Source organism: Sminthopsis crassicaudata, chromosome 2 (assembly GCF_048593235.1).
Source record: "Sminthopsis crassicaudata isolate SCR6 chromosome 2, ASM4859323v1, whole genome shotgun sequence".
Taxonomy (NCBI): Eukaryota; Metazoa; Chordata; class Mammalia; order Dasyuromorphia; family Dasyuridae; genus Sminthopsis; species Sminthopsis crassicaudata.
The window spans coordinates 119,693,782-119,754,729 of record NC_133618.1 but is presented as its reverse complement, the minus strand read 5'-3'; the positions used below and the strand labels follow the sequence as shown (position 1 = coordinate 119,754,729).

At 34.8% G+C, this 60,948-nt stretch overlaps 2 protein-coding genes and 1 pseudogene across 3 annotated transcripts; 2 read left to right on the top strand and 1 right to left on the bottom strand.

The window, feature by feature from the left end:
- Positions 1 to 537: 537 nt before the first annotated feature.
- Positions 538 to 13,346, bottom strand: PNO1 (partner of NOB1 homolog). The gene is made up of 7 exons (XM_074287100.1): positions 12,783 to 13,346; positions 11,085 to 11,234; positions 6,512 to 6,595; positions 6,199 to 6,259; positions 5,387 to 5,504; positions 1,571 to 1,641; positions 538 to 809 (listed from the first exon to the last, which is right to left on the bottom strand). Exons 1-7 carry the CDS (start codon positions 12,963 to 12,965, stop codon positions 742 to 744), a joined length of 735 nt encoding a protein of 244 aa, XP_074143201.1. The 5' UTR covers positions 12,966 to 13,346; the 3' UTR covers positions 538 to 741.
- Positions 13,284 to 53,963, top strand: DNAAF10 (dynein axonemal assembly factor 10). Of its 2 annotated transcripts, none has more exons than XM_074287098.1 (8): positions 13,284 to 13,626; positions 34,030 to 34,130; positions 36,567 to 36,697; positions 38,782 to 38,883; positions 44,550 to 44,665; positions 45,127 to 45,261; positions 49,721 to 49,818; positions 53,110 to 53,963. In XM_074287098.1, exons 1-8 carry the CDS (start codon positions 13,444 to 13,446, stop codon positions 53,315 to 53,317), a joined length of 1,074 nt encoding a protein of 357 aa, XP_074143199.1. In that variant the 5' UTR covers positions 13,284 to 13,443; the 3' UTR covers positions 53,318 to 53,963. The 2 variants fall into 2 exon arrangements, with proteins under 2 accessions (XP_074143199.1, XP_074143200.1); XM_074287099.1 differs by lacking the exon at positions 13,284 to 13,626 and adding an exon at positions 18,256 to 18,372.
- On the top strand, positions 45,455 to 48,279 carry LOC141554869 (synaptonemal complex protein 3 pseudogene; annotated as a pseudogene).
- Positions 53,964 to 60,948: the final 6,985 nt, after the last annotated feature.

Sequence of the window (60,948 nt, the reverse complement as noted above, 5' to 3'; positions counted from 1 at the left end):
AAATAAAAGTTGCTAAAAAGAGACTTAATTTTCCCTCAGCCTTTATCTGCAAGCTCTCAGCTTAGCTCTTCAACGTCTTAAGCTTTTATCCCCTTAAATTTTCATCTTTGATTTTCTTGGGACAACACAAGAGGAGAAAGTATCATTAAGAAAATGTTTGAAATCATTGTTTTGGATCAGCAAAAAACAAGAGAATTTGACACAATGATCTTTCAAGCTCAAGGTCTCTTGAGCTTGAAACTGAAAGCCTAATGGGAAAAGGGGGGGGAAAAAAAACCTTGAGCTCTAGACTTAGTTATACCAACAATGACCTCTGGCAAGTTAGTTATTTTACTATACTCTGGGCTTGTTTATCATTTGTAAAAAGAGGCATCTACACTACATTTACAAGATTCCTTTGCTTATTAAATTGAAATTAAAATTAAAAAGTACTTTTATGCTTGATTGTTTCAATGTTACTTTTTAGTTTCAATAAAGCTTTTTAGTGCCTCAGTGTATCCTGGAAAAGTCATGTAGTAAGAAAGAGGAACAACCTGATGCATTTAATTTTCATTGCTTTAATAACTAAAATATATGGCAATGGTAATAAAGTGCCTATAACATATTCTTCTAAGACTTGGGTGGGCAGATTTTATATTTTGCAGGACAGGTATCAGATTATTTTCTTTTAAATCACGGTATAAACTATCCTTGTGTAACCTTTCTCATCTTTCAGAAAGTTGTAAGTCCTTTATTTTGAAATTAAAATCTATCTGCTGCTCTGCTAGCCACAGCTCGAATGTTACCGTAGACCTTGGATGGAGGACTTCCTACAAAAGAAAAAGTAAAATTAAAACTTCACAAAATGTATAGGAAAAATTATGTAAAGAAAGACCAGAGCTACAAATTTCCATTAATCTAATAATGTTGACAGGAGACCTGTTCTCAATTAGAAGTAGTACCAAATTAATCCCAATATAAGCCACTTTCCTAAAATATGATCTTTGAAAGGAAATCATAGGTAATATACTGAAAAAGAAAATAGACTACGAAATGAAATGTGGTATAGAGGGAATAGTACTAGACATCCTTAGCAAGTCACTGTGAACTTGGTTCCTCATCTGTAAAATGGGGATATCCTGTAGCACCTGTTTCTCACAAGGCTATGATGAGATTCCAAAGATTATGCACACCACTTTATGAAGTGCAATTTCAATGTCAATTAAGATTTTTGCATAAGAGTTAAAAGGAAGGCAGGGACAACTATTCAGCAACTCACTCCTTGTCATTTCACTATATGTGTATATATATATATACACAATATTTATATACCCAAACAGATAAGCGCTGTATTTCTGAAAGCCAGTAGTTAGATCTTGAGAAAATAAAAAAGAGACTGAAAAATCCTTTCTTTTTCCCAATATTAGGTAAAAGTAGGAAAATTCTTTTCCACCATTACCAAAACTTCACCTAATTTTTACTTCCTCCTTAAAAAGTATTATCTTCACTGTAGAATGAAGTTAGAGATTTCCCTACTATCACATTACTATATGTTTCCAAAGAACAAAGTTAGGCTATTAATTGCATTTACCAAGGATGAGATTGCAGATGGCTGTTCTTGCCATTTTAATATTTTGGAAAGAGCCAAGGATATGAACTTTCCTGAAAGACAAAATAAAGAAACATGGATGTAATATATAATACTATTTTTCAAAATAACCACTTGATGAAAAACAAGATCTAAAGTGTAAAATTATCCAAGTCATTTTCTAAAGAATCCTACAAAAGACTAGTTGTGATTATATAGAGATGCTTCTTACTCCTATAACATATGGATTCCAAAAATGCCAAAATGCCAAACAATTGTTTGTCTTGGTCATAACATTACAGCCTTTCACCTGTTCACCCTCCATTCCATACCCCTCAAAAAGGAGAACAATATTTGTAAGGTCTTTTGTTGTCTTTCCCTCTGAATCGAGAGAATAAACAAAGGTTAACATGATGGAAAGGTTTCCTGACAAAATCAGGAAAAAAATTTAAATCCCAAATCTGGGGCTTGCTAGCTGTGTAACCATCAACAAATCAATTCACTTTGGGTTTATGACTTTGTAAGTTTTAAAAGTACTTTATTCATATGGAGAGTGATTTTATTTTTTAACATTAAGATGACTTTAAAAAACTGATTATACTATTAATACAGTATAAGTAGCATTATCATGGAACAAGTTTAGGGTAAATAAAATGGTTAGTGTTTTTAGTATATACTATAAAAGTTGAAAGGATGAATTCTTTCAACAATCACTTATTAGTGGAATGTACATTAGAATGTCAAAACAAAATGTATTTATCTCTTTTAAGAACTGAAAATGTTCATGTTCCTACTTAGTTTCATGATTCTACAAGTAATTACAAAAAAAACAATGCACAAGGGGTTGGGTTTGGTTTGGCTTTGGTTAATAGATCCTTAAAATTTTATAACTAGAGACAATTAACATAACTCTCAAATGCAAGAATGAAAAAAGCCTTTCTGCTTCTAGTGATCCTGCTAGGATCATGGTGTAAAAAGTATCAAAATGCTTTTATTATATGTAAGGAATAGTCAGAGGATTATAGATTTTGAGTTAGAACAGTCTACAGAGTTCACCTAATCCAATGAAGAAGCAAAAAGATGAAAAATTTTACTAATTTCTGAAAATAGCATCTTAGCCTCAAAAAATTTAACTAATGTTAACTAATTTTCTGCAAATTACAAACAAGGTTTATATTTGTCCTCTGTTTATCCAACAGGTTTAAGATGTTTTATTCATGGAAAGTAATAATTGCTTCTTGACTTACTGAAAATAATGACAATGGATTTTGAATGAAGGCAAAAATCTGCAACCCAAAGGAACTAATTGCCAGAAATGAATATGAAAAAGTCATTCCTAAATTTTAAGTTATATCAAGTGTAAGCAAATTTATCAACTCAAAGATCACTGATAACGTTGGGGTAGAGAAGTCTGAATAAGCCAGGTTCTGCTGTGTTGCAAAGAAAGTAAGGATGTAAAGCCACAGATACAGGGAGTACAAGCAATTGTTTCTAAGAGGTTTTGAAAGGGAGAGGAGTGGTGAGAATCTGAAGGGATTGCAAGGTCAAGTGAAAATGTAAATTTGGGAGACCTGGATATATCTGTATGAGAAGTGACTGAAGAGGCAAGCTCACAGAGGAAAGTGAAAAGATGAGATTATGTAAAGGAATTAGCCTTGTAAAGGAAAAAGGCAACCCGTTTCTGAGACTGGAATAAAAGAGTAGAAGATGGAGGACAGATAAATGTGAAGAAGTTTTTAAAAAGTACTTAGTAGGTACAATGAAGTTTATTAACAGTTGGTCTATATTTTCTCAAAGTAGGTGAGGTCCTCAAGAAGGATAAGGAGGGGTACAGGGAGACTTAAGAAGAAAAGAACTTGGATAGAGAGATAAAAACCAAGTCCCTGGCCACAAAAAAAAATAATTTTGCATGTCAAAAATTGGTTTCAATGACTAGGGATGGGAGGGTGCTCTCCCCTCAGTATCTTTTCTGAAAATGAATGCTTTATATATCTAGTTGATTCTCTCCAAAAAACATATTTTGAAGGCTCCTCTATTTCACCGATGTGCATATCCAGCACAATTTCAGAGAACCTAATCTTATCCATTTTTTTCTCTCCACAGAAAATGGTCAAAAGAAAAAGCAGACAATTTTCAGATAAATTATAACTATTTCTAGTCATATAAAAAAAATCCCTTCTAAGTCACTTCTGATTAAAGAAATGAAAAATCAGACAACTCTGAGGTATAACCTCTCAGAATGGCTAAGATGACAGTAAAAAATAATGATAAATATTGGAAGGCATGCAGGAAAACTGGGACATTAATTCATTGTCTGTGGAGTTGTGAAATGGTCCAGCTATTCTGAAGAGCAATTTGGAACCATACCCAAATGGTTATAAAATTGTGCATTTTCGTTTTTCTTCCCAGGTTATTTTAACCTTCTGAATCCAATTCTTCTTGTGCAACAAAAGAACTGTATGGTTCTGCACACATATATCGCATCTAGAATATACTATAACATGTATAATACTACCTGCCATCTAGGGGAGGGGATGGAGGGAAGGAAGGGAAAAATTGGAACAGGAGTGCAAGGAATAATGTTGTAAAAAATTACCCATGCATATGTTCTGTCAATAAAAAGTTATAATTATAAAAATTAAATTAAAAACAAAACAAAAAAAAAGATTATATGCTTTGAAAGTTCCTTCCAGGTCTAGATCTATGATCCTATGATAATTTCTTTATTGATAACTATTAAGTTTATTATTTTTCACATCACTTTATCACTTCTTGCACATCAAACCACTGTCTTTAATATCCTATATTTATGACTACTTTATGTGTAACCACTAAAAAAGAAACTCAGAAAAATAACTTTTACAGACTTAATTTGAGAACCAAAAAAGATAATATATGGGGAAAAGCTTTCAAAGTTATATAGAATGCTAAGTTACTGTTCATCCATGTCTTTGTTCATTTAGCCTAGAAAAAGTTACCAACAAGTATTATATATCTATTCTTTGCCAAGAATTGTGTTCTAGAAATCCTCCCAAAATTTACTGTTCTCTTTAAATTCAGCAGTTTTTGGATTCATTTTAGTCAACATATTTAAAAGTAAAGTAAATTCATAAATTTAGTACGTAAGTAAACTATTTAAATAAACTGTTAAATACAAAATATGATTTTATAAAGAAATCAAACTATATAGAAAATATTTGTATGTTCCTAAACTAACAAAGTGATTTTTAAACAAGACATTTATTTTCTAAAAATCTCTAAGGTTTTGTTTGTTGGTTTTACCTCCTCACCTCCAAACCCCTAACAAAACAAAAAAATTCCCCTTTGGGAAAAAACTGAATTCCTATCTCTAGATATCACAAATTTCTGGATTTTTTGGCAAACTCTTCTCACAATCATCCTGTTTACTTTGTGGTTTCATTATACTATATAACCTCTGTGCCATCTGTCTGTTCCTAAAATGATGATCAAGGTAGATCAGCTTTAACTTTAATTGGGTTAATCTGAGCTTCATTCTTAGCACTCTAAAGTCCTTTCAGCTTCTTTGTGAATATAAAATGGCTATTCTCTAGCTATTTTTCAAAGGTTTTTCTTGAGCAAAACTTAAAGCATCTACTCAACAAATTTCCTGTGGATGCTATTTGAAATCTCGACTTTTAAAAAGACAAGAAAGAATGAAGATGCTATACATTCCTCTCATGGCTAATGAAAGACTCTCACCCTAGGCTTTAATTACTATTCCATGAATTTAACATCATTTTCTTTTGAACCCAAAAGATAGTTATAAAATAATTTTCTTTTCCAATGTTTTATACTTACAAATCAGCCAAAACTATCCGTGTCCGTGTCACGTTTTCTATGGTAAATTTAGTTTTCCCTCCTTTCCCAGCAATTCTTCCTATTGCCCTAGAAAGGTGGTCTCCTTTTAAAGGCTTTACTACATTAAAAAAAAAAAAAAAAAAAAAAAAAGACAAAAGTTCATTAGGGAGAGATTCTAAAGATGCTAATCTTAAATGTTATCTAATTAAATTTTACTTTTTATTCATCCAATATTAAATGTCCACAAGTACAGGCACTATGCTAAATATTAGGAGAGAGAAACTGAAAACAATGTCTGTCTGCAAGAATCAAATACTTCCAAACAATAAAATTAATAACAATAAAGATATACATGCAGACAATTATACATGAAATTAAATATCTCTGTAAACATTATGTGTACAAAATACTCTGAGTTCAAAGACAAAAGACATCATTCTTCAAAGGAAGAGGCAATGACTTTCCCTTGAATAAGAAATGCCAGGGGATAGTTCATACTTATAGTATAGCTAGCACAATGCAAAATATCTGTTTAGAGAATTGGGCTTTGAAAAAATGTATGAGTTCGATTTCAATAGCAAGAGATTTAAGGTGATAGAAAAGATTTACGGAACAATATAAGCAAAAAGAACAAATGCAAAGAAGAATAAACTTCCTTTACTGCACTATTATTTCTAATTGTTATTTCACTGCCAAAATTGTCTTTTGTCAAAAAAGAGAGCATAATGCATTTGAACAGGTTAGCATACAAGGAAACCAAACATAACTTTCAAAAGTTTAGAAAGGTAATACTGCAGAAAAAGAGTACTTACCATCTGTAATTTCAAAAGACTCCAGGAAGAGGTCATCTAGTCTTATAAGAGCAAGTGCATCCTAAAAATTAAAAAAGGAGGAAAAATTAAAAGTTAATTTTATATAAAAATGTTGTGGAATGGGAAGAGAAAGAGATAAACTGCAGATCTCAAAGTGGGGGGAAAAATCAATTAGTTATTTCTCCAAGTGCTAAAATTATATGAAACTCCTAACCCACAATTAAACAAACTAGAAATTCAATTTTCAAGAGATGCCAAATTCATAAAAACTTCAGGTTGAGTTACATCACCATTTAGGTATAAGATCACTCACCTCTACTTGAAATCCAAGAATAAAAGCTTTCACAAAATCAACTGCTTTTGTCAAAGCACTTGCATCTCTGGTTTCTTTACAAGTCTGTAAGAAAACAAAAAACACTGGGCTGAAAAAAATCAAATATTTACAGAATTTTGTTAAGAACTTAAGTAAAAAGTAACAGCAAGATTATGTGATGATCTACTGTGATAAGACTTAGCTCTTCTCAGCAGTGGTGTGATCCAAGACAATTCTAACAGATTTGGGATGGAAAATGGTATCTAAATCTAAGAACTATGGGGATTCAATTTTTTCATCTCAGTTTCTTTGTTTTTTATTTTTTGTAGGGTTTTTCCCCTTGTGGTTTAATTTTTCTTGTATAACATGGCAAATATGGAAATATGTGTAAAAGTACTATATGTATATAACCTATATCAAATGGCTTGCTGACTTGGGAGAGAGAAGGGAAGGGAAGATGGGAGGAAAAAAATTGGAACACAAAATCTTACACAAATGAATGATGAAAACTATCTTTATGTGTATTTGGAAAAATAAAACACTGAGGGAAAAAATGAATTACCTAATAAATAAATTAAGACTGAAAGGGAAGAAAAACCTAAGTAAAAGAAAAAGTAAGAAAGTTTATTTGAGGGGGCAGCTAGGTGGCACAGTGGATAGAGCACCAGCCTTGAGTTCAAATCTGGTCTCAGACATTTAACACTTCTCAGCTCTGTGACCCTGGGCAAGTCACTTAACCCCAGCTTCAGGGGGGAAAAAAAAAGTTTATTTGAATTACTGTCGACTCTATATACACAAACTTCTTCAGGCTCTATAATTCATGAACTTTCACTTTAAAATACTTACAACATGCCCAGCTGTCCCCAGTAGATGTTAACCTACAATCACTAAGCATTTACTAATCTCCTAGACACTGGGGAGACAAAGACAAAAGCAAGATGGCCTCTGTCTTTAAGAGAGCTTCCATTCTAATGAAAGGATAAATAGGGACAAGAAATACATTCTGTACTTTCATTAAACTCCCTCCTTTACTAATGCTGATCAATAGTCATAGATGTTGAGCTGCTAGAACACTGAGCAGTCAGGTGATTTGCCTGACAGATCCAGATTGGAAGCCAGGAAATACCAGCTCTAAAGTCAATTTGTCTATCCTACCACCAAAAGGATATAATATAAATACAAAGCAGAGTATGGGGTGGCAGTGGAGGAGTGGAAAGTTCTTGTGCGCAAGAAAAGCACTAACAATTGCAGAACAGAATTAATACAAGATGTAGGTAAGTTAGGGAATCTAAAAATTAAAGGTCAAAAGGAAAAACATTCCAGGAAGAAGAGATGGACTATGAAAAAGCATGGAAGTAGAATATGAAATGCCATACACAGATCACTGTAAATAGGACAATTTCTTTGGAGCACAGATTATATATGTAGCAGTAATGTATAAAATTATCTTGGAAAAGTAATAATGGAGTTAGTCAGAAAGGGGCTTTAATATTGTCAAATAGAGTAATGTATATTCTTAAAAGCAGGTATTTCTGTGAATTAAGTCTGCTTTGATCACAAAAATGTCCCATTCCATTGTTAGAGTTTTGTTTTATTTTGTTTTTTTAAGTACAGAAATCTATTTCACTGTCACACATACCCATTGCCTTCTCTGGGGAGAGGAAATATAAGATTATGGGACTTTAAAACAGCACAATCGGGGCAGCTAGGTGGTGCAGTGGATAGAGTACCAGCCTTGAATTCAGGAGGACCCAGGTTCAAATCTGGTCTGACACTTAATACTTCCTAGCTGTGTGACCCTGGGCAAGTCACTTAACCCCAGCCTCAGGAAAAAAAAAATAATAATAAAAATAAAACAGTACAATCCATGCAAACTTTCACAGATACCTGTAAGGAAAGAGGCCAAGTCAGCCCTTTTTGTAGTGGCTAGAAACTGGAAAATGAACGGATGCCCATCAATTGGAGAATGGTTGGGTAAATTATGGTATATGAATGTTATGGAATATTATTGTTCTGTAAGAAATGACCAACAGGATGAATACAGAGAGATTTGGAGAGACTTACATCAACTGATGCTGAGTGAAACGAGCAGAACTAGATCATTATACACTTCAACAATGATACTGTAGGAGAATGTATTCTGATGGAAGTAGATATCTTCAACATAGAGAAGAGCTAATTCAATTCCAATTGATCAATGATGGACAGAATCTACACCCAGAAAAGGAACACTGGGAAATGAGTGTAAATTGTTAGCATTTTTTTGATTTTCTCCCCAGGTTATTTTTACCTTCTGAATCCAATTCTTCCTTTGCAGCAGCAACAACAACAACAACAACAACAAAATTCGGTTCTGCACATATATATTGTACCTAGGATATATTATAACATATTTAATATGTATGGGAATGCCTGCCATCTAGGGGAGGGGGTGGAGGGAAGAAGGGGAAAATCGAAACAGAAGGGAGTACAAGGGATAATGTTGTAAAAAATGTTATAATTATAAAATTAATTAAAAAAAAAAGAAAGAAAGGAGGCCAAGTACGAACTACTGTGAGCATTCCATTGATATCACATTTTTCAATCTAAATCAGTGTTTTTGTTGCACTCAACCCAAAGACTCTCCATATTGTCTCTCCTACCACTGAAGTACAGGGTAGGTCAATCCAAGAAATACTTGCCTTCCTCCTAAAATCTAACTTGTTTAAAAACCTTAATGAAAAGCCAGTGTAGACAGTTATTTCTCAATTCAGCTCCTTCCAATAGCCATGGTACATCAGGGAGTGGTCTAGTGTAACTAATTTGTGGCTCAAGTACTGCTCCTTCCTCCCTTCCCTCCCAGATGTCTCACAGTTCTTATTTTCACTTGTATCCATGGACTATTATTAATACTGGTCTCATTATTTGATCATGACAGGATTATTTAAGCCATACCATGATATGAAGCAACTGAAAGTCAAAGTGAGAAGTGATGCACTAAAATAAGTACTATTTAATTTAGTAGAACCACTGAGGACTTAAGAGATATAGAAATGGAAGTATGTTTAAGTATGATTGGGGCAACTAAAAAGAGATAATATAACTCATGGGACAAAACAGCAGAACTGCAGCTAAATCCTGGAACTTAGCACACACAGGAAGCCAGTATCTCACATACAAAATTATTCCAGAAAACCCAACATAACCAAGTTATAGCCAATAAACCAGAAGGTTGCTTCTGGAAAGTAGAACTCTTTTCCCCTACCTTCTCAATCAAATCACACACTTGAAGAGCAAGTAATATTTAAGTGACTAAACTCCATGATAAAAAATGCTTTTAAGGCTTACATCACTTTTTTTTTTTTTTTTTTTGGGGGGGGCAGATTCACTGACAGAAAATATTTGTTCTATGTGGTAGGTTTGATTTAATATATACACATCTCAACTCCCTGCTATCTCCACACAAAGCATATAAAATATAAATTATAAGGTATAGAAAAAGAAATGAAAAGGAAGGAAAAAAACCAACTCAATTAAGGAACAGAATTTTTTAAAAAAAAGAATTTAGTAAAGGGAATTTGAAATGGCTAGTTTCATGAAGGTGGTGGAATTTAAAGTATGCAGAAAAATGAGTAAAATTTGAATCCTGCAGCCTGTCTTCTTCTGAGGAAGAGCATAATATGGTTACAAATAGAGAGGTGGCAATACTCAAGAAAAAGGTTAAAAACAAGTAAATATGCTAATCTATGAACGTACAGCAAGTATTTTAAAGTTAGAAAAGGGATTAGCAAAAGTCTGAAAAGGCAGAATGAATTCTGACATTCCACTGATTATGAAGAAAATTCAGTAAACATTCTGATTTTAAAAATCTGAAAAACCTTAGAGAATATTTTTAAAAATGTTCTGATACATACCACCTCCCTGAGGTTATTATCCGGCTTTTGCTCAGGAGTTTAGTATTTTTTTTTTTTTTTTTAATAAGTTTACAAGGCAGGATATTCCAATTCTGCATATCTTTACAATGGCAAAAGTTCTCCTTTAGAAAGTGCTGAATCTGATGCTTTAAGTTCTAAAATTCACTGGTCTTCCACCTGACTTCTACAGTTAGGAGCTATCTCAAATCAGTTTTTGGATCATTTAACTAGATACTACCACAATAACCACAATAGCACTAATAAAGCCACACAAAGCAAATTGTTGGTAAACAGAAAGGTGTCTCATTGGAAACATGAAGAAAGCAGTAATTAATTGTGCAACTCTAAAAACAATCTGAAATACAATTTTTTTTTTTTTTTTTTTTTTTTTTTGCAAAGGAGGAAGGGGAAATTCTACAAATAAATGATAAGGTTCTCCAAATCACATCTTTAAAACATCCCCTCTTGATGCCATACGGCTACAAATCAGAGAATATCACAATCCCCAAACAATCATAGTAAAATAGAAAAATACAAGATGAATATAAATAGGTTAAAAGTTAATTGACAATATGGAGGAAGATTATTAAACAGAATGATAATAAGGAAAAACAATTGATCATGGTTCAATGTGTGTAAGAGAAAAATGTTTGTTGGGAAAAAGTTGGCATTTTCCTTACCCTGATTTCTACATTTCTTGACTTTAAGTTAAATCGTATCTGAAGTCCCAGGTGTTCTACAACAGGCGTAAATATTTTCATCCAATTCTCTTTTAATGGGGTGTATCTGTTGGTAGGCACTGGAATTTTTCTTATTTCATCTTTGCCACTCTATAATAAAGATGCACAGTTAAAAACTAAGAGAGAGGTGAAACCCCCCTATATCTTATGGAATAAAAACTAAACAATTACATTTTTATGTAGTAAATAAGAACATTAAAGTCTATTTCTGACACCAGGGGTTATGAAGGTTATTCTTGAAGGTTTCAACTACCAAGCTGCTTTAACCCCTAGACAGATTTCAGAGATGAATACAAAAACAGTCATCTGACCAACACCGACTCTACTCTCCAGAAGTTCTCATTCTACCAGAGAGAGGCTACAATATATCAGATAAATATAAAACAAAGTATCTCCTTGTGAAATCAGGGAGAAGGGAAAACCAAGACAGATCAGATTCACAGCCCAAAGAGTAACAGAGCAGGGCTTCTCAACCTTTTCCCTCTAGCAGCCTCTTTTCACCAGAGAAATTTTTATGGGAATCTGAATATTTAGATACATAAACCAAACATTTACTAATAATAAATCATAATTTCTTGACCCCCCCCCCACATTCAGTTACCAGACCCTATAAGGGATCTGGAATCACAGTTTAAGAAGCTGGGACCTAGGACACTTAAAGAGTTAAGCAGCATGTCCAGAGACATAAACCCAAAATTTCCAGACTATAGAAATCAACTCTATGCAGTGTTGTCTCCTGTCTCCCCAGACCCAGATTTCGAAACCACCACTAGTCCCACAGCTTCACAGCTCTGAGCGGAGGCTGTCAGTCAACAATGTTTCCCTCTAGTCATTTGATCCCTTGCAAATCTGAAAATAATTCAGGTCACTGAAAAATAAAAATAAAACAAAGTACAAGAAATTCTGCACTACAGGTAATCTTAAACCTCAGGCACTTCTCTTTCATCTAAGAAGTTGCCGCTTGGGTACGCGTCTTCCCTAGATATCTAAAGAAATAGCTGTCTCGTCTCAGAGACACCTTGATAGCTTCACTACTAAAGAAATAGCCCATCTCCTAACATGGAGATATTCCCTTATTTAATCACTACTATTAGCCTTTTTCGTGCAAAATTCATGCAGAGGAAACCTGAGACATTCACATCACCACCCAATAAAATCGTCAATGGCGAGTTGAGTGTGAGAGGTTGAAACTCAAGCACTCTCAATGCCAGCGTCTGAACCGGAGGCTCTTAGCCTGTGTCCCGGGATCCTAGTGCTCTTAGTGCAGAACTGAATGAGCTCAGAAGAAACCGGAGACGTTCAGAGTTTGAGAATTCATCCCAAATGTTCACGTTTGTGCCTGAGCAGAGACAGAGCACTCCGACCTCCTATGGTATGGGTCTCATCAGCCAAAGTCGGAAACTTGACTACCACGACGATGTCATTTTGATTCTCTTCTAGAACGAAGGGGGCCCCATGGACAACCTGTGGATCCTCTCTCTGACTCAAGTTTTCAAATGCAAAAAATTAGATAGTTGGAATTGGGGAGGCGGGGAACAAGAACAAAAACCCACAGACTCGGCTCCCGCCCCGTCTTTCTTCCCCGCCCCTCTTTAGGGATAGGAACCTGAGCCTCGTCCCGTCCCCTCCAGACCGTACCAAGAGAGCGTCCCCGGACAAAGGAGGAAAAACGGGCTTCCTGCGAGGCTGGGGTCTCTCGGTCTCCATCTGGCCCTCCGGCAGCTGCTCCTCTGCTCGCCGCTTTTTGCCCCTCGCGCCAGAGACCTTGGTGAAGCCATCCCCGTCCTCCGCCGCGCTCTGCGTCTCCATCACCGCCTCCATGCTGCACAGCGGAGAGGAGCCACTCCAGATGTTTCCGGTATCCGCACGTGGAAAGATACAAGACGCAGGCGCGCGCCGAAGACCCAACTCATTCTCTCTCCACCCCTTTATTTTGGCCCTCTAGCAGGCTATCTTCTGTTATGCCTAAGTCTTTCCATCGCTTCCGCTTACAAAATGTTGCCGTAAGCCAAATGAAATCTCTTTATCTTAAGTAGAAAAAAGTCTCGAAAAAAAATAAGAGGTAGATTTTCTTCTTAAGCTGAAGATCGTCGAAATAACGATCAGGCATTAATGACGGCAACTAAGTTAACTTTCTCCGTTGGGGGATTGGGACGGGAGGTGGAGGTGAATGTGCTTCCGAGTACGGCAAGCGGGAGAGTCAAACGCAGTCTTCCCTGGAGAGTGAGTAACTAGTACTCGTTTCCCACTTAGCGACGGACGCTGCAGCGGGCTGCCGGGCATCTCCTCCGGTCCTGCCATGAGCGCTTTCGAGAAGCCTCAGATCATTGCGCACATCCAGAAAAGCCTCAATTACACGGTGTTTGACAGCAAGTGGGTGCCCTGCAGCGCCAAATTCGTCACTCTAGGCAACTATGCTCGGGGCACTGGCGTCATCCAGCTCTACGAGATCCAGCATGGGGACGTGACGCTGCTGCGGGAGGTGGGTGCCGCCCGCTGGGCCTCCCCGCCCTAGGCGCTGCCCTCCGTCCAGCTGACCCCCCCCCCCCCAGCCAGTCAATAAGCATTTATTAAGCTTGCGTTAAACGCGGGGGACACAAAAGTCGGTGTCTGTCCTCAAGGAGCTTACAATCCAATGCGGGAGACGACATGCAAACAAAAAGGAACACCAAATTAAATACAAAAATATTAGGAAATAGTTAATGAAGGGGGAAGCTCTGGAACTAAGACAGGTAGAAGATAGGATTTTAACTGGGATGAAAGGGAGCCAGGGAGGCTCGTAGGAAGAGGAGGAGTGCTCTACGCAGGGGGGACAGCTAGGGAAAACCCCCATGGTGAGATGCAGTGGTTGTGGAACAGCCAGGAGTTCCCAGTCCTTGGATTGAAGAGTTCATGTTGAGGAAATAAGATGTAAGAAGACTGGAGAGGTAGGAGAGTGAGGTTCTGGAAGACTTTGAATGCCGGCACTTTGCATTTGCTCCAGGAAGCAAGAGGAAGCCTCTGGAGTTTATTGAGAAGCGGGGTGACCTGATCGTACCGTAATTTTGTGAAGAGCATGAGTGGCTTAGGATGGATGGGGCGAGACTCGAGACAGGCAGATCCTCCGGCGGCCTCTGTAGTAATCAAGGTGTGGATGTCCATGTCAGAGGAGAAAGGGGGGGTGGTGTTGGAGAGATGTTGCAAAGGTGAAATGGACTGGACTTGGCAACCGCATGGATATGGGAGGGGAGGAGGGGAGCCGTGCAGGATGACTCATAGGTTGTGAGCCTGAGGGATTGGGAGGATGGTACTGGGCAGTGCCGGAATAGGGAAGGTTCGGGGAAGGTGGGGGGGGGGGGAATAATGAGTTCAGTTTTGTACAAGTCGAGCTCCAACATCCGATTAGAAATGTTTTGAAAAGCACTTGGACTAGGCAGATTGAAGATCAGAAAGATTAGGGTAGATTGACTAGATTTGAGAATCTACTGGCATAGATAGAAGGAGAACTTGGAGAGTTTGAATCCTGAAAATCTAGGGCAGTGGTCCTCAAACTTTTTAAATAGGGGCCAGTTCACTGTCCCTCAGACTGTGGGAGGGCCGGACTACAGTAAAAACAAAAACCTCACACTCTGTCTCCGACCCTCAGCCCATTTGCCATAACCCGGCAGGCGGCATCCATCATAGCCTGCAGTTTCAGAACCCCTGATCTAGAGAGAGGAAGGTGATGAAGAGAGTCAAAGGCTACAGAGAGGTTGAGGAGAATAAAGACTGAAAAAAGATCATTGAATTTAGCAAATAATTCCAGGAGGGAGGAAGAGACCTCGGACCAATAATTAAATGGAAGGATCCAAGTGAGGAGGTATTTTGAGAATAGAGAGTCATGGGCATGTTTGTAAGTAGTAGGAAAAAGACTAGTAAACTGCTGAGAAATTGAAAATAAGTGATAGATGAGAAGTATGACACAGGAAGCAATCAATTAAAGAAGACCTAAGGAATGGGAACCCTTGATTAGGTAGAAGCATTAGACTTAGTAAAGAAGAGGACCAGCTCTTTGTGTGAAACAGGAACAAAGGAGAAGATAGTGGCAGAAGGCATATAAAATGATATGAAATGAGGAAGAAAGTTGAAGAAGAAACTCTTAAACAAACGGCCTCAATTTTTCTGTAAAGTATGAGTCAGGATTCTCAGCTAAAAGAGTTGAGGGAGGGATTAAAAAATTTGGAAGAGCCACTGTGGAAAGTGGGATAGCTAGTTGCGGAAGATAAGAGTAGGATTGCCTAGAAGCAGTGAAGGCCCACTTAAGATTATGTAACATAATGGATTCAATCAAAACTATTGCATGAGTCTCTGTGCTGTAATTCAGTAGCAATCTTTAGGAGTGAAGGTGGTAGTGAATGAGAGTGATCTAAGACAGATTCCTGTGCTTGGTAGAGCACAACTAATACTGTCATAAGGGGGCTAGGAACTAAAAAAAAAAAAGACAGTGTTAGGTTGAAGTGGTTTATCAGAGAGTTCAGATTGGAGAAAGAAGATAATGTAGTGTAAGGAAGATAGGCTGGGAGGAGATGAGTGGTCGGGGAATTGGAGATCTAAGATGTGGACAAAAAAAAAAGTAGGGGTTGCCAAAAGAAGATAGGAAGAGGTGGAAAGTCAATAGATTTTCATCACATAAGAGAATTTCCAAATTCTTGAATGCTGAAGTGGTGCATTTGTGAGTGATGATGAGATCGAATTTGTGAGTGATGATGAGATCAAAGGTATATGGAGATCTCTGTAAGAAAGGTGGAAGAGTAGGTCATGGAAAGTTGATTAAGTTGAGAAATCATGGACTAGGATGTTTGAGGGACAGTTAATATGTATGTTTACATCCTCTAATATGAGAACCGGAGTTGTGAGCCAAGAACTGAATTCATTGAGGAAGGAAGGGAAGAAATATAGCCAGTAGCAATGTGGATTTTGATTGTGTGATAGATCTGAATTACATGAATTTCAAAGAAATTATTTAGTAATGGAGGAAAAGGGAAAACCTGAAGGTAGCAGTAGGGAGCAAAAGCATTCCAACTCTTCTACTTTAAAATGCACTCATTCATATGAAGGAGTGGTTTCCCTTCCCTAATTAAGTTCCCATTGCTACCAAATTGATATCCCTTGCCTTTTTTTCTAAGGTATAGGCCTTCAATTTAAAAATCTCCAATTACATGGCTTCCAACTTTTCAAGGTTTGTTTCATGCATTCTTTTTAATAGTCTCCCTTCTAGTTAAACTGTCCTTCTTTTTGCTTTCCCCATTTGGGAGGTTCCATCCCTGCCACAAGATACAATTACTTTTTGACATCAGCTCTGGTGTCAGTTGGCTATATATATCCTTTTTAAATCTCCTTAATAGTGATTTCTCATTTTGGAAATTACTTTCTATATACTTTGTACTTATTTGTCTACCTGTTGTGTTATGAGTCCTCACAAGATTGTAAACTTCTTTAGGGCAAGGACTATTCTTTGATTTTATTTTTGTATGCTTAGTGCCTTGCATTTCTTAGGTACTTAATAAATGTGGAATTGAAATCCAGAAGTAGTACTAATATATATATATATGTATATGACTGTGCAGAGAAGATGAAACCTACTAAGATCTATCAAGCCTAATTAACACTTAATTCTTCCAACCTGAAACTGTTGTGTTCATTATTTGCCAGAATCCATATACCTACTTTCTTTTAGTACTCTCACCCTTATTCCCATTCTAACTTTGATAGTCTTGAAGTAGTCAGGTCATTGAAATCTTAAGAATGCTGATTAACTACTTTGTTCAAGGTACTGGAAAGATACAGAAGTGTGAGGTGGGATACCTGTTTGAGGGAGTTCACAATCTAATTATAGATCTAGAAAGGCTTTTAGAGATCATCATGGTGAACAACCTCATCATAGGAATGGAGGAGATTGAAACCCAGAGTTTAGGTGATTTTTTTTTAATGTCATATAAGTGGTAAACAAAAGTCAGGATTTGAATTCAGATTTTCTGATCCAGATTTTGCACTCTTCAGTTACTTTCCTCTCCACCGTCTCTCCTGCACCCAAAGTGAGAGAGAAAAGACTTAACAAAAAATAATTACATTAACTTACAGGTACATAATTTCACAGTATCACAGAATTTGAGAGTTTGGAGAGACTTCAGCGGTCAATAAGTCTAGCATTGTGCCTTCTGTACTAGGAGATGAGTGGTTTAGTTTTAGTTTTTGTGTTTGACAGTCCATAACTGCTAATAATCTCTTTGATAGTACATAATGAATAATTTTTTTGATTAATTTTTTATTCCAGGACAGGTCACTTAGACTTCTGTTTGTTTCCTTATTTGTAAAATAGGTAAAATAATAGCTCCTATTTATCAGGGTTGTTGAGAGGATTAAATAAGAATAATTGCAGAGCACTTAGAAACAGTGCCTGACACAAAGTAAATGTCACATAAATGTTAAGTGTTGTCTTTTTTTTTTTTTTCTGAGGCAATTGGGGTCAAGTGACTTGCCCAAGGTCACACAGCCAGGATGTGTTAATTGTCTAAGATCAGATTTGAACTCAGGTTTTCCTGACTTCAGGGCTGGTGCTCTGTCCACTGTGCCACCTAGCTGCCCCTATTGTCATTATTATTTAATTGTATCTCTTAGTTCTATTCATATCACTCAATATCAGTTCATACAAGTGTTCCCCAGGTTTTTCTGAAACTATCTCTTTCATCCTAAAACTCAATTGTATCATAATTGCATCACATTTTATATGTAATGGGTATCAGACTCCCATTTTGCCACCACAAAATATGCTATAAATAATTTTGAACATCTTAGTTGGACTTTGTTTTGCTTAGGACTAATCCTTCCCTTACTTAACCTATCCTCTTTCTAATATCGCTTTCTCACCTTTACTTCCTATTTCCTTGTTGAATGAATTGTTTTCCTGTGCACACTGTGTGTATTCTTCTCTCTTTGACCAGTTAAGATGAAAGTGACATTCAAGTGCTAGCAGCTTGTTCTTTCAGCCCATTCTTCTTTGTTAAGAGAGATGTTTACTTGCTGATTATGTAAGAGTTTTCCCTACTCTAAATCACTGTACCCTCTCCTCCCCAGTGTATTCTTCTCTTATTCATTTTTCTTTAAAAACCATCAAGACATAGTTATTCCTGGGCCTTCTCTATAATTATACTTTTTCCAAGACCCTTAAAGATGATTGGACTCAGAGGAGATGCACTATCTTTTCCCCGTGGTAGGATTTAAGTTGTTTAGTCCTTTATGATTACTTGTTCCTCTCTACTTTAACTCCTGTGTTTGATTTCAGTGTTTCTATTCAGCTCTCATCTTTTTATCAGAAATGCTTGGATGTCCTTTGTTTTATTAAAGGTACTTTTTTTTCCTCTGTAGTTTTATATACAATTTTGTTGTATAAATAATTCTTAACTGTGAGTGTTAAATCCTTTGCCTTCTGGATTATTGTTCCAAGCTTTTCACATAGAAACTCTGAGGGGTTTTCCCATCCCTGGTTTATTTCTTTGTAATGTCACACTTGGCCACTTTTTGCCTCAACTTACTTTAACTTACTGAATAAGTTTACATTAAACAAACAAACCTAGGAAAGATGTTTCCTTTAAAATGCCAGGGGTCTAGTCATCCTGAGCTATGTCTTGCCATTGGACAAGAATGACTCCAAAGGAGAGAAAGAAGTTAGTGACTTTCTCACTTAAATCTAGTTTACTTGCAAATCAAGACATCGCCTTTCTGATCTCCATAGTCTTCAAGAACCAAAGATAAACAACAGTCATCTTGCTAATAATGTATGTGATTCTGACTAGCTCCTCAGTACAGCCTGTTCTTGCTTAATGTAATTAGACCATTATGCAGACTTCCCCATCACCCCCACCCCCAACCCACATTGGAACTCCAGGTGTCAGCCTGGGCTAATGAGATGTCCTGCCATGAACTTCTGAGGAATCAAGTTTACTATGCAAATTTACTTAAAGTGAAAACTGTCTGTATTTGAATTCTTTCTTTCTTGTTGCTTTCAAGTATTTTTGATCTGGAAGCTCTGGAGTTTGACTATAATGTTCCTTGGAAGTTTTCATTTGGGGACTTTTTTCAGAAGGTGATGGACTTTTTCCAAGATTCCCTCTGATTCAAAGAGGGACAGTTTTAATATTTCTTGAAACTTGACATTTTGCCTCTTTTTTTTTTTTTTTTTTGTGGGGTGGGGGAGAGAAAGGTGAATTATAGCATTCAGATATACCAATGATTCTAAAATTTTTTCTTCTTTGTTTTTCAGGTCAATAATTTTTGCTCTCAGGCACCTTTTCTTCTTTTTTAAAAGTCTTTTGTGAGCAGCTAGGTAGTGTAATGGATAGAGCACCAGCCCTGAAATCAGGAGGATCTGAGTTCAAATTTGGCCTCAGACACTTAATACTTCTTAGCTGTGTGACCCTGGGCAAGTCCCTTAATCCCAATTGCCTCAGCAACCAAAAAAAAAGTCTTTTGCCTTTACATTTTTTTTAATTTTAAATTTAAATGCAAAATAAGAAAAGAAAAAAAAAAACATTACCATGTGCATAACAGACTATAGAATTTGATTTGATATCAAAAAAACAAATTTTGGAACTAAAACAAATTTTCATTTTAAGAAAGTCTGCATTAGAAATACTACATATTGTTTTTAAAGCTGCCCAGTTTTTCTTCTCTGTTGGTTTTCTTATTGTTCTCTGCCATGCAGGTTTTACTTTATTTTTTTCCCCTCCCTCTCCCTACCTTAAAAGAAAACTACAATTAAGTATGGAGATAGATATCTACATATATATATATATATATATATATATACATACATACATATATGCAATACTGTAATATGCTTATTTTCACCTGTCATCTCTTTCTCTGAAGGTAAATAGCATCTTCCTTCTTAAGTCCAAGTTTTTCCATCAACCTAATTTCCTATATCACAACAGTATTCCAATCACATCCTATCTGAGAGATTGTCTACAAAAGCTGTTTCCCAGTTTTCTGCATTACTTCTGTTCTTGGCTACATAGGGTTTATTTAGATGAGGAATTTTAAATTTAAAATGCTCTCTCTTTTGATATAGTTTGTTTGATACTACAGAATCTATTTCCTTATATCTTTTCCCTCATTTCTTGAAAGTTCATCATCTTTTGCTCTTCCAAATTAACTTTTTCATTTTTTTCTAACAGTAAAATAATTTTTTAGTAATGTAATTGGTTTGATAATGAATAAATAGATTAGTTAGGTAAAATGGTCATTTAAAAAATTATTTTGGTTTTACCTATCCAAGAACAATAAAAATTACTTCATTTATTTAGATCTCAATTTATTTGTATAGAAAGTGTTTTATGTGGGACCTAGTTGGTGTAGTTGGTATAGTAGCTAGAGCACCAGCCCTGAAGTCAGGAGGACCTGAGTTCAAATGTGTCCTCAGACACTTAATACTTCTTAGCTGTGTGACCCTGGGCAAGTCACTTAATCCCTGATTACCTGGGGGGGAGGGGAGTGTTTTATGTTTCTTTTTCTTTAGTTCTTGTTTTAATAGGCATATACCTAGATACTTTATACTATCTAGGTATTTTTTAATGATCTAAAGATATATTGAATAATTGCTGACGTGTAGTTTTCTGTTTTTCACTTGATTCAGTCATTTTAACTTTAACTTTCTTTGAAATAATGATCACTATCCCTTTTTTAAATACAATAAATTCTATTCCTTCTCTTTATTTTATTTTTTGTGTGTATCTCTCATTTTTATGTTTCTTGAAAGCAACATGTTGTGAAATTTAAAATTTTAATCTGCTCTTCATTTCCATTTTATGGATAAATTTGTCCCAATCACAATCTAAGGTACAATTTCTTGTATATTTTCCTCCTTTCTCTTTTTCCTCATTATCCTTCTCTCCTCACTCCTTTGCTTTATTTCTACCTACTTAATACCTTGTCTCTCTATTCCTTTTTTTTTTTTTGAGTTCTCCCACTTTCTTTTTTTTTTAAATATTTTTTTTATTTTATAATTATAACTTTTTTTTTGCATGGGTAATTTTTTACAACTTTATCCCTTGCACTCACTTCTGTTCCAATTTTTCCCTTTCCTCCACCCCTTTCTCTAGATGGCAGGCAGTTTTATACATGTTAGATATATTATAGTATATCCTAGATATATGTGCAGAACTGAATTTCTTGTTGCACAGGAAGAATTGGATTCAGAAGGTAAAAATAACCTGGGAAGAAAAACAAAAATGCATAGTTCACACTCACTTCCCAGCTGATTCTGTCCATCATTGATCAATTGGAACTGAATTAGATCTTCTCTTTATCGAAGATACCTACTTTCATCAGAATACGTCTTTATACAGCATTTTTGTTGAAGTGTATAATGTTCTCCTGATTCTGCTCATTTCACTCAGCATCAGTTCATGTAAGTCTCTCCAAGCCTCTCTGTATTCATCCTGCTGGTCATTTCTTACAGAACAATAATGTTCCATAACATTCATATATCACAATTTATTCAGCCATTCTCTAATTGATGGACATCCATTCATTTTCCAGTTTCTAGCCACTACAAAAAGGGCTTCCACAAACATTTTGGCACATACAGGTCCCTTTCCCTTCTTTAGTATTTCTTTGGGATATAAGCCCAGTAATAGCACTGCTGGATCAAAGGATATGCACAGTTTGATAACATTTTGGGCATAATTCCAGATTGTTCTCCAGAATGGTTGGATTCATTCAGAACTCCACCAATAATGCATCAGTGTCCCAGTTTTCCCGCATCCCCTCAAACATTCATCATTATTTTTTCCTGTCATCTTAGCCAATCTGACAGGTGTGTAGTGGTATCTCAGAATTGTCTTAATTTGCATTTCTCTGATCAATAGTGATTTGGAACACCCTTTCATATGAGGTCTTTCTATTCCTTAAACCACCCAACTTTCTAAAAACCCTCCCTTATCCTCCCCCTTGACCCTATCCTCTTGCCCTCTTATTTCTTTTTAAATTTAGAAGACTTTTATGCTCTTTGATAGGTAGCTAGTTCCTTTTAAAATTCATTCCCTATTAAAGTTCCAGCACTACCTGCCCTTCCCCCTACTATCTTCTGTATTAATTTTTACTTTTATGCTTATTTGTATGAGATAATTACTCCTTTTTATCTCTCTCTATACATTGTTTAATTTTTTTAGAATCACCCCATCATGCTTACCTTAGCCCAAGCCTTTCTTTCAAATTATCCAATATAATAGACAACTATAAAAGAACTGATATTTCCACATATAAAACACAAACAGTTTGCCTTTATTTAGTCCCTGATATTTGGTCATTATTGTTTATCTTATATTTCTCCTGGATTTTATTGTTTAATTTTCCCTTAAGTTTTGTTGTTTTTATCACAAAAAAACTTGTCGTTTTGTTAAATGTCCATATTTTTTCATTCAGTTATGCTTAATTTTTCTGGGTGAATTACCTTTGGCTATAACTCCAGCTCTTTTTTGCTCTACAGAATGTAGTATTTCAAGACTTAGTAGCTACTCGATCTTATGTAATCCATATTGTAGCTCCATGATTAATTTTTTTTTCTTTTTGTTTCCAATATTTTCTCCTTATCTTGGGAACTTTGAAACATCTGTGTAAATTCTCCTCCTGGGATCTCTTTAACTGGTGATTAATGGATTTTTTTCCCCTTTATTTTGCTTTGCCTTCTTATCTTTTTTTTTTTAATTTTAATTTTATTTTATAATTATAACTTTTTTTTGACAGTACATATGCATGGGTAATTTTTTACAACATTATCCCTTGCACTTACTTCTATTCAGATTTTTTCCCTTCCTCCCCCAACCCCCTCCCCCCAGATGGCAAGCAGTCTTATATATGTTAAATATATTACAGTATATTCTAGATACAATATATGTGTGTAGAACCGAATTTTTTGTTGCACAGGAAGAATTGGATTCAGAAGGTAAAAATAACAGTTTACACTCATTTCCCAGTGTTCCTTTTCTGGATGTAGCTGATTCTGTCCATCATCAATCAATTGGAATTGGATTAGCTCTTCTCTATGTTGAAGAAATCCACTTCCATCAGAATACATCCTCGTACAGTATCTTTGTTGAAGTGTATAATGATCTTCTGGTTCTGCTCGTTTCACTCAGCATCAGTTGATGTAAGTCTCTCCAAGCCTCTCTGTATTTCTCCTGTTGGTCATTTCTTATAGAACAATCATATTCCATAACATTCATATACCATAATTTACCCAACCATTCTCCAATTGATGGACATCCATTCATCTTCCAGCTTCTAGCCACTATGAAAAGGGCTGCCACAAACATTTTGGCACATACAGGTCCCTTTCACTTCTTTAGTAGTTCCTTGGGGTATAAGCCCAGTAGTAGTATGGCTGGGTCAAAGGATATGCACATTTTGATAACTTTTTGGGCATAATTCCAGATTGCTCTCCAGAATGGTTGGATTCTTTCACAACTCCACCAACAATGCATCAGTGTCCCAGTTTTCCCACAGCCCCTCCAACATTCATCGTTATTTGTTCCTGTCATCTTAGCCAATCTGACAGGTGTGTAATGATACCTCAGAGTTGTCTTAATTTGCATTTCTCTGATCAATAGTGATTTGGAATACTTTCATATGAGTGGAAATAGTTTTAATTTCATCATCTGAAAATTGTCTGTTCATATCCTTTGACCATTTATCAATTGGAGAATGGCTTGATTTGCCTTCTTATCTTTGATAATTTGTTCTAATATTGCATCAAGACTATTTTAATCATATTTTTCAGATGGTCTAGTCTTCCTTGATCAGTTCTCTATTTCAGTTGTTTTTCTGATAAGATGTTTCAGTTTCTTCTATTCATCCTTTTGATTTTATTTTATGATTTGAATGTCATTAGTTTCCCCTTGCCTAATTGTAATCTTCAAGGAATTATTTTTTCCTTAAGTTTTTAATTCTCTATTTCAAGTTGATTGACTTTCTTTTCATGATATTCTTGATTTTCTTGGGTGGCTTTTTTTTTCCTAATTTTTCTTCAATTTCTCTTATTTAGTTTTTAAAATTCTTTCAAGAACTCTTTTTGTGTTTGGGACAATTTGATCTTTCTCATTGAAAAAAGAGTGGTTCTTTTTTTTTAGCTCCATTTTTTTTCTTCTGAATATGAACCCAGATCTTCTCTATCAACATAATTAGAATCAAGTTATAGTCCCAAAGTATGGACAATGATGTCACAAGTCTCAGGTCTTTTTTATTTTCTGAGGGCTCTGTCAGAGCCCAACCTTGAGCTCCTAAGTGACAGTTATTCTCTGTCCTCGAGTTTACTTTCTAAGAAACAAAACTTCTAGAAGAATGGTGGCCAGAGAAGAGTTAGGGTCGGAAAAGTAATCCATTAGCACTACCTTTGCAGATGCCATAATGGCAATGATTTGATTGCAATTCTAAAGAAGAGGGATAGGGATAATAAACATGATGGCAGGCCATGCAATGGCCAAAGTAAAGATAAGAAAAGTCTCATGGAACTAAAAGAGTATGGAATCAAGTAACTTAGCTAAATGTATGAGATCACATTATCTTACAGAGGGGGAAATTGAGACCCACAAAAAATGACTTGTGCAAAATCATGCAGATACTAAGGAGCAGAGCTAGGATTCTAATCCCAGGATCTTTGGCTACAGATCAAGTATTGATTTTTCTTGAACCATAATATACTAATCTTGCTAAGGAATGGATAGAGCTAAGTCTGAAATCAGGAAGACGTAAATTTAAATCTAGTTTCAGACCCTTCCTAACTATGTAACTCGGGACAAGTCATTAATTTCTTTTTGCCTCAGTTTTCTCAATTGTGAAATAGGAGTTATTATAGCACCTATATTCCAATCTTGTTTTGAAGTTCAAATGAGATAATATTTGTCAAGTGCTTAGCACAGATCCTAGAACATTGTAGAGGCTATATACATGCTGATGATATGATAGAATTAGGGTCCTCATTGGTAGGGGGATTGAGAAAGGCCTCTTGCCAAAAGTGAGGTTTGATCAGAGTCTTAAAAGAAATCAGGGAAATTGAGAGAGTGAGATAAAGGGGAAAAACCTTCCAGGGATGAGGTCTAGTAAGAGGAAATGGTGTATCATGTTGGAGAAATGGGCATTGTAGTTGGTCCATATAGAAAAATTAGAAAGATTAGAAGATTAAAAAGGCTTTAAAATTATGCAAGCAAAGTGTTGTATTTGATCTAAGAAAGTCTAACTGGGGATTAGATGAAAAGTTCATGGAGGCAGTGGCATTTAAGGAATAAATAGAGATTGAACAAGTAAAAGAAAAGAAATTCCATAGGCATTAAATGTCAGGTTTGCATTCCTGAGTGAGGGAAAGAAACCAAAGAAAAGATTCCTAAATAAAGAATTAGTATCAGTCACAGGGTAACATCTAAATTCTTTAGTCTTACATTCTAAGTCTCTATAGTCTTTCTTTAATCTGTCTTTCTGATAATAGCTAACATTTATACAGTGCTTACTGTGTGTTCTCCCTGTCTGGAATATCTTTCTCTGCTTTTCATCCACTAAGATCTTCTACATCTTTCAAAGATCCCACCTGTTCCATGAAACCTTTCCTGATAATGCCTGCTCGTTTCAGTGACCCTTGATTGGCATTGGCCAAGAAGCCAATTAAGTGCTAATAGATATTATACTTCTTACTACTCTGATTCAGTTCCAAAGTACTTAACCCATGTTCCACAGATGGCACCAATCTGTTTAGATTTAGATCTTGTAGATTTATCACTTGTTTTTTCTTAGAATCCTTCACTAATTTATCCTATCTTTTTTTCTTTTCTTCATCTTAGACAAACTTCTTCATAATCACCAAACTATTTATTTTCTGTATCTACTTCCAACTACTCAAAACAATACTAACTATAGTTACCTAAAATGACCAAATCTCAAAGAATACTAAAACAGATAAAAAAAAAACTGAAAAATAATATGTATCAAATCAACCAAGTCAGTCAGTATCTATTACTAGGTGCCAGAAAGTATACTAACCCCTGAGGATACCACAAAAAAGCAAAAATGGTGCTTTCCCTCAAGGAACTTACTCTCTGATGGGGAAAAGTACAAAGGAAATTTTTACAGGATAAATTGGGAGATAATATCAAAGGGGAGGCACTAGCATTAAGGGGGAATGGGAAAGACAACATAGGTGGGATTTTTATCAAAGCTTGAAGGAAGCCAAGGAAACCAGGAGGCAGAGCCTAGGAAGATGAGTGTGTTTGAGGCATGGTAGACTGGAAGGGAAGGGGAAGAGAATAAGCATTTATACTGTGCCTACTATATTAAACGCTATGCTTATTGATTTACAAATATTAGCTTATTTGATCCTCACAACAACCTGTGAGATAGGTACTGTTATCTCCAATTTAGTGATGAGGAAACTGAGTTGAAGTGATATGCTTAAGGTCACACAGCTAATAACTGTCTGAGACCAGATTTGAACTCAGGTCTTCCTGACTCCGGGCCCAGCACTCTATATGCCCCAATGCTCAGCTATCTTTATGAAAATTCCCCAAATCAGGAGTCCCTTACATCTCTCTTCCTTTCCATCCATTTTGATATCACTATTGTCTAGATCATATCCTCTTTTAGGCGCTATTATTATAATAATCTCCCACCTGGGTTTCTTGCCTCTACTCTCTCTTCTTTCCAATCCATCTTTTATCTTTCTCCTTAAGTAATTTTCCTGAAATACAATTCTGATTACATCATCTCCTTGTGCAAAGTATTTCCCACTCCCCATTGTCTCATGCTAACTATTAACTGTATGCTGAAATTTAAGAACTTTTTAAAAGTAGGGTAGCTATAATTTCTTAAAAATTAAGAGCATGAGAAGGAAATGTCAAATTATGCCATTCATACATTCTAGGAATAGCCAGGAGAAAAGGATCTCGGAACTGAAGAGTACAGTGTAAGAAGATTCAAAAAGGTAGAAGGGGGTTGTCAGGTTATGAAGGACTTTAAAAAACAAACAAAATTTTATATTTTTATCCTGGAGATACTAGGCCATGTAAGTAGCCATTATCTTGTCTTTTAGATTATTAACTTTTAGAGGTCCTATTTTGTGCATCTGATAGGTTCTTCTGGATGTATGCTTAGTTAAATATTAGTGATAACAACCTGAAATTAAAGCCTGCATGTGAACCTCTTTCATGGAAATATTGTCACCATTCTCCAATTGATGGGCATCCATTCAATTTCCAGTTTCTAGCCACTACAAAAAGGGCTAGCACAAACATTCTTGCACATACAGGTTTCCCTTCTTTAATATCTCTTTGGGATATAAGCCCAGTAGGAGCACTGCTGGATCAAAGGGTATGCACTTTTTGAGCATAATTCCAAATTTTTTCCTGTCATCTTAGCCAATCTGACAGGTGTGCAGTGATATCTCAGAGTTGTCTTAATTTGCATTTCTTTGATCACTAGTGATTTGGACCCTTTCATATGAGTGGAAATAGTTTCAATTTCATCATCTGAAAATTGTCTGTTCATATCCTTTGACCACTTATCAATTGGAGAATGGCTTGATTTCTTATAAATTAGAGTCAGTTCTCTGTATATTTTAGAAATGAGGCTTTTAACAGAACCTTTAACTGTAAAAATGTTTTCCCAGTTTATTGTTTCCCTTCTAATCTTGTTTGCATTAGTTTTGTTTGTCAAAAAGCTTTTTAATGCTGCTAGATCCCCTGTAATCTTTATTGTGGCTCCTCTGTATTTGAACTGTTTTTTTCTAGCTGCTTATAGTATTTTTCCTTGATCTGATAATTCTGGAATTTAGCCACAATATTTCTTGGAGTTTTGATATGGGGATCTCTTTGATCATTGATCATTGATCAGTAGGTGATCAATGAATTCTTTCAATATCTATTTTACCCTCTGTTTTTATAACATCAGGGCAGTTCTCTTTGATGATTTCATGATATAGTTGATACTTCTTACTACTACCACAAACTAAAACAGCGCCTTTCACTTGAATTTGTAATTCTAAAACATTTTTCCATCTCCTGTGAACTCTGCATCCATTATTCCTTCTAGTAAGCTTCCTTCTAGTTGGAAGATTGAAGCCACTTAGGTATACACATTACACATAAGGTTGTCTTTTGTAGTCCCTTGCCACCTAGATTTAGTTAATGAATTTATTTGACTAAGACTTACGTAGTATCAAAATGTGGAGATACAGGAATTCTAATAGAGTCCATAGATAGTAAAAATGGCCAACAAGGGGTCTTTATGGTTTCTCTTAATGAAGTTCATTTTTTATGATAGCAAATAAAACAACTGGTTAGATGAAATATAATTAATGATAATTATTTTCTATAGGATATATGAAGGTTAAATGATGGGTATTCATTTTTAATGTGTAGTAAGTAAAAAGTAAATGCACTAGGTCTTCCTTTTTTACCCACCAGCCAAATGACCCTTATTTAAGGTCTGCAAAGCATGGATAAGTCCTCACAACAGCATTACCAAGAAGATGCTGGTATTATCCCCATTTTCCAGCAGAATAAACTGAGAGACTTAAAGACAATAAATTACTTGCCCAGGGACACATATTTGCTAAATGTCTGAGCAGGAATTCTAACCCAGACCTTCCTAATTTTAAATCCAGTCTTCTGCATATTACCCCTGGATAGAGGGCTTCCACTTCTGTGGTAATTGATTACAAACTGGATACCTAATGGTGTACATAGAGCCATTCCTTGACTTTTCAGCTGTATTCTTAATTTCCTTATGCATGAATAAGAATAATAGCATTTAGGGTTATCTTAATATTTGTAAAGCACTTTACAAATGTTGTTTAATTTGATCTCCAGAATAGTCTTGTTAGGTAGGTCCCATTCTTTTCTTTTCTTTTTTTTTGCTGAGGCAATTAGGGTTAAGTGACTTGTCCAAAGTCACTCAGCTAGGAAGGGTTAAGTGTCTGAGACCAGATTCGAACTCAAGTCCTCCTGACTTCAGGGCTGATGCTCTATCCTCTACTGCACCACCTAGCTGCCCTGATCCCCATTATCTTTTTTACTTTATGAAGAAATTGAGACAGAGAAAAGTTAAATATCTTGTCCAGGATCACACAGCTAGTATCTGAGGCAGCATTTGAACTTTAGCCTTCTGATCTTCAAATCCAGCACTGCTTAATCACCTCCAAAAATCATAATACAGCCAACTCTTTATTAGTATCCAATAATTGAAAAGTTTCCTACACTATTGATAATTTTCATTCATAGATAAGTTCATTTTCTTATTTATTTATTTTTTTATATTCTTTTATAAAATATTACCCATTGATTCAGTTGCAGCTTCCAGATCACCTGTCTGTTTTGGAGAAGGAAAACTTGTAACATTTTTGATATTTCTGTATTTAGGCTCATCTATGGTCTTTTTTGCAGCCATATAGAAAACTAATTTTGTTTAATGAAAGTTAATGCTTTAGTTTAGTCCTGTCTAAAACTAAAGCTTCTATTAATTCAGAATTCAAAATTATAAATATATGTGCATATATCTACATGTATCTATAGTCATAAATATATCTTTATATAGCTGTAATGATTGCCTTCAGATCCTATAAGAGTTCTTAACTTAGGGTTTGTGAATTTTTTTTTAAAAGATATTGATAAATTTCAACATATTGGTTTTACTTTATAATCCTATGTATTTTATTTTACACATTTAAAAACATTATTTTGAAAAAATGTCAAAAAATATTTCCTATAGCTTTAAAATTAAATAGATTTTGCTTTATTATTTGAAAATTTTGTTCTCTGCTGTGCATTTTTAAGTCATTTTTTTCCCTTCCTCCCACCCATCCCAAATTGTAGCCAAAGAAGGCTACAATTAAAGGTGGAGATAAACATATGCACATATGTGTATACATATATACATAGATATCTATAATAAGATACATATACATACACACACACACACACACACACACACACACACACACACAAGACTGCACTATTTCCATTTGTCCTTGGTTTTTAGAGGTCTATAGTATCTTCATAGGTGTAAGCCTTTCCATATTTTTCTAAATGTACTGGCTTATCATTTTCTAAACTATAGCAGTATTGAACCTTAAAATGTTTTGCTATTTTAAATAGTCTAAAATCAATATTAATATGGTTGACATAGAGTATAGTTTCCCTATTTTTCTCTTTTTTTAAAAAATTAAATCTGCTTTAATGTTAAGTTTTTCAAAGATCATGATTGTTACCCCTGCTTTTTTACCCTCTGTGGCTTGTGTTCTGTCTTTTTCTGTGCAGGAAATTTGGAGAGCCTTAAATTTTTAGACCTCCTCCACTATCTTCCCAGAATCCTCTCTTCAACTAAAGATACTCAATTCAAACCTTTTAAAGTCCTTTTGTGCAGCACACTTTTCTAGGCTTTGGGAAGAGAGGTTGAATTAGATAGGATTTTTGCTCATAGGGAGTTAAAGATAAAGATAAGATAAACACAGACTGCTTTTTGTACTTATGATCAAAGACAAATGGATCTGTTTTGATATAAGAAAACTTTCCAAGAAAATAAACCAGAGTATTCCATTAAAAGGATGTATTTGGGATCATTTAAAGAATGTTTAACTATTTAAAAGGAATGAATGTAATTTCACAAGTAGCTAGTGGAAAGGATGCCCCCTAAAAGGCCCAATATCTTGATAAAATAGTTGAGATAGCAACTTCCATCTCTCTTTCTTTACCCAGGTGGGATGTGTAAGATTAAGCTAAAGAGCTAAGGTTAATAATATGTGGAAGAATTGGGAACAAGAGGAGTATAGCAAATAAAGATGATTTCTTGGCTAAGGGAAGTTAAAGAATCTCGGAGAATTATAAGAAGAGAAACAACAGATCAAAAAAGTCAGGACAAAGAAGAAATGTAGTAAAATAGTTATATGGACTGGGCATTGGGGACTTGAGTTGTAGGGCTAGATTGGACATTCCCACCTAAGTGACCCTGAATATCACTTCGCCTGGCAGGCATAAGGTTCATTATGAAGGAAATGAGGTCATTTTAACAAGAATTATTAAGCACCCATGTGCCAATCACTATTAGGCCCCGGATATCCAAGATAAAAATAAAATTCCTACCATCAAGAAGAATATACTCTATTAAGGGGATGTAGCCAATACATCAAGAAGTCAAAACAAGGTGTACACAAAATACTATCTAACAATTGGAGCAATTAGAAAAGGCTTTTTATAGGAGGTGGCATTCGATCCAATGGAGCAGGGGATAGGGAATTGGGGGATAAAAGTGAAACAGATGGAGAGGGAGGGGGAGGTGTAATGTCCAGGGGATGGCAAGAAGCATCATTTGGCCAAAATGTAGAGGTGGTGAGGGAGAAAAATGTACAACCAAATAGGAGAGGGGCGTGGTAAAGGCCTCTAAATATCTAAAAAAGGAATTTTTTATTTTATCCTATAGGTAGTAGGGAGCCACTGAAACTTCTTAAAAAGAAAAGTAACTTGATCAGAATTGTGTTTTAACAATAGAAACTTAGTGTCTGTGGGGAGATGGATTAGAGTAGAGAAAAACTAGATGCAGGGAGACAGTTGGGAGCTGTTGTTGTCAGAGGACTCTGAGGAAGAAGGAAGAGTGGAAAATAATGCCAAATTTGAAATCCCAAATGATTAGAAGAATGGTTGTTCCTTTGACAGAAAGAAGGCATTAAATTTAGAGGGAAGGATAGTTCTGTTTTGGACATAGTAAATTTGAAATGCCTATGGAACATCCATATAGAAATGTCTGATAGACATGGTTGAGGACTGGAGCTGAGGAGGAAGGTAGGGGTTGGGTATATTGATTTGAAAATCATCTTGATGAGGTAACCAAGAGAGAGAATGTAGAGAAAAAAGAAAGTTCAAGATAAAGACCTGGGTTACCACCATATATGGAGTTGTGACATGGATGATTCTATAGGAAGACAAAAGTCAGTTTTGACAAGAAAGCCAGAAAAGAAAGTGTTGGGGGGAGAGGGAGAGAGAATAAAAAGGTAGAAGGGGAAGAAAAAGAGAATAACCAAGGTCAGAAACCAGCAATAACAGAGTCAGATTCTGCTGAGAATGAGAAGGATGTAAAGTGAGAAAAGATCATTAACTTGAGCAGTAAAGAAATCAGTGATAAATTTACAGGAAACATTTTAATTCAGGGAGCAGAATCAGAATTCACACTGAAGTGAAAAGACAAGGAATGAGTGTAGAGTATTTTTCTGGGATTTTGAATGTGAAAGAGAAATGTAACTTGAGGGAATAATAGGGTCTAATAAAATTGTCAAGAGTATTTTTTATTTGTTGGCTTTTAAGATAGGAGAAACCTTCATATGTTTGTAAGAATTAGAGAAGAAGCTAATAGAGATTGGAAATTAGGGAGAACAAAATAGGTTTGTTTTTGATTTTGTTTTCTTTTTATTAGATAGAGCAAGCCTCTGGAATGGGATGAGATCAAGATAAAATACTGGAGAGGGATTGTCTAAAACTGGAGTAGAGAAGGAAAGACTAGGAGATGGTATTAAGATTTCATATGTTGAATTGGGGAAATGAAGGAGCTTGGCTTAAACTGCCTCAATTTTTTCAATAAAGCATGAGACAAAGTCCTCTCTTAAGAGGAGGACAGAAAGTTGATGTAGGTAGTTTGAAGAGAAGAACTAAGACTGTGGTCATGCTGTAGGGTTCATCTGGGAACAGAAAAAATATTGAGATATAACAGGACTCAATTGAGAATTAACATGCTCTAATTTTGGATTTAGTCAACAAAGTTGTGTGACTTCCTTTAGTGATATTTAGCCATTTAAAATAGTAATCTTTCAATCCCCATCTAGAATGGGGATTGAAAGCAATGAACTTTAATAAAACAAGGAAATAAGGGATTCAAGGGTAGAAACACTGTAAAATTTAAACTATATATCTATATATCTATATAGAGGTAGGATCAAAATTTTGAAGAAACGAAAATGAGCCCAGAGCATCATTGTAATGGTCCGGAAAGCAGCAAGAGAGAGTAACTACAAGTGGCAGTGAGAATTAAATAAGTTTAGGGCGTAGGGAACAATGAAAGATTGGACCTTATTGTCTTCTAGAAAAAATTTAAAAGTTAAGGATTATGGAAATGGAACCTTTTGTGATTGGTCAAGAATTATGGACTTTATGTATGACTGAAAGGGTTCATTCCAATCATGGGAGTTGAAAAAGTCAAACAAGGTAAAACAATCTCAAAGGCTGTATTACAACTCTAGGGCATATTATGAGTTTTCTCAGGTATAACATGAAATTTTGAATATCACTTGAGTTTTTGGTTTTTTTTAATTTAAAAAATCTCCAGAGAGTATATTAACTGGAAGAATTATATGTCTAGTGAATAAATATGAGGATCTCTAGAGAATCTTTCTCAGCATACTGTGTTCTACAGGGAAAAATACTAGAAGCATGTGAACATTTTGATTTTTTTATTTAGTTTCTGTAGCCTTCTAGAAAAAAATAAGAACTTAAGTAGGTTCTAACTTCCTATTTTAGATTTCAAGGAAGAATGTAATGTATTAATGGATGAAATTCCCCTATTTGCATATCAGTAGAGATAGCAGAGTTGTCATCCTGTGAATACCTGTTAGAGAGATGAGAAGAGGAGAATACATGCACAAATTTTAAAAAATTTTCAGTAATGTGGTATTTTAAAGTTATAGATAAAAGGCTAAAGAAAAACATGATTAGCATTTTATCAGAAAGTAGTCTTCTTATGTTAAATGTGGTATGTCTTATTTAAATTCCACAACAGTTCCATAAATATTATTGGTTACCAATAGCTGCTTAGGTAAATAATTTATCTTTTTCCTCCCCACATCAAGATTGAAAAGTCCAAGCCCTTTAAATGTGGAACATTTGGTGCAGCATCTCTACAGCAGAGATATCTAGCTACTGGGGATTTTGATGGAAATCTGAATGTATGGTAAGATTATCTAATAAGTGTTTAGACAGCTGAGATTAAAAAAAAAATTCTTTGGTATTCCTATCATTCTGTCTTTAAAAGAGAATTATTTTTAAAAGTTTCCTTATTCAGTCTTAATTTGGTTGTAAGATAGCTGTTTTTCAAATATCTATTTTTAGTATTCATATTCAAATTCAGGTTGAGAATGTTGTTGCATTTTTCTTTAGTTACTGCAAATATTATTAACAATATGGACATGTAAGAAAACGCTATTGCATTTGTCTTTGTATTTGTCTTTGAATGCTAATGTTTAGGACCCTCAACTTCTGGTTATATTCTTACATTAATGTAAGGAAATTTATATAAGATCCAAACTTATTAAAACTTAACAATTATTTTATTTTTATGACAAAATTTTCTTCACAAAAGGATTCATTGGGTGTATTTATTAAATATTTTCACTAGTGAATTTTAAATCTTTTTCTAAATCAAATATTTATCCATATTTTGGGGAACACAATAGTCTATAAATGAAGGTTAATTTATACCATAAAAAGAAGCCACAATAAGTATGCCAAAATTTCATCATCTGTATCAAATTTTTTAGTCTATTGAAGCTGGAGTCTAAGATCCTAGAGTCTAATTTAGATTTTGAAACACACCACCTTTATTTGTGATTGGAGCAATTGATTTATCTCTCTTGTCTTAATTTTCTTATTTGTGAAGTGAGGAGATTGGATCAGTTGTTTTCTAAAGTCTGACACTCATAGCTTCAAGTCCTTTGATGTTTTAATTTCTAGGAGCATCTCTAAATATTAATGACTTGAAATATATGAGTATTGGGTGATTTTCTGGACAAGAAATTTACTCTACAGAATTATCTTGGCTAACATCCTGACACATAACACTTTAGAAGAAAATTGTCTTGAAATTATTATTTAGTAGCTTAGTCTTATGTCCTTGAGGAAATTGAAATTATTCAGAATTCTTCTTTGTATTAATTGCTTCATGGAGAAATAGCAACCATCAACAGGCATAGGACATAAGGTGAAATATTAAAAGAGAGAAAGATTAGAAAGGTTCCCTCAGGGAAAAAAAAAAAGAGAGAGAGACATGAAGGCAAAAGGAGGATAGATTGAGAAATAGGAATTTGTATAAACTAATGGATATTGGCAACTCATCTGTTACTTATGCATAGTAATATCTATGTATCAGAAGCAGGATTTGAACATGTCTTCTTGATTCCAAGGCTGAACTTTTATTCAAAACAAATAAACCTTATCTTACAAAATAAGTTGACAGACAAGGTTTGCAGTTCATGAAGTCATTTTTTTTCTTTTTTGTTTCCTAGTAAATTTATTTATTTTTAATACACATTGCTTTATGAATAATATTGGAAGAGAAAAATGAGCCTAAAAGGGAAAAACCATGAGAAAGGGGAAAAAAAAAGCAACAGAAAAAAGAAGTGAACATAGCATATGTTGATGTACATTCAATTCAGTCTCTTTAGCTCTTTTTCTGGATGCAGATGGCATTTGCCCAAGTCTGTTGGGATTACTTTGGATCACTGAACCATTGGGAAGAACCAAGTTTTTCATAGCTGATCATTGCACATTCTTGCTGTTAATTGTGTACAATATATTTATGGTTTTGCTTGTTTCACTCAGTATAAATCTTTCCAGGTTTTTCTAAAATCAGCTTGTTCATCATTTTTTATAGAAAATAATAATCCATTACCTTCATATACTACAACTTGTTAAGCTATTCCCTTTTTTCTCAAAAAAATATAATACTAAATATTAAAAGAAGGAAAAATTAGGAAAAACTCCAACTGGAAAAACATAAGGAATTGGAAAAGAAATTGGAAAAAAAAAAAAGAGTTTGTTAAAACTAGCTCTGCCAGGACAACCTTATCTCTGAAACTTCCTGTCTAGAGTACATACTTATACCTGCCAATCATTATTAAAGCAGTTTGGAATATTTGAGTCTATATAATATGTCACAGCTAGTATTTAAAATGATGTATAGTATTTAAGCACACTAAAAAAAAAAAAATGTAATTATTTCAGTAGAGAAGACATCTGGAATTCACACTGAAAGCAAAAGTATATCCCTTCTATTAAGGGAAATTTCTCATTAGTATAAAATTAAAACTATCTTATCTACATATCTGGATATTAGTAAATAGTCTCAGCCAAAATTCCAGTGCCGACTTTGGTTGTAATTTAAACTAGTTAGCATTTGCTTTTTATTATGGGATGTTTTAGTTTAAATCTGAAGGTTTTGTTAAGCAATAGGGTGTTAAGTGGAAAGGTAAGAGGAGGCTGAAATGCAATACATTTTAAAACTAATATGTTTCACAGAAAACTTTTATAACAATTTGAACATTGTTTTATTTTAGTACCAAATTTTACTATAAAACTAAGTATGCTATGTTTTCTGTTTTCTGTTGTGTAGGAATTTGGAAGCTCCACTGACTCCAGTGTATTCTGTAAAAGGTCATAAGGAAATCATAAATGCTATAGATGGTGTAGGTGGCTTAGGAATTGGGGAAGGAGCACCAGAAATTGTAACTGGAAGCCGAGATGGTGAGTCAGCAAACTCTGTATCTTTTCCAGGGAGAAAAATCCATCGATCTTTGTGAACACTGAAGTAGGAAAAAAAAAGTCTTTTTTAACACCTAATTTTAGCTATATTTATTTCCCTCATTTGAGTCTATTTGTCTATAGAATTTTATAATAGTAATTATTTCACATTCCTATAGCAGTTTGTCCTTTATAATTTTATTTGATACTTAAACAAAGGTGAGGTAGGTAAAATGTTTGATATTAACTACATTTACTAAATGAGGAAATGGAGAGAGGGGTGTTTTATCTGTGATTCCACAGTTGGTCTGTGGTAGAACTGAAACTAGAACCTAGAGATTCTTAGACCTAGGCCAGTAGCCTCTTCATTATGCCATTGGATGAGTTTGAATTTGAAACTGTCATCTTTTATTAATTTTCAGGTAAAACCAAATGGCATTAGATAAAATTAATATCTTAGTGTAATGGAATGACATTTGCTATTAGCTTTGTACTGACCAAATCATTAAAATGTGTTTTCCCGTGAATCTTGTAGATGTTTAAAATCTAGCAACTGCCAATTTAATGTGAATGGCAGCTTCTCTTTTTCTACTTAAAAAAAAATTTTTTTTAGTGCAAGTAAAAATTGCCAAATTGATAGCTGTTAAAAGGCAAAGGATTCTATTGTCTCCCAGGTTTCTTCAGTGCTGTTACCCCTATTCTGTCTTAGGCCAGACTTCTTTGTAACTTGATGGAGAGGGAATAGGGAAATGCAAGCACTTACTAAGCATGCTGGGGGAAGGAGAAAGAAGTTCCTTGAGCTGCCGGTGAATGTTTTTCAGTAGAGGCTTTGAAGCAGTTTTTATGGTTCTTATTTATAATCACCAAATATATAAATTTTATACGGAAATTTTATATACATGCTTGCATACTTTTTCAAAAATTTTATATTTTTTACATATTTCCATTTTTACTGTCTTTTATGCTACCCTGAAGTAGTGACTATTTCATTTTTCTTTTTGTAAGCCCAGTGCCTAACATGATGCCTGAATCAAAATAGGCACTTAATGAATTTTTGTTAATTGATTGATTTTCTAAACTTCTCCTTCCTACTGACTGCCTTACAAGGTAACCCTGTATCAATATACACATTTCTGTCTCTCCAGGTGTGATGTAGGAATAGCTGATGAATCCAGTTAATAATTTATTAATAATAATTTACATGTTCAAGTAAAAGGCAGAAATGGACATTGAAATTATTTAGCTTTCACTTAATAAACATTTGTTCTATTTTTATTGTACACTATGTACTACATTAGATTCTGTGTCCTTAAGGATTTTATCATCTTGAAATTGATTAGAGAAGAAAGATTACCTTTAATTTTATTCTGCTCTTTTTCTCCATTACTAAAAGAAAATGAAAGTTGATTTTGAAAGAAATGATATCTTTGAGTTCAACATAAAGTACAACAGCTATAGAAGCATATAGTAGGCCCTTATTAAATATTTGTTGATTGTATTGTTTCTTGTACCTCTAAATCAGGTAACATCAGTGAAAAGAGGGAGAGAATAAAATGACAACAATAATGAAGCATTTTTGATAGGTTAGATCTTATGTGATTTAAGATCTTAAGCAAGTAACAATTCTGCTGTCTTTATGAGTGAAACCTAGATTATGAATTATTTTAAAATGGCTTTTAAAAATTCATTAATATGGAAAACCATTCTGGTGATTTTGATGTTATTTCTGTGATTGTACAGTATTCCTTAGGATTCATATAGTGACAGGTTTAAGGCTTGAAAAGACCTTGGATGTTATCTAGTCTAATCCCCTTATTTTTCACATAAGAATAAACTGAAATACACAAGAGTGTGTGATTTTTCTCAAAGCCCCTCAAGTGACTTTCTAGGCCCTCTGACTTCATATTTAGTGCTTTTTCCATGATATTCTTTCCTAATTATTACAGGTCAGAAAATATAAATTTCCTCAGATATTATAACACTTAAAACCCTATCAATAATTGATTTTAGGAGTATGTTATAAGAAAACTAAAAGGAAACTAACTAATATCCATCTTGTTTTACCAATCCTTTTTTATTCCTGATAGGAACTGTGAAGGTATGGGACCCCAGGCAAAAAGATGTCCCTGTGGCTAATATGGAACCCGTACAAGGAGAAAGCAAGAGAGATTGTTGGACTGTTGCATTTGGTAAATTATTAATCAACATTTGCATTTTTAGATATCAGATTACAAAATATAAGCGAACCCTTGAAGAAATTTTAAGAATTATATAATTGAAGCCTCCTTTTAGGATTATCTGATTTATACAGAATTTTTTAAAGAGAATATTTACCTAGATTTAGGAAACCAGAAACTTTTTTTAGCACTGAATGCGGGTTTAAGAAACACTCTTTAGTGATACTCCTCACCCAAGCAAATAAGTTTGTGAAAGAAAATAGAAATAGGTAGGAGATAGGAAGGGAAAGACAAAAAATAAGGATTAGCAAAGGGCTACCAATTTTATTTCTTCAAGTAAGATTCCATATAGGGAACTTATGTCAGTTTGCTCTCCCCATTTGATATATACTTAAATTAAAAGTACTAAATTGTTTTCTGAATTTTTTTATGTTAGTACATTCAAATATATTCTTATAATTATTTATGTTATTAATAATTGTCATATGTATTGTTATCAAAACCAACAGAATATTAATACCAATTCTAGTAGTCATTTTTGCTTTTACTTGATTAAGTGATAAGGTAATCTTCTGAATGTTCTCTTCCATCTGTTAGCATAGATATCAGAAGTGGATACACATATCCCATAGGCATATTATACACACATACATAGATATATACATATATGTACGTCAGGGAACTCCTGATAAGAAGACTCTCTCTACCAGATCACATTAGCACTTTCTCCCAATTCCTTGTCATAGACAAGTTTCATGGATCATTAAGAAGTTAGGTGACTTGCTTATGGTTATAATCACCGTGTTTTATAGGGAGTACTCGAGCAAAAGTTTTGGGAACCCAAATCCAGGTCACCATTCCCTGAGCTGGACTGCTTTTCCACCTACAGCCACAGCAGTTAGAAAAATACCATTTTACTACATAATATATTATTAATATATTATTGATGATTGATATTATTGATCATTAAAATGCTGGCATCCTTTGCAGTGCATACCAACTGGTTTTTTATTATTATTATTATTATTTTTTCCCCCTCAATTTGATTTAAAACATATTTAACATTTTTTTTTAAATTTTGAGTTTCAAATGCTGTCTCTTCCTCCTACATCTCCCTCCTTCTTAAGAAGGTAAGCAATTTGATATAAATTATACACATGAAATCTTGCAAAATATTTCCATATTAGCTGTGTTGCAAAAGAAAATGTGGACTCAAAAAAAAAAAAACCCAAGAAAAATGAAGAAAATAAAAAGTTTCCTTTGATCTGCATTCATACTCCATCACTTTTTTCTCTAGAGGTGGATAGCATTTTTTATCATAACTCCTTTGAGAATTGTCTTGGAATCATATTGAGAAGAACAGCTAGTCATTCACAATTGCTCATCATACAGTATTACTGTTACTGTGCAATGTCCTTGTCTTATTTGGTACTAAACTCTTTCCTTCTCCAAAGATCTGACAAGGACCACCATCCCTTTTATGACTTTGGCTCTTGCTTTCTGGTGATTTCACATACTTTTGTCCTTTCTGCCTGAGACCATGGCTCCTGCTCCCCTGGTCCCTTGCACTCAGCCCTCTTTGCCCTTGAACTGTGATCTAGTAGTGCATCTGAGAAATATGGCAGAGTCCCAACCTGCGTACCCACAAAAGGTCCTCTGTAATCTGAGGCCAGTCACTCACTTCCTGTCTGTGGGCTGAGAGCATGTGGTGCTGGCACTGATGTAGCTACTTCCCAGGTCTGCAACTGGCTTTGCCACGGCACAGACCATTGTACCCTCCAGGCTTGACCACCACTCGACCACTGCTGCCACTTGTGTATGATAGGCTTTTCTGCCAGCTTCCTAAGTTGTCTTGGCCTGCAAACTTGTTTCAGCTCAATTTTGTGTTGGCTCTGCTGCTCCAGAATTAGATTTGCAGAGTTATTTTAAAGTTGTTTGGATTAGAATTTGGGAGAGTTCAGGGGAGTTCCTACTTCTATTCTGTCATTTTGGTTCTGCCTCCAGTTTGCTTTTCTATTTCTGTATTCCTCATCGCCTAACATAATGCTCTGTAGGTAGAAGGCATTCCCTCAGTGGGTGTTGAATAAAGAAATGAACTGTTTAATTGCTGGTTTTTTTTTTTTTTAAGTGAACATTGTTTAAGATATTTAAGAATACATCATCCAGAAGTTACTAATGAAGTCAACACCACTATTTTAGGAAAAAACATAACACTCAATTGTCCTGTGGCTCTGATCACCATGCTTGTGACGTCCCTCTCTTACTGCCCCACCCCCTTATACATGTTGTCTTCTATTAAGATGTGAGCTCCCGCAGAGCCCAGATGGCAAAGTAAAGGTAGGGACTCGTCCAACCTCCTCTCAAAACACCTCAAATTCTTTTAGATAATGATTTTAACAAATATTAGAGCATCAGAACACCCAAAAAGACAGAGTAGGACATTTTCCAGTAGAGGATATGCTTACATATTTTGAAACCTTTCAAGCCTTCTTATACCTATTCTCTTGTACTCTCCATTCCAGTGACACTGGCCTCCTGACTATTTATTCCACAAACAAGACCCTTTAGTCTTTGGTTCCAGGCATTTTCTATTGATGTGACTTGTGCTTGGTATGCTTTCTCTCCTCCTCTCCAGCTACTAGTATTTTTAAATCCCAACTAAAATCCCATTTTCATAAGAAACCTTTCCTAACTCTCTTAATTCTAGTGCTTTTGCTCTGTTAATTATTTCCTATTTGGCTTTTTATATAACTTGCTTGTACATATTCATTTACTTCTTTTTTCCCTCATTGAATTTTGAGCAGACACTGTCTTGCCACTTTTTTTTTTTTTTTTTTTAATCCCTAGGACTTAGTAAGTGCTTAATAAATACCTATTGATTGACTAAGGTATAGGGGAAGCACTTTCAGCTGGGTGCCAGGTCAAATACTCTTTTCCATTCTGGCATACTGATTCTTATGGCTATTAAATCGTCTCAAAAATGAATTTTTTGGAGTAGAACCAAGAGAACTGAGTAGAAACCGCAAATAGCCAAACTCTCCCAACATTCTCCTTCAACCAACTTTAAAATAACATAAAATCAAATTCTGGAGCAGCATAGCCAACAAAAGGTTGTGGTGAGACATTTTTGTAGCCCAAGGTAACTTAGGAGGGTGGTAGGAAAGGTCTCTTAGACTGGAATGGGAATCAACCGAGAGTAACGGCACTACCAGTGAGCCTTGGAGGCAGTTGTCATGACAGCAGCAGGCACAAAAATTAAAAAGCAGAATTGGCCAAATTGAAGAAAAAAAAAATACAAAAGCTCACTGGAAAAAAAAAATCTTTAAAATTATAACATAAGATATCAAGAAACAAAATAAAAGTCAAAAAAAGGAAAAAATAAAAGAAAATGTGAAATAATCTTGTTGGAAAAAACACCTGACCTGGAAAATAAATCCAGGAAAGATAATTTAAAAATTAATGAACTTCCTGAAAATAGTGGCAAAAAAAAAAAAAAAAAAAAGATCCAAGACATCATATTTCAAGAAATAAGTATCAAAAATGAAAAGGACGAGTATACCACACTAATGAAGAGAAAGTTTAAGTAATTATCAGAAGCTGTTATGACCAATATTATGCCACAAAACTTGGCAGTCTTAAGTGAAATGATCATGAAGAATTGTATACACTTTTGAACAACAACAAAATGACAAAATCAATCTGTTACTGGCTAAGAAACAGTGGTGTATTGGTGGAATAGACAACACATGGTAGTAACATTTTGACCTTAAATTTGATAAGCCTGAAAATCTTTACTGCTTTGTAGAGAGTCACAGACAGTGGAGGAACTCTAGGTGAGGTATAAGACCCTTCAGCCCAGAGGAAACCTGCTGACAATGTCTGGTTCAGCTTCCTGCCTCCCCTAAGGGCCCTCTACCTTCCTGAGAATTCAGGGGGTGATGACAACCCGTGTTGTGATTGAAGCAGAGTGATACCAGGTGGCAAACTGTGTACAATGGCAAGTTGTTTATGTGGTTCTACGTGCACAGTATGTATACTTAGCATATGTGCAGTATTGTTTTAGTTACATAAGGGTATTAGGATATATAAGAGTGAAAGAACTGGGAATAAAAGGACTCCATTTTTCTGCCATCCTCAGGAGTCTAGCCTTATCACTCCTCCACTAACATGGTATATTTTAATCACCCCAGCATGGGGGCTCTGGAAAGAACGGTACATTTTGTCACCCCAACTAGGACACTATTTTTAGTCACTCCAGGATGGGGACTCTAGAAAGCAGTACACAAGTCTTTGAGAGTAAGAGATCATTATATTGACAAAAAATTGCTGGGAAAATTGGAAAACAGTTTGGCAGAAACTAGGCATAGATCAATATCTCACATTGTATATATACTAAGACAAAATTGAAACATTTATATATAGAGTAATATAAGCAAATTAGGAGATAATGGAAATTTTTACCTATCAATTTTATGGGTAAGATAAAAATCTCATCAAACAAGAGAGAAAGATAGGCTCAAAAACTAAAATGGATCATTTTGATTAAATGAAAGGTTAATGTTTTTACATAAATAATTATGTATAAATAATTATTATCCTGATCAGTACAGTAATCCAAGATAATTTAAGGGCTCACAATGAAAAATGCTATCTCCAGAGAGAAAACTAATTGATTAACTCTGATCAATTAAGTATAATTTTTTTCACTTTATTTTTCTTGCCTCTTTTTTTTTTTTTTTTTTTTTTTTTGATAATATGGCTAATCTAGAAATACTTTGCATGGTTTCACATGTATAACTGATACATTGCTTGCCTTTTCATTGGATGGGATAGTTACTGAATGGAGGGAGAGAGTTTAGAACTCAAATTAAGAAAAAAAATTTTAAAAAGTAAATTCTTTAAACAAAAGAAAACCAAAAACATGAACTTTTTTGTTCTACTTAATTCCTTTCATCATTTTATTCACAAAATATAGGTTTAAGTTTAATTGTGTTAAGTTAAAGAACAAATGGTTTATTAATGTGATGAGAGTAAATATAATATGGTAGCCTCTCAAGTCTTTCAGCTTCAAATTTATGATCATATAATCATTAAAAGTTCAGGCTTTTTTCCCCCTTTATTGAAAACATATTCTTCCTTATAGCACATTACATAGGACTTTTTCAACTTTAAGCAGAAGAAAGGTTTAATACAGTTACAGTATTGTGAATACAATATTTCTGTGTCTCAGCCCACAATTCATACTAGCACTGATTTGAGGATATGAATACAGAAAATTTAACTGAAACAGATATACATTATAACACATATTCATAAGATCATCATTCAGTAGTTCTTTTTTAATGAAGATAGCTTTTTGGCACATATTTATATGTAGTATCTGAAGATATTTAAATACCTGTCCACAGAAATGGAGCCAGAAAAATGTCCTTTGTTATACTTTGCCAAATGCCTGATATTTACTTTAGGTGACAAATAATGTCATATATCCTAAAATTTGCCTTTAATATCAGATATAGTTTATCAATTTTGATGATCTTTCAAACTCATTAAAAATATATTTACATTTCTATATGTTTCTGTATAGGTCATACATTAGGTTCCATATTAACAGGGCAATTTGCAGGAGCATTTTTTAGTAATGATTTTAAATTGGAATGTTGTATGTCTATTTACAGGCAATGCTTATAATCAAGAGGAACGTGTTGTATGTGCTGGTTATGACAACGGGGATGTCAAACTATTTGATCTAAAAAATATGTCGTTAAGATGGGAAACAAATATTAAAAATGGGGTAATGTATATTCTGACTCTTGGTCATTTCACTGAACTTTTTTTTACAATCATCTTTGTACTATTGGATTGGAATAGAGCACACATAAATCTCCTTTGCATAAAAAGGGCCTTTTCCCCTAAGGCTTAAACATGGATAACCCAAACTTACCTTTGAAGTCCCAGAAGTTTATACCTTCAGAAGAGAATGCTCTATTTACAATTTTCTAATGTTCACTTACTGTTCAAATAAGGATGCTGTTTTCACCTTTGTCCATAGAATAGAGCATCAAAAATGTTGTAGTTCATCTAAGAAAGAAAATTGATTATAAAAGGAAAAGAACCTCATATACTAGTTCAAAAAATTAAATGGACACTACATTATTCTTGTTTGCTCCTAATTTTGAGGCAGCTTTGTTCAGTTCAAGAAAACTGATTAATAGTGATGATATCGTCATGAATGTTTGTATTCTTGATTTTTAGGTTTGTAGTGTGGAGTTTGACAGGAAAGACATCAGTATGAATAAACTAGTAGCTACATCACTAGAAGGAAAATTTCATGTTTTTGATATGAGAACTCAGCATCCAACCAAAGGATTTGCCTCTGTTTCAGAAAAGGTAGAGTGTGAAGTAAATGTCTTTGGTAAAAATGGTTCTTTTGTTTTGCCTAAAGAAAGTGACTTTTCATTTGGACTCTCAAATTTCTTCCAGAACCTTATATAAAAGTTATTGTTTTAAAACTTTATAGCATATGGGCAAGGTAGATTTCTCATATTCAGATGTAAATTTTAAATATCTGGTAGGGAAAAACATGGATATAGGAAGTGAGAGAAAGTGAAGAATCAAAGACAACACCTAGGTTTATAACGAGTAGGATGGTGGTGCCCTCAACAGCATTAGGAAAGTTAAGATTGATTTACGGGTTATTTGCAAAGATATTAAAAATTGCTGGTGTTCTCTCAATTGACCAGTTTTCCTGCCTTTTTTAAATTGTACTTAGAGTTTATTAATCTTTAATACTATCCTATACATCATCATATTTTTTACTTTAGAGTTTGGACAAGTCATCTGGTACCAAAATGGTAACAAAGCAAGCAAAAAAATTTTTTTTGTATTAATAGCTTTCTATTTTCAAAATATATTCAGAGATGGTTTTCAACATTCACCCTGGCAACCTTGTGTTCCAAATTTTTTCTCCCTCTCTTACCTCTACCTCCTCTCCTAGAGAGCAAGTAATCTGATATAGGTTAAACATGAATTATTCTTCATTACATATTTCTACAGTTATGCTACACAAAAAAAAAATCAGATCAGAAAGGGGAAAAAAATTATAAAAAATAAAAAACAAGTAAACAACAAAAAAGATGAAAATACTATGTTGTGATCCACATTCAGTCCCCACAATCCTTTCTCTGGATGCAGATGGCTCTCTCCATCACAAGTCTATTAGAATTGGCCTGAATTCACCTCATTGTTGAAAAGAGCCATGTCCATGAGAATTGATCATCACATAATCTTGTTGCTGCGTATAATGTTCTCTTGATTCTATACACTTTACTTAGCATCAGTTCATGTCTCTCCAGATCTTTCTGAAATCATCCTGTTGATAATTCCTTATAGAACAATAATATTTCATAACATTCATATACCGTAGCTTATTTAGCCATTTCTCCAGCTGATGGACACCCACTGCTTCCATTTTTTGCCACTACAAAAAGGGCTGCCACAAACATTTTGCACATGTGGGGTCTTTTTCCCTTTTTGTTTTTGATATAGGCCCAGTAGAGACACTGCTGGATCAAAGAGTATGCACAGTTTGATAGCCCTGTGGGTATAGTTCCAAATTGCTCTCCAGAATGGTTAGATAAGTTCACAACTCCACTAACAATGTATTAGTATTGTCAGTTTTCCTACATCTCCCAACATTTATCATTATCTTTTCCTGTCATCTTAACCAATTTGAGAGGCTTGTCTCAAAATTGTCTTAATTTGCATTTCTTTGATCAATAGTGATTTAGAGCATTTTTTCATATGACTAGAAATGGATTTCTTCATCTGAAAATTGTCTTTTATCTTTTGACTATTTATCAGTTGGAGAATGGCAGCAAGCAAATTTAAGACTAAAATCCTCTGTATCTACTTTTTTACCAAAAAGAGATTGTTCTTTTTCGGAGTATTTATTATATCATAAAGGTAAAAAAAAAGTTAACATAGTAATGATAATATAGCTCAGATTCTATATTGTTTACAATTTTCCCAAACTTTTCTTGCCTCATAGCAACCCTATTAGAGAGCTACTAAAGCTACTAAAACTGTTATCCTTATTTTATAGATGAAGAATCTGAGAGTGAGAAAATGGCTTTACAGATAAGGTCAAACCCCATATCTTTTCAGATTCAAGGGGCCTGGTTTTAAATACTGTCTTTGCTATTTTACAGCCTCTATGATTCTATGCAAATGATCCTCTCTGGGCCTCAGTTTCTCCAGAAATGAGGGACGACTAGATGACCATGTTGACTTTTCCTGTCTTAGTCTGTCACCCTTTGAAAGAGCTCTTTCATTCTTTGGTCTCCAGATCTTGCAGTTTTTTCTGGTCAACACATCCTCTATCTAAAACATGTGAATGTGTGAATTCATTATGCCAGATATCCTTTTGAAAATATTCATTTTGATAACTGTCATCTCTCACCATTCTGCTTGTCCTCTTAGCTCCCAAGGCCTGAGGCATAGTTGAGTCTTGGGTAAGAGTCTACTTCCCTTCCAAGGGCTGAGTTGAGTCCAGGGAAGGGCTGAAGGAACCATCCAATACTCCCCCCCCCCACCCCAGTTCCTTCAGGATGACTGAGCTTGGAACACAAAGAAAAGCCCCTCCATAGTTCACATTCTCTATTGTAATTAGAAATAGCAATAATAAATTAATTAATTACAGATTTTTTGAGAAGAAAACATTTCCCAGGAAAATCTGGGAAACTAGAAATAGAAACTGATTTGAGCTGAGCTTATGACTTTGATAAAGACGACAATAAAAATATGAGTGGTTCTTTTGCTAGGGAAGCAAAGACTAAGTAATCGAAACACGTGAGGAAAAAAGACCTACAGTTATTACTCATGGAACAGTTGAAGATGGGAGTGGAGGGGCAGAGAACAAAATATACTGGAAAGACTTGGATAATAGCTTTTCTTGCAAAGAGGAAAATATTGGAGATGTATATCAAAGCTTCTCAAAACTGGTAATTAGAATTTGGAAAGCACAACCATGAATATAGTTCCTAATATTATTTTAGCAGTGGGATATAGATGTTCAGAAAACTGAGAAACAGAGAAAAAAATTAGCTAATACGTTTTGAAAACAACAAAAGGTTTTTTTTCCCTTTTATCAAGCCAGAATGCTTAAGAGCCAGAGAGAAATACAATTAAACAACCATGTGAACAATTCTTAAAGAATATGGAAGACTTGGAGAAGAACCACAAAAACCTTTTTTACAGGTATATAAAATAAATGTCAAGAAATGACCACATTACAAAAAAAAATCATGATGAACACTTAGTAGTAAGAAATAGTAGGGGGTTGAAAACCTCTTCAATTCATGTTATTCTGATGATTTTTGAAAGAAAGGACTTAGCTCTAAGTCATATGATGCAATTACAGCCATTAGCTAAAGGAAGTGCAGGTGTGTTATAGCTTAAGAAAACTAAAAGTTATTTGTTGTTACCTAGCTTGTTTATCAGTACAAGATCCTCTTTGACTGAAAATGCCTATGTGAATAGTAAATATCAGTATTAATGAATATTTCCCCTAATAGCAATGAAAAACTCTTGGCTTCTAACAATAAAGTTTTAATTGAATTTTTAAAAATACATTCACTGTGCTAGAAATAGTTAAATTTTTTAATTCACATAAAGAGAAGTGAATTACATTGTGCTGTGGGAAATGGAAAAGGATCTTTAATATCATGACATCTTTCTCTTTAAAATTTCCTTGAAATTGCACATATTTAACATATACTGGATTACTTGACTTCTGGGTAGGTAGGGAAGAGATTTGGAACACAAGGTTTTTGCAAAGATCAGTGTTGAAAATTTATCCATGCAAATGTTTAGAAAATAAAAAGTTTTAATGGAAAAAAAAATTTTCTTGAACTCCTATTACAATGCAATTCATTATTACATGGATTAAGAAATTAAGTAATTGAAATCATATCTCCTGAAATGTAACTATACTATTATAAGTTGTATTGGTCCTGTGTCCTGATATCAATTTCATACAAGGGTTTTCATGATGTTTCTAGTTATCAATCTTAGATTTAGAGGTAAAAGGTCTTCAGAGATGGTCTAAACCTTCAATTTACACACTGAAAAATTGGAGGCAAGGCGCGGCTTGGTGGTGCAGCAGAGAGAGCACTAGCTCAGGAGTCAAGAGGACCTAAGTTCAAATTTGACCTCAGACATGTACTAACTTCTATGATCCTGGGCAAGTTCCTAAACTCCAATTGTGGAGAATAAGAGAAAGGGAGGGAAAAAGGGAAGGAGAGAGAGAGAGAGGGAGAGGGAGAGGAAGACAGGCAAAAAGGGGAGAATGAGGGAGATTCTTCAAGCTAGTAAGCAAATTAATCAACTCTCAAATTCAGTGATCTTTGAATGAAGTCTCATGAGAATAAAAAATTTAAACTTCTTCTGATGCCCTTTGTTAAGCAGAATAAATTTAGTAGAAGAAAAATCTTAGCTTTTAGACAGAGACAGAGAGGAGAAAAAAAATAATTGGGAACCAGAAAGATTAAATGACTTGCCCAGAGTCACACAGTTTTTCCAATTCAAAATTGGATTCTCTTTTAGCTGTATCATGTAATTGTTATTTTGTTTTCCTATTTTCTTGATGGCTTCTTTAAGGAAAAAAAATACAATTAAAAAGTTTTACCCAACCTCTGATAGCCATTATAAAGAGTAAAATTTCATTAGATTCCTAAAAACTGACCCAATTCAATTTGTGAAAATATATATTTGTTGAATTTCTTTTCTTAAGTGTATTTTTATTCATCAGTTTATTTGTAACTAGTGGAATGATTCTGATCCTTTTTAGGCCCATAAATCTACTGTATGGCAAGTCCGACATCTGCCCCAGAATAGAGAGATCTTTATGACTGCTGGAGGTGCAGGGGCCCTTCATCTGTGGAAGTAGTAAGTCTTCTCTTAATGCATGTGATTTCTTCTGATTGTTTTTTGTTTGTTTTAAGATGCTTTATATAAAAACAGATTTAATTTTTTGTATTTATTCACTCAATTTAATCCCTTTTGACATAATTTGAAATTTCCTTTTCCTGAATAAATGCTACTGTCCTTACATTTCATTACATGTTTTCATTCATTTAAATTAAAAAAAGATTGTTTTCTTTTGCAAATCTGAAATATTGCAAATTACAGCATTATATTTGATCAGATTATGTACAGATTCAGATGGCACAGGAACAATTCCTTCCCCCCCCCCCAATCTATTAATCATCATTATAGTTGTTTTTTTAACATCAAGAAAGATAAAGTTAAACATCCCAAATGGGGAGACTTTAAGGATATCTAATCATAGAAAATGGCATTATTATTATCTTGTATTTAATTCTTCAACCTAGGAAGCAAATCAATAAACTCTTAATGTCAGTATCCTTTGAATGAAGCCTTTTAAGAATGAAAAGTTTAAACTGCTTCTGGTGGCCTTTGCTAAGCAGAATAGACTTGAAAGAACATTTTTTTTCCCACAGTTTGACATGAAAAAAGAGAAGAAAACTTGACAGCTTAATGAGAAATGACAGATATTTCAAAAATAAAGTTTGATTAGGAGTATAAGAAGCTAAAGTAGTTGTGAAATACAATGTGGCAGTTAGAAAGTACCTGTCAGAGTAATCAAGGTTAAACAGGGATAGGAATCAAACTAACATTGCCTCTGAATCACTGAGCCAGAAGAACAGATTTAGAAGCAAATTCATTTTTTCCCATAGTGAGAATTGTAGTTGCATTAGATTGAAAACTCAAACAGAAAACTTTCTTTCTATATGTTGCTAAAGGAAAGGTAGATTTATTTTAAAAAGTACTATTAATATTTGCTAAATTGTCCTTGCTTTTGGTCCTTCATCTCATGTTTTCTTTTCACTGATTGGGATCAACTCTGCCTTTCTGTTGCTAAGTGTATGAACTAGGTGACTCATAAAAAGAAAGGGAGAGAGGGAAGAATAAAGATGAAATGGAAGATAGCAAAGACAGGAATTCATTCTGGAAAGGAGAGGCAAAGCCTCTGAATTAGTGTTCCTTACACAGCCTGAATTATTTACAGAGAATAATAAATCTAATAGCTAAATAATTTTTTTCTCAAATTGAAATAGTTACAAAAGGTTGTAAGCATAGAGATAGCCTCAGAAATGCTTGGGAAATGAAAATTGAATTTAAAAGTTTAAATTATACTTGATTTGAAGTAGAAGAAGCTAAGCTAATCATATCCTATGTAAATATATACTAGAACCATACATCAGACTATTAGAAAGAGGTTCAGTAGAACTACCGGGAAAACTTCATAGTGGCAAAGCAATGCCTCTCTAGAGAGTCTGGTTCCCCGGGTGGCTTTCATTGTGTGTCTGTGCTTATGTTCCCTTGGGCTATGTGTGTCCCGGACAAATCCTGTGTATTGGGCTATGCTATGAGCTCAGGTCTTAAGCGCAGACGTAAGCAATTTCTGGATAGTAATGGTGTTGTGTTATAAGATCAGCCATTGTGGCATCCTTGGCAAATTCTTTCAAGCCTTACCTATTCCCTATTCTTACACCTGGGTCAGAAGTCACAGGTCTTTTGTAGTCAGGAATAGATATTTTTAGAATATCTAAAAAAAATCTTAACAGACCGTCTAATCTAACTCCCTCATTTTACAGATGAAGAAACTGTTTCTCAGAGATCTGCAACTTTGTAACTTATTGTCATAGTTGCTTGGGCAATTTACAAGTTAGGTATCCTGTCTATGACCACAGCTAGTATGTGGCAGAGGCATGATTTTAATTTATGCCTTGCTACCTCCAAGGCTTGCCTGTTCCTTATCACTTATATCATGTTGCCTTTTATATTGTGTTTATGTGTATACATATACACAACTATGTACATATATATTGTCTTCATACATTATATGTATTATATATATATATGTTATATAAAATGTGTTTTTAAATATATATTTGTGCATACATTCGAAAATGATTCCCTGAGTTGTAAAAATCTTTGATACCTGAATGTTTGATCTCATTTAAAAGATATTTCCCATATAGATCTCTTTTCTCTATTTAATAATTTCAAATTTGAATACATTACCATTTATTCATCTCTATGTAGAAAACAGAACTGCAGGGCCTTGGCCCCAAATTATATTTCCCAATACACAGAGCTCATTTGCCCTTGACCATTGATGTCTTACTGATGAGAATGGATTAAAATTAATGAGGGACATAAAAACTTTAATGGATAATGGAAAGGGCTTTTTCCCCCCCCTTTACGTGATCTTTTAAATACTTAACAGCTTCAGCTCTTGCCAATAGACATATAAGCAAAGGGCTTTCCACTTAAATGATTTGTTCATCTGAATGTTTTATTCTTTTTAATTAAAATGAGAAGTAGTTGGGTCTAACAGACAGAGCATTGAAGTTATATCCCTACCTCTTCCTGCTCCATTTCTGATTTGCTGTGTGCCCCTTTATCCCTGTACTTCCACTAAGTACCTCTATGAAACGAAATAATAGTTGATACTTATACAGCTTAAAGAGATCCAAAGATTAATAAGTTGGTGTTGACTAATAATTTTGAACACCCTAAATTATTTTTCCTCAATATTGGTTATTATTTAGAAGTTATTAAAGCTCCCATTCCTACTTTGTTGATTCATGTTTTCATCTATAAAAATAAAAAAAACCTCTTTTATAATCTTTTCAAATAATTTATTCTAAGAATATTCTAAGTTCACACTCCTAGAAGTTGTCAAAGTTACACAAAGAAATTGAAATTGGGTCTTGAGAGCCATAGCAAATTAAAGGAGTAGTGGAAAGTAGTTCAGGAGTGACTACATCAGGCTTGTGTAGTTGAAACCTAGTAGAAATCATTTCTCAGTGTGCAGTGTTAAGACAGCCTCTGTCTTAACTGTGTTAATTCTATATTTTGGAATCACATCCTTGTACACAGTGTACAGAAAGAGCCTCTAGCTCACAGTAAGATATGCATTTGAAGGATCAGCATGTTCATTAACATGTTTTATTAAAATCACTTTTAGCAGAAGTAGAGGTTAGGGGCTGAATCTTTCTTTACATGCCTCCAGACACCAAAGTTTTTTGAACTGAATATGTCAAAGGATTATATTAGTGCTCTGCTTTTTCTGTGTGTATAGATACATGCACTGAATTCAAAATATTTTTAAGTTCTTATTCTTTATTTCTTTGGTTTTCTTTTCAGTGAATACCCTGTTCAACGTTCAAAGAAAGATTCTGAGGGCGTAGAGATGGGAGTAGCAGGTTCAGTAAGTCTGCTACAGAATGTAACCCTGTCAACTCAGCCCATTTCGAGCCTGGATTGGAGTCCAGATAAGAGGGGGCTCTGTGTCTGCAGTGCGTTTGATCAGACAGTGAGAGTATTAATTGTTACAAAACTCAATAAAGTTTGATCTGAGAATTTTGGACCTTGGAACTTCCCATGGAAACAGTTTAAATTTTAAGATGTCTTTGTAAATGGATGATGGTTTTGTTGTCATACACTGACATTCACTGGACAGAGCTGAGTTTGGCTGGTACAGAAAACATAAACGAACATGAAATATGGCCTCAGAATTGGGCATATGGAATGGAAAGGGCTATGATTCTCTTTACCTGACTGAATGTTTTCTCAGTTGCAGAGTATGGGAGTGATGGGGTTCTACAGATGAGTTGGTCCTAGAGCAAAGCAATGCATTTTTAAAGTTTCCAACAAAACAGCTCTATTTTTTATAATTTTGCCTCCATTTAATGTATTCTACATTTCCAAAGTTCAAAAGTTTTTCTTATACAACTATATTTCATTGTGATATGAAAAAGAAATCATTTATTCAATTCAAAGGAGTTTGTTTTGAAAATTACCATGAATTAACCTTAGTAAACATATTCACTCTGTGACATTTCAGTATCAGTTTCTTTGAAGGCTATTATTTGGTACTTATTTTATTCATAAAAACCCAGAATAGGTCAATGATTTTTTACTCACCAATGCTGTTCATAAAATTATTAAAATTTACAAAAATTGTTTCAAACTTAATAAAATTATTCTTATTCTTGAAAGATAAGACTTTTTCATTGTTTCTTAAGATCATTTTTAGTTATTGGAGATGTACAGGTTTGTGGGGCTTGGGCAGCTTTTTTTTTTTTTTTTTTTTTTTTTGACAAAAGCTTTTTTTACGTATTTTATATATAAATAAACTTCCAGTATCTAAAATATAAAGACATTGTATGATTCTGAGTGTCAGCCTAATAATAATAATAAGATACAAAGGGTAGCTACCAACTAGCAGGAAAAAGCAGTGAGAACTGATACTCACAGACAGAAAAAGATTAAAAAATAATAATTTTTTAAAAAGACTCAAAAAATCATGGTATTCTGCAGCTACTTAATGTCAGTAGAAACTATTCTTCTCAGCACCTGCAGAGCAACTTATGAACTTTAACAGATGTGCCTGGAACTTTAAGGTATTCAGTGACTTTACCAAGCTTATACAGCCAACCAGTGTGTGTCAGGGACAGGACACAGTACAGGTCTTTCTGTCTCCTGGACCAGGCCTTATGTACCACAATTCCTCCCATCATTTTATTCCAGAACAATAATTAGCAGCATTCATAACAATGATTCCAGGAAGTTCAGAAAAGTTTTGGTATGGTCTGCATGTAACTTATATCTGCAATAAACTGTGTAACATTAGGAGACAGCACCATCAAAAATAATTTTTTCCCATAGTACATGATTCAGTTATCCAGAGAATCAGCTTTATTTTAAAAAGTTCATTAGTGTTGAGGTAGAATGAAGGCAGCCAAAGTTTTTGAGTAGAGTAGGTTTGTTTTCAGCTACTATTAAGCAATATTGCCTTTGCCTTTAATGCTTAAACAACAACCACAGCTTCAGTTTTCCCATGAGTAAGAGCTCCTTAAGGCTTTCTCCCACTGGCCTTGAAGCTTGGCTTCTCAGGGAACAATGATTGCTTCTTCACAAGCTGTCCCAACTGATAGGCTCCCCAATGATTATCAATTATTGATCCAGACTTAGTTTTTAGAAAGAAGTATTTACTGAATATGTAGAGCAACAACAGTTGTTACAGAAATACTCCCCCCCCAAACTGGAGCACATTCTCTCCTTGTACATTCAAGTTCCATCCTGGGAAAAGTGGGCCAAGATACAACTCACATGGCTAAAGGCTGGAATCACAGAGTCTGATCCCTAGAAGCCCTTTTTTCCCTTTGTGGAATCCTCATAAAGTTCCTCCAAGGTGAAGCTCCTTCTGGGGCTCTGAAAGCTGGTGCCCCGTAGAGTCCTGAATCTGCCTTTCCTTAGTGTCCAATTGATTCTCTGTCTCTTAGCTCTTGACCCAGATTATGCTACTGACAGTGCTGCCGGAGAATGCTGCAACGGAAGCTCTTTTTCCTTTTCTAAGCTCAACAATTTCAATCATCTGATCAGCTAGAAGGAGGAAGTGTAATACTCTGCCAGGCTCACTTCCATCTTGTCTTATGCCCTCCTTACTGTACCCTTCTTCAAATGAGAGTTCTGCCTCTTTAAGATGTTTTTAAGCCTGAAAGCTCTCAAATCACCAGAATCCCAGCTCCCAAACTCTGTATATGTGTGTGTTTTTAGACCAAATAATTCTCAAATGATTCCAATGTCATTACCCTTCACCCTTCCTAAAACTGATTAAGGATTTGTTTAGACCTAGTTTATTCTTTTCATTGATTCAATAACCAAGCATTTATTAAACAACTGCCCTCTTCCAATCACTTTGATGAGGATATAAATGTGAGGTATTTTTGTCCATTTAATATGTGTGTGTCTCCATTGATTGCTCAACTATGATTTGCAAGCAAATGAATAGAAATGTGGAATCCAGAATACCCCACTAAAAGAAGACTGTGATTTCCACTTTGAGGGAAACAAGGGAAAGACCATTTCTGGGTGCTTCCTATTTCCTTCCTCTATTTCCAAGAGGAATATCATACGAGAATTATACCTTTCTGACCCCTAAATGTTGCTAGTTTAGGGTATGAATCTAAGAACAAAAGTTGTTTCCTTGGGTGTTGATCCTTAGCTTATATTTTTTGCCTGTTTGATTTCTTTCTATCAAGTGCTGGTACATCCCACCACCACCTCCACTCCCCTCCCCCCCACACACACACTTACTGCTTACAAATAGAAAACCCATTTACCCAAGCAAACAAAAAGAAACCAAAGACATTACATAGATTAGACTATAACAAAAAATATACAAAAATAAATGAGTCCTTGTCTGGGAATGAGATGAGATCTCAGCTTAAACCAAGAAAGAATCATGACTCATACAAGGGAAAATTATCTGAAGTCTCTAAGAAGTTAGAAATTAGGGCCATATTGAGAAGCTGGCTTCTGCTACAAGCCTGTGACTTCCAAAGTCTTTCTGCATCTTACTAGAAAAATAATTGGAACTACACGTCTTTCCCCAAAGAGATTCTTTTACCAACTCCCTCAGCACCAATGATCAGAATCCTATCACACTCAGGATTTTAACAATGCAGAATCTTTTTTTTTTTTTTTTTTTAATAAGAAGCAAACCAAAAAGCCTATACTCAAGTGAAAGCCCAAATATATAAGCACAATGAGTTAAACAGGCTGTCCAAATTCTAATGCAGAACATAAGTATAGATAAATATATGCAGCAACAAAGCAAACAAACATTTATAAAGTACTTACATTCAAGGTAGTTTGGGAAGAAGGATACTAGCCGTTGTAGGCAGCATACATAAAATGGTGCTTGAACTACATCCTACAGAAAGAGAGGGGCTCCACGCCAAAAGCAAAAACGAAGTGCATTCCAAGTATGGAAGACAACAGGTGCAAAGTCAGAAGATGGAGTGCTGTGTGTGAGAAATAGAGGGACAGCCAGTGTGGCTGGATCTGAGTGCTGGAGGGAAAGTCAAGTTCACTGAGCCTAGAAAAATATGTTAAGATCAAGGTGTATAAAGCTTTAAAAGCAAAATAGAGGAGTTTTTATGTTTTGTTCTAGAATTAGTTGAAAAGAGGAGTCACATGTTTAAGGAAAGGAAGTATTGAATAGGATGGCTTGGACGAAGGGAGATGAGGCAGAACAATTAAAAGTCTGAGAAGCTCATGATCCAAGATGGCAATTGTGTGAGTGGAGAGGAGTCAGGGGTGAGACATGTTGTGAAGGTAAAAACAAGATGAAACCTGACTGAGGGAAAGTGAGGTGCCCAGGAGGATGCTGAGAATATAAACCAAGGAGACCAGAAACCAGACAAGCCTTTGACAGAAATAGTGAAATTCAGAAGAGGAGAGAACTTAGAGGGAAAGATAATGAGCTCAGTTTTAGACATGTTGATTTTGTGTCTCTAGGACGTTCAATTTGTTAATATTTAATAGAAAATTTGTTCTGTGGAACTGAAGCTCACAGGAGAGACTGGGGCAATTGATGTTGTGCTGGGGAAGAGGATCAATGACATCACAGGTGATACCTTGATTCTTCCATGACTTGAATTTAAGTGAGGTAAAGTTGCACAAAGTTGGCTGTGTTACTTTCTCTTCCAGAGTCATTGAATTCCAGTGGCAAGGCAAAATTCAAGCCTCCTGGCAATGGCTTGGGATGAAGAGGATAACTTTGAGGTCTTCAATGTCTGACCAAATTTTCCATAGTGCCCGCTCCAGTGACCTTCATGGCCTTTGGAACAAATTGTTCTCCTACAGAAGAGAGAAGTCTTCACACACATAGGGCAGACACTCCCTTAACTCACTGATGAGTTGGAGACCTACAACCTGGTTGAACCCATTTGTCAAGATGGTTTTACTCTGGTGTGGTTGCTGCAGAGGCTACAGCTTCTTGGAGCCATTGGTGAAGGTTGAATACCAGGTGGATACTAAAGATAGATGAACAGCCCTGAAAAAGTTTGACAAACCCTTGTACCAGAGGCCCTAGTTCTTGAATACCCCTTATATCTAGGGATGACAAATAGGTCATTTATAGATAGATCTAGATTTAAGTCTATTTAAGCTATCACTTTATTTCCCACTAAGCTCTTCTCTTTTTTGGACTTCTTTGGATTTCTCATCATTGAGATCCAATCAGCTTGAGATTCACACCCCATCAGTACTATCTGCCCCTCTGATTAAAGCCATGAATACCAAAATTTCCATTTAAGGAAGGGACTGAGACCCACTTTTCATTTCCCATCTGGCTCTACATTGTTTTGGGCTTCTTTGGATTTCTCCACTTCATTATGCTCCATTCTGCATACTTTCTCCCCCTCCCTCTTTTTGGCTTCTTTTTGTGTCTTCTTGAATTAGATTGCAAGCTCCTCAAGGGCAGGGACTTTCTTTTCCCTCCTCATATGTGTCCCTAGTGTTTAACACAATGTCAGGCATTAATAAATATTTATCTACTGATTGTATATCTATACATCTACATATCTGAAAATCATCTACATAGGACTGAAAGTTAAAGCCATAGGATCTGATGATACTACCAAAAGAGAAAGTTTAAACTGAAAAGAGAATCTAGAAATAATCTTGAGAAACACTAATAGTTAGGTTGTGGGTTGTGAATGATGAGAACAGAAAGGTGACTGAGAATGATTACTCAGACAAGGTTGAAAGCAAACCAGGAGAAGATAGTGTCAGGAAATCCCAGAGAGGAGATAGTAGCTAGCAGAAGACTGTCATCAGTTTCAAATGCAGCAGATATTTGAAGAAGGATTAGGTCTAAGAAAAGACTAATACATTTGACAAGTAAAAGATTATTGGAATCCTTGGAGCATAATTTTATTTGAGTGATGATTAGAACCTAGATTCTTTAATTTTGAAGTTATAAAGGTATGAGCCAATATGCATTCAGAGTCCACTAGTTCTCTCTCTGGAAGTGGATACCATTTTTCATCAAGATTTGGAATTGTCTTGGATCATTATCTTGATCATATCAGTTCCTTATATTTTTGAGAAATGGGGCTTTTATTTCAGTTTTCAACATTCATTTGTTCAAGATTTTGAATTCCAATTTTTTCTACCTCCCTCCTCTGCAAGACAACAAGAAATATGATATAGATTATACATATTAATCATATTAAATATACTTATACATCAGTCATATGAAAGAATCAGAATAAAAGGGAAAAACACAAGAAAGAAAAAATTAAAAAGTTAAAATAGTATGGTTTGACGTATGTTCAGACTCCATAGTTCTTTCTTTGGAAGTAGGTAGTATTTTATATCATGAGTCTTTTGGAATCATCTTAGATTACTTGCTAAGAAGAGCAAAGTCTATCAAAGTTGATCATTGCACAATATTTTTGTTACTGTGTCCAATGTTCTACTTGCCCTGCTCACTTTACTCAGCATCAGTTCATGTAAGTCTTTTCAGATTTTTCTGAAATCCACCTGCTCATCATTTCTGATAGCATAAAAGTATTCCATTATATTCATATGCTACAACTTGTTAATCCTTTCTCCAATTGGTGAGCATTCCCTCAATTTCCAGTTCTTTGCCACCACACACACACACAAAAAAAAAAAAAACCTGCTACAAACATTTTTGTACACGTGGGAAACTAGATTCTAAAGGACTGGGGAATAAAGGAAGAAGTACTAGAAGCAGCAAATATAGACAACACTATCTAAAGTTTGCCTGAGAAAGTGCCCACAGTACATGAAAAGGGACTTTTGGGAGAAAAAGAAAATTCATCAATAACACAAAGCCATTGACCTGGTCTTCCACATACACCATTTTCTTTTGTCCAAAAATTAATATTTGACTGAACAAAAATGGAAAAAATTTGAAAATTTAGTGAACAATTTTTTAAAATTAATAGTAAACTGTTTTAAAGTTTAAGCAGACTTTGTATTCTAATGTAATATGGAAACATGTGCACTGAAACATAGCTATGATTCTTTCCATAACGTGATCCAGATGAACCTAGAAGCTGTATGCAAAAGGAGAAATACCCATGATTTTTTTTTAAATTGGACTTTAATCTGCTTAGAATTCATATGGCTCTGATAGGTCATACACATGATTAGTTTTTATATTTATGTAGGATAATGGTTTTCATGAATCTCTAGGAGGTTTGTAGCCCATTTGAAATCAATTGCCGGTCTGTAGAGTGCAGTAAAACATGACTTTGGATTCTTCTTAGAGCACTCACAGTTCTAATCTGATTCCTCCTCCTCTGCTGCAGCTTTTCCTATCTTATTCCTGGCAGTGCATTCACAAGTTACAGGGACATACTTGCTCTGAAGGCCTAGGGTGCTCTGCCCCCTGGTGGAGATGTCTGTGCATTGCATACCTTTTGGACCTTCCACACAAAAAGGGGAGGGTATCTTTGAAGGACAAATGGAAGACTTTTTATGCTTACTATCCAAAGGGCCTATGCTTCTACTTAGCAAAAGCTAAACTTCAAGAAAAAGAATGAGTTCATATATGGAAAGACCACTCAGGCATAGCCTTAAAAAAAAAAAAAAAAAGATATTTCCTAGGAAGAAATACATAGTATATTTGTGCTTCCCATCCATGCAACAAATTTATTCCTGGAAATTTGTATAGAGATACAATATATTTGTATAGAGATATAACGTGTATATACATACATATATAATACACATTCATATTTATATATGTAGTACACATGCACACACATAAATATATGTCTGAAGTCAAGAAGACCTGGATTCAAATGTGGCCACTGACACTTAATGATAATGGTGTAACCCCTGACAAGTCACTTGCCCCACTTTCTTCATCTGTAAAATGGGGTTATAATAATAGTACCTACCTCTCACGGTTTTTGTGAGAATTAAATGAGATAACTTTAAAACACTTAGTATAGTGCCTGGCCCATAGTAAATACTTAACAAATTTGTGTGTGTGTTCTGCTACTAATCCTTTTCATTCGGTCTACACAGATTTACCAAATATCTACTAGGCACAGACCCTGCTATTGCAATGGCAGAGGTGGAAGGAAGGGGCACCATTCTGTGTAACTTACTATCTTAGAGATTCACAGCGCTTTCAACAGACTTGTCCAGAAT

Bases quoted from the DNA above. Each gene is read 5' to 3' on its own strand.
- PNO1 (XM_074287100.1), bottom strand. From the start codon at position 12,965: ATGGAGGCGGTGATGGAGACGCAGAGCGCGGCGGAGGACGGGGATGGC. The intron at 6,260-6,511 runs GTGAGTGATCTT...TTTAATTTTTAG, and splicing joins TTCTTGGATTTCAAGTAGAG to GATGCACTTGCTCTTATAAG. The intron at 1,642-5,386 runs GTAAGTATAAAA...TTTGTCTTTCAG, and splicing joins CGGATAGTTTTGGCTGATTT to GAAAGTTCATATCCTTGGCT.
- DNAAF10 (XM_074287098.1), top strand. From the start codon at position 13,444: ATGAGCGCTTTCGAGAAGCCTCAGATCATTGCGCACATCCAGAAAAGC. The intron at 38,884-44,549 runs GTAAATTATTAA...GTCTATTTACAG, and splicing joins TTGTTGGACTGTTGCATTTG to GCAATGCTTATAATCAAGAG. The intron at 49,819-53,109 runs GTAAGTCTTCTC...TTTTCTTTTCAG, and splicing joins GCCCTTCATCTGTGGAAGTA to TGAATACCCTGTTCAACGTT.